This window comes from Hylobates moloch, unplaced genomic scaffold, assembly GCF_009828535.3.
Source record: "Hylobates moloch isolate HMO894 unplaced genomic scaffold, HMol_V3 SCAFFOLD_4, whole genome shotgun sequence".
In the NCBI taxonomy this organism is placed as follows: domain Eukaryota; kingdom Metazoa; phylum Chordata; class Mammalia; order Primates; family Hylobatidae; genus Hylobates; species Hylobates moloch.
The window spans coordinates 76,056,537-76,128,625 of record NW_026652279.1 but is presented as its reverse complement, the minus strand read 5'-3'; the positions used below and the strand labels follow the sequence as shown (position 1 = coordinate 76,128,625).

The 72,089-nt window shown below is 36.9% G+C and overlaps 1 long non-coding RNA gene across 1 annotated transcript; it reads right to left on the bottom strand.

Annotated features, from left to right (window-relative positions):
* Positions 1-23,704: 23,704 nt before the first annotated feature.
* On the bottom strand, positions 23,705-60,106 carry LOC131383206 (uncharacterized). Its single transcript, XR_009213031.1, has 3 exons — positions 60,028-60,106; positions 57,331-57,396; positions 23,705-23,758 (listed from the first exon to the last, which is right to left on the bottom strand). It is a non-coding gene; the product is annotated as an uncharacterized LOC131383206 (long non-coding RNA).
* Positions 60,107-72,089: the final 11,983 nt, after the last annotated feature.

The window sequence follows — 72,089 nt, the reverse complement described above, 5'->3', positions numbered from 1 at the left end:
ATGGCCAGGGTAGTAGAATGAAAGCTGGTTTTAACCCTACTCACCTCCTCTCCCTGGTGCCTTTGTGCAATGCACAAATGTACAACTGTACCCGAACACCAGAAAAAGTTCTTATAAAAAATAGAAAAACTCGAGCAGACTAGACAATCAGTTTCATCATCTATTCTGGGCAAAGTTTGAAGTTTATAACTATGATACAACCTTTTATTTATGTAACAATGGAAAATGCTTACAGCAAAATTAATAAATAACAGGCATAATGATACAAGCTTTGCCAAATCTCAATTAATCTTTAAACTGTCAACTAAAATAATCAAAAGAGTTAGAATTTAGATTAAAAAGAGTAGATTCAAGCTCAAAGTTTGAGGATGGTCGCCCTGGAAACACAAACGCCAAAGAATGAAGGTCAGTGTTCTGAAGTGCAGAAATTTGGGATCGTTGACATAGATACAATTTAGAGAAGCCAAACAGAATTTCAACATCTTTGTATATAAGGCTTAATGGATAGTTATAAAAATCTGATTAATTGAGGTGGTCTTTTTTTTTTTCAGGAAAAGTATATTTAACATTCTACACCAAAGATGTAACAGCCACGGGGTTTTGAGTAACATCTGGTCTGAGTTAGATACAGGACAGTAAAGTACACAGTTAATCTGTAACAAAGATCGGTGATTGAAAAGCAGGCAGGTCTGGTCTCTGGTTTCTCCTAGTCATTTACAGAAAAAGAACAATGGGGAGTAAAATTAATGTATAATCTAAGAAACAGAGGTTGGAAACATGCTATGTGATTCAGTCTCTAGGGCTTAACTTCCTCGTTGGCACAATAAATTTAGAGGGTCCTGAAATTTTATTTTCTTTCAAAAACTAACTTTATGGAAAAGGTAAATTTATTTTATCCATTTTACAAAGAGAACACTTAAAATGAGAGAGTAAGCAGTTTGGCTGATGTCACATACAGTTAGTAAGTGGCAGAGACAGGATTGGAATCCATAAAACATGATTATACAACGCTTAACCATAATATAAACTACTAATCTAAAGCAGATTATAGTGTTTATTTGTTTCATTATTAAATAATAATTTATTCTGTAAAAAATTAAGAATAAATAAACCCAAAAAAGAGGACTAAAATCATCCATAATCTCATTACAGAGAAAACTACCATAAATATTTTCGAGAGATTTTCAGGTTTTTTTCTATTGGATAATTTCTGTTGGATAATTTATATGTTGTTTGCAACCAATCTTTATTACTCAACATTTTCCACTTAAATTTAACACTTCTATAATTTAATTCAAGATACTCTGGTTTCTCTTCAGATCATGTAAATTTTTCGCCTTTTACTAATTTAATTCAAATACATGCATATACGCACTTTTTATGCATAACATCTTACCCAATAAATCTCATATTTTTAATAATGTTTCCAGCTTTTGTCTTTGCTGTCAATAAAACAATCCTACAAACATCCTTATCACTAAATATTTAGAATCATGCTTATTTCCTTACTATTTTGAATACTTCTTACAACTTGCTAAGTTGACCTCTTAAAAGTTACACCAATTTACAAACACGAACTATATGTAACAACACCTGTCTATCTCCACACTAACCAACTGAGGATATTGCCATTTTAAAACAACAAATACCTTTCCAACTGATGAGACAAAGGTGATATTTTAATACTATTTTAATTTTATTTCTTTAAATATATATATATATATATATTATTTTTTTTTTGAGACATATCTCATCTTTGCCAGATGAGATGCAACCTCCACTTCCTGGATTCAAGCGATTCTCCTGCCTCAGCCTCCCGAGTAGCTGGGACTACAGGTGTGCACCACCATGCCCAGCTAATTTTTGTATTTTTAGTAGAGACAGGGTTTCACCATGTTGGTCAGGATGGTCTTGATCTCTTGACCTCGTGATCCACCCACCTCAGCCTCCCAAAGTGCTGGGATTACAGGCGTGAGCCACTGCGCCCGGCCTAGAATATTTTTTAATGTTCATTGATCTTTTATATTTTGGAGAGTAGATTGTCAACATTTTGCCTATTATTAAGATATTGTCTTTTCCATTAACTTGAAATATCTCTTCATCTTCAAGAATATCCCGTTTACCACATGTGTTACAGCTGTCTTTCCCTTTCACGATTTGTACTTAATTTTGGTTGGGATGGTTTTGCCATGGTAAATTTTAGTATTTTACACTTAAATCTTACAATCCCTTTTTTTATGGTTTGTAAAGTTTTGCTTTTTGTGGTTGGAAGGCATTACTACAGAAAGATCAGATAAACTTATCCTTTTCCTAAGGTTTTTTTATGTTTAAAATATTAACACATGGAAATTATGTTACATGGTATGAAGTAGATATGTAATTCTCACCTTAAATCATGAATCACTTGATCCAAAATTTTTCACTGAATTACCTAACATTTGTTCACTAACTGGAGGTGCCACTTCCATCAATTACATAATTGTTATATATCTGGGGGTCTGATTCTGACTTTTCTGGCCTTTTCCTTTGATGAGCTGCATAGATTATTTTACCAACTACTAAAAAAGCCACCCCATATTGATGTTGTTTCTTAAAGCTTTCTTCGTCATCTGGCTTCTTATTTTGAATGAATTAGAAATTAGAAATTCTTGGTCAGAATGTGTAAAATGATGAAAAATATTTAAAGAATATGGAACTCATCAATGTCCAACCCAATTAATTCAAAAGGAATGACCTCAATATTGAGGTTTTTAAAGTGTTAGATGAAAATAAAAGAAATGAAAATAGATAAGATAGCCTGATCTGTTAGCTGGATGATCATATTATAAGTGTTTTTATTTTAAACATACAGAGTAATCACATATGTAAAATATATCCCAAGGAGACGTTTTGGAATTGTCTCTGAAATATTTAACTTAAGCCACTGTGCTACTGCCACTACTATTATTAATAATAACAAATAGACTATGGGCAGCATTAAATAAAAGAAACTGGATAAATGTAATTAGGCTCACCTTGTGAAAGTTAATGCACTATGCAACTCAAAGTTTTGAGCCTTTATTAAAGGTGTGAGATTTTTATTGAAATCAAGGGGACAATGTACAGATTCACTTAAAATATATCTTCTAGGCTGGACGTGGTGCCTCACGCCTGTAATCCCAGCACTTTGGGAGGTTGAGGCAGGTGGCTCACTTGAGGTCAGGAGTTCCAGACCAGACTGGCCAACATGTGGAAACCCTGTCTCTACTAAAAATACGGAAATTAACTGGGTGTGTTAGCTCATGCCTGTAATCCCAGATACTAGGGAGGCTGAGGCAGAAGAATTGCATGAATCCAGGGGGTGGAGGTTGTAGTGAGCCAAGATCATGCCACTGCACTCCAGCCTGGGTGACAGAGCAAGACTCCATCTCAAAATAAATAAATAAATAAATAAATAAATAAATAAATAAATAAATAAATAAATAATAAAATTTAAAAATTTATATCTATATTTTATTACATCCTGTCCTTTTTGTGGTTGTTTTGTTTTGTTTTAACATAAAACTTTATCAGAAGCAGCTAACTACCTATTCAAGTAACTGATTCACTTAAAATATATCTTCTATTACTTCTGTCTTTGTATTTTTGTTGCTGTTGTTGTTTTGTTTTTTGTTTTAACATAAAACTATATGAGAAGCAGCTCGCTACCTATGCAAGTACCTGAGTGGAGATTCACTTTGTTTACCAGAGAACACACATACACTTCGGGTCTCCCAGAAAAAGCAGCTCCCTAGTAAATGTCATTTGTTAGAAATGATCTATTTCTCTTATATCTATTTCAGTAGTCAGAAAAATGTTAGAACATTTTACCAAGGCTGCACACCACACTGTCAGAGTTGTTCCAGGAAAAAGACAAGCAAACGGAATGCTCATCTTTCAAGGGTACTCCTATTTTGTCACCACTTGAGAAATATAACACCTACTGTCCCCGAAGTTTTTCCCACCTGCTAAGGTTGTGAGACACACAGATTGGTCAGCCAGCTTAAATTTCACAGAACAAGTATGAAGTAAATAAGCCATTCTATTTAGTTTTGAAACTAAAAATAAAAATCCATTGGAAGTGACAGAATGGTTGATGAATAGAGAATATTTTGAAGTGTGCAGCAGAAATTGGCCTTGGTAAAGGCCTTTTTTAAAAGGACATTCTTCCTTTTTGTTGTTAGAATGGATAAAATTGGGCAATTTTCCTATAACCACTTGATTCTTTTCCTCTGTTATCAAGATGGAGTTTCCCAAGAAGGGAATCACACTTGTGATTCACAGCAAAAAATGAAAAGTCAGCTGATTCACAGGAAAAATGGTGCATTCTTCATCCTTTTTGTGATCAAAGGAAAATATGGTTCAATTTCTGATTTAGGAAGCTGCCATTCACAAATGTGGCAAATTTATGCCTATAGGAGCAGATTTAGCTATCAGTTTCCTGCCCCAGGGAGAGAGTTTCATTTCACTGATCACTTCAGAGTACCAACTGACCAAAACTCACATCCTGGCCCGGTGCGGGCTCCCAGCACTTTGGGAGGCCGAGGTGGGCTGATCACCTGAGGTCAGGAGTTTGAGACCAGCCTGGCCAACACAGTGAAACCCCATCTCTACTAAAAATACAAAAAAATTAGCCGGCCATGGTGGCAGGTGCCTGTAATCCGAGCTGCTCAGGAGGCTGAGGCAAGATGATTATTTGAACCCAGGAGTCGGAGGTTGCAGTGACTCGAGATTGCACCACTGCACTCCAGCCTGGGCGACAGAGTGAAACTCCACCTCAAAGCAAAAAAAAAAAAAAAAGACTCACAAACCTGCCCAATGCTATTATATTTCTTCAAGAGTAGAATGACAATCACCAAAATTAGCCATAATTAAAAAAAAATATGAAATGTTACTATTTTTCAGGTCTTTTTCTAAGAACTTTTTACATAGTATCATTTAATTTCCATAAAACTGTAAGATAAGTACTATTATTATCCCCATTTTTCAGACAACAAAACTAAAAAAATGTTAGGCAACTTGGCCAAAGGCCTAAAGAAAATTAAAAGTACAAATGATACAGAAATTCTCCCCCTTACTAGAATATAGAATACCATTCCTCTAGCATTGGGTACTATTCCACTATAAAGAAACAGTCTTCTATATATTATTTGCATGAGATCAAAGGTAACAAAGAGTTCTAAACTTTCTCAATTCCTCTAACAGTGCCTTACGAAGAGCACATATTATGGGTTCACTTACACAAAATATCAAAAAAAAAAAAAAAGCAAATATGGGGAGACAGAAAAATTTTGAGACAGAAAGTAGATGAGACATTGTCCGAGCTTGGGGATGGGCATGGGGAGTGACTAAGAAGACACAAGATTCATTTCTAAGGTGATTAAACGGTTCTAAATTAGATCGCAATGATGAATGCACAACTCCGTAAATAAAAATACACTAAAATTTATTTAAATGTACACTTAGGCATATTTTGTAGTATGCAAGCTATATTTCAATAGAATTCTTTTTTCAAACAAACAAACAAAAAAAACCAGCACATTTCATTTCAACCAGTCTACAAGAGAAAGTATCACAGTGGTTCTTTCCCAGTCAGAAGGGTGATATTCTTGAAAAATCTCATCATAGGTAAAACAATTTTAAACCTGACTGAGGAGAGTTTGGGGAAGGAACTATGACTGTCATACAAGGACACCCTATTATTATTTTATTTGTTCTAAATTAGTAAACAATTGGGAAGCTATCACAAAGAAAATGTGGGGGGTGTGTGTGTTTAAGAGAATATCAATGCCATATTATACAGCGTGTTTTAATACATAGTAATTATGGATACTTTACCAATATTTTGTATTTACCACTTCCTATTCCCTAGAAATATTCTTCTCTCACTTTCTACATGAAGTTTATAAATGTATTTTGTGTTGCTTTAGACAATATGCACAACAAAAGTCATCCTTTGTGTGTGTGGTCCTTTTTCTAAATATTCTAGCTCAAGTGGCCAGTTAGTGACTTGTGTTGTTAAAGTCTGGATGCTTGAACAAAATTGCTGTAACATTGAAGGGATTGCCCCGTGGCCAGTATAACGATGTAAAAGGTAATAAATATGTCAATCCCTTCTGAACATGTTTCTTTATATTATAACATTGAAATGTCCCTTTTTAGTATTTTTGCCCATGACAGAATTGCAGTTTCAAGTATGTCAAATGTCCTGATTCTTTTTTTTTTAGACGATTAATTACCTTGCTTCTATGATTTATTTCAGGTGTTCACTACTTCTCTCATTATAGGTAATTTACCTTTTAGAAAACCTAAATCAGAGTTAATTCTTCTAGAAAGATATATATTTTATTCTCTATGTATGGCTAATACTTTACTGGAGAGAGAAATTTGAGGCAACTTGCCTCCTCACAAAATTTAATATTATACAGCTTTTTCTGTATATTTTGCGAACTCTTGTTTCTCATTGGGATATTCCTTAATGATCCTCTTACCCTATTAGGTTCATACTTAAAACATCCAGGTAGATGAGAAAATATGTAATTTTGATGTTATTAGGATTTTTGCTACCTGCTTCAGTAAGTCATTCTACATTTGAAAATCTGTATGCTTATCTTACAACTAAATTAGTTCTGTCTGAAGGAATTCCAAAGACGAAGGGATTTTAAAAGACCAAAGGACTGGAGGTAGAGAAATAGCAAATATTCAACACAAATCATCAATATCTACATAGACATAGGAGCAAGAAACTAGAACTCCATCTTAAGGGTACAAGCATAGCATAGGGTTTAGGAGCATTGGCCTGGATCAAGAATATCCCCAATTTGCTTCGTGCTTCTGCTACAATGAGTTTTGTTGTATTGGACAAATTAATTATTCTTTCTGTGCTTCAGTTTCCTCACCTAAAAAATGGACCTAAAAAAGAGTACCTATGGCCAGGCGTGGTGGCTCACGCCTGTAATCCCAGCACTTTGGGAGGCCGAGGCAGGCAGATCACCTGAGGTCAGGAGTATGAGACCAGCCTGGCCAACATGGTGAAACCCTGTCCCTACTAAAAATACAAAAAATTAGTTTGGCATGGTGGTGTGCACCTGTAGTCCCAGCTACTCAGGAGGCAGAGACAGGAGAATCGCCTGAACCCAAGAGGCGGAGGTCATGCCATTGAGATCATGCCACTGCACTAAATTCTGTCTCAAAAAAAAGAGGGCCTATGCCATATTTGTGAGCATTAAATGTGAACATTAATTTGTGAACATGTATTTACATGTAAAGCAATTAAAATATTTTCTGATATAAATGTTAGCTGTTATTGTCTTGTAGGTCTGTGATTCTCAATCTGGCAAGAGGGAAATATGTCTGAATCACTTGGCAAGGTTTACACACATTCCACTTAGCCTTTCCCACTCACAAATACATATTATGTGATGGGAATCTCAAAGATTTCTGTCAGGGAAGAGACATATTTGCCTTTTACAAAAATATCACTCTGAGGGCACTATGGGGGGGAAAAAGGAATCAAATTAGGAGCTTATTGAAGAAATTCAGACAATGCTCTGAAAGCTATAGCCACAGGAATAGAAAAAGGTAAGATGGACACAAATATGTTCACGAAAGCAAAACGGAGAGTGTCTCGTCACCAGGTAAGTATAGGACAACACTCATGTTTCTGCTATAGGAACCAGAACGGATGGAGCCACCACTGGCCATGAGGGACTTACAGATGGAAAAGAATATGTAGCACCTGTCTTTTTCATAACTAGTGAACTGGTGAAAATGTACTCAGAAGCACACTTATTAGGAATAGCTGCAACACAGACTGAGCAAAAAGGGATATTCCTTCTGCTCCTTTTAAGGGAATATGCATCTCTTCTTTACAGCACCCAAAATCTACCAGTTACTCTTCTCCAAAATCAGACAGCACATAGAGCACAGAAACATCTGTCCCATGCCTCTCATTAATGTCAAAACTCTATCATCAGTCTATTGCTAATTCCACTAGCAATAGACTCCTAAGAACACTGACATAAAGAGTATTTTAGTAATTCAGCCACTCAGTAATGACGCTCTGAGTTAATATGCTCAGCTGATGTTTGAAACTGAAATTCAAGAGACAGCACAGAATGGAGAATGACACTGGAAATGTGAGCATGGCCTGCATGCCCAGACCCACTTTGCCTGTGACAGCAGGCTGAGTTGGAGAAGTTATCTCGTGCAAACAATCGAAATGATCAGTCCTCTCCTAGTGGAAGGATGGTCTTTGTGGGAAGAGCAAGGAATCACACAAGTAAGACCATCAAAGATGTGAGAGAAATAGGTCATTCCAGGATGTGAGATTGGGAAAAGGAATGAAGAAATAATATATTTCCACAGGTCATGTGTCATCCCACAGTGCACAGGATCAATTCATACAGCAGGGTAGCAAGAGCTGAAATTTCAAGGAAATCCAGGGGGCACTGGTACCTAGAAATTGTACATGATTCTTGGAGAAAATTGATGTAATGTGGCACATCAATGGAAGGGCCAACAAGGTTTTTATTTTAATGATAGAACTGAATTCTGAAATTAAGCACAGCAGGTAGAAAATGGGTCTAGCACAGATGTCAAAAGCTATCATTGGCTTTTGAGATAAAACACTTTTTTTTTCCTTTTCCTTAAGCCCAGGCCAGTGGTCTATGTAGGTCAATGACGTCCAGCGGGAAAAAACAAACATCCTAAGTGCTGGTGTCTTTCTGAGGAAGTTTTGAAATGCTATTGACATTCAAAGACCTTTTTTTTTTTTTTAGCAGATCTTTCATTATTAAATAGAAAAAATAGAGCAGCCATATTTTCCAGGGATCATATTTCACTGCATAACAGGCAAAAATGTAAAAAATAAGTAGTTGAAATCAGCACCAGTTAAAACAAAACAAATAAATAGAGTCCAGAATTCTAGCGGGTGTCTGACATCAAGCAAGACTTGGATGGCCAAGAACGTAGCCTTGGCTTTGTGCTCATTCTTGTCCCTCACACAATTTAAATAATCTTCCTTTTGATATGTAAATTGTATCTCCAGAAATAGCTTTTTTCTCTCCCATTTTCCAGCTCCCTACAAGAGAGAAGTGGCACAGCAATTTTGTAACTGATTTTTTAACTGATTTCTTATTGAATTCTTTCCTTATCTTAGTCACTGCAATCTTGTATTGAACGGAGAATGGCAAATTCTTCTGTCATTTATCATTGTTTCGAAGAGAAAACCAGAACAAAGTTGAACTTCTGTTTCTTAATCAAAATGATATTTAGTCACAGAAAATCCAGGCATGCTTTCCCTTTTTGTTTAGGGGGGAAAAAACTACTATAATTGATTTTTGACTGCTAGAAAAAGTATTTACCTATGTGGTATGATTCAAATACCACCAGCAAGGCTTTATCCTGAAAAAACATCCAAATCTCCAGTAAAACACTGAGTCATTTCACAATTAGATATTGTGTATTTTAAGGCTTTGAAGGGACTCTTAATCTGTTAAGTAAATTTGATAATATACATAACCTAGGGAAAGGCAATATATTAAGTCAAATTTTAAAATACTTTTCGTATAATTCACTGAAATTACTCCTTAAATTTTACATAGAAACTCAACACGTAAACACAGTTGAACAAATGGGATTAGAAGTTTGTCTGTATTTCTTTCTTTTGTGCTTCAACCCAAATCCATGTGGCCTCTGAGGCACTTCTATGAAGTGTCAATGATCACTAGGAGAAAGTTTGGAAACCATTAAGATAGAGAGTAAACAGGAACAAGGTCACCGTTAAGACAGAGTAAATAGGAACAAGGTCACACTATAAGGAGGTTGGTTTCTTTTTGTAATTATGTCTGCATGTGAGTCCATCACGAAACCATCATTCAACATTGATATATTCCAGATATTACGCCAAGAAATGGGCATACAATGATAAAAGACAGGTTTGCAGTTCTTAGAAGCTTAAAGTTTCTTGAAGTAATAAGACAAAAAAAAGCCGGGGGGCGGGGACAGTAACTACAAATATGTGTTAAGAATTAAGTCACATAGCCTACAGTGAGCCGAGATCGCGCCACTGCACTCCAGCCTGGGCGACAGCAAGACTCCGTCTCAAAAAAAAAAAAAAAAAAAAGAATTAAGTCACATAGATTTCCATTTCAATCAATATTGAGTTACAGGGATCAGATTTACCCTAACATGAAAAAAGTCCCCAACACAAAAAAATAGATAATGCTAAATAAATTCATGGGAGGCCATTATTTTGGACTAAGCTTCTGTCCTTGGCCCTAGCCAACCGGAACTAACCAGAATGGAGTCACTCATGCTGATTGCCACATAACCGAAATGAGCTCTGAAACTTGCCAATTTTCCAAAACAACAACAAAAAATAAAAACAAAAACAAAACCAGGAGATTCACAGCAGCCACCCAGAAAAGGCCCAGTTTTCCTGAGTTGGCATGATAGAAAATGTTTCTGTTTTAACCTTCATAAGGAAAGTAAGTCACTTTGAAATGACCAATCCTTTTATCATTCCTCATTTCTGTTGTCTTCAGGTTTTTTCTACCTATATAGCCAACCTCCTCTGTTCAGCTCGTCAAAATACTCATTTTAACATACAGAATGAGATATTTCCCAATTCTGGAAAGCAAATAAGAGCAAATTAGATCTTCAAACTAAATTTGTTGCATTTTTGCCCTTTGACAACAAAATATATTAAAAATCGTTTCTAGGACTTTGGATATTAGGCAATGAAGGAATAATCTCTGACAGAAACTCAACATACAAAGATGTCGAGATGAAGGAGGTGAGTCCCAGGATTGTCCTAGCCTACTGCGTGGACAAAACTTCCTGGCTGCAGGGCAGGGAGGAACAACCTCGGCAAGGTTTTGCAGGGGTGGTGGGAGGTGCACAGTGAATTGAAGAGAGAACTTCGAGGAAGGAGAGGTCAAGTTGGCTAGAGTTTGCAGAGCACTACACCAAGGAGCTGCACAGAAAAAGAGTTCAGAGGGTTGCCTTCTAGTTGTCAATGAGTATTGATGCATGTGAGGAAACTACCCAAGACCAGGGAAGAAATTATGTGGGGATATTAGAAGAAGGAAATTCCAGAACACAAACAAGGCCAGAAATGGTTCCTATTCCCACCATCTAGAGAAAAATATTCCATAATTCCTGAAGCATCAGGATGAAATCTCAGAGGGGTTTTGTTCCAGTGGCAGGGGAAATTAATTGAAAACTAAATACTCTGGTTCCAACTAACAAATATTAGGAGCAAGAACTTAAAAGATCAAACGATTCCACAAGTCACTTAACCACATTCCAGGATAAAGGTAAAAAATAGTTACAGAAAAAAAATACAGCATCCCAAAAGCATAAAATTTACAACAGCTGACATTTTTTCAAAAATTTTTAGGCATTCAAACAATCGGTTAAATATAACTGATGATAAGAAAAATCAATCAATATACACTGATCTAGAAATGCTCTACTATAGATAATAAAATTATTAAACAAGTACAATAAAACAGTTTCAGTTATATTTTGTATTTGGAAGTTGCTGAAGGAAAGATTGACTGCATAAATTAGAGACATGAAAGCTATAAAAAATCTCAGATCATACTTTTAGAAATGTCTGGGTAAACAAAATATGCTGGAAAGGATTAACACTAGATTATACATGGCGAAAGACAAGATTAGTAAAATGAAAAATATGTCAGTAGTAATTACCCCATATGAAATACAGAAAGAAAAATAACAAAAAATTTACCTGAGCATCAGTGAGCTACGTGGCAGCTTCAAGAAACCTACTGAATACAGAATTGAAGGCAATGAGGGAGAGAAAGTGAGGAGACCAACAATGTATTTGGAAAAATCGCAGCCAATTTTTACTGAAAACTACACAACTACAGAAACAGAAAATTCAATAAACTCCAAATTCAAAAAGCATAAAATAAAATAATTAAATTCTGAAAATCTACAGGAAAGCACATCATAACCAGTTTCTTAACTAGTGATAAAGAGAAAGCCTTAAAAGCAGCAAGAGGGCCAGGTGCGGTGGCTCACACCTGTAATCCCAGAACTTTGGGAGGCCGAGGCAAGCAGATCACGTGGTCAAGAGATCTAGACCATCCTGGCCAACATGGTGAAACCCCGTCTCTACTAAAAATACAAGAATTAGCTGGGCGCGGTGGCATGGGCCTCTAGTCCTAGCTACTCAGGAGTCTGAAGCAGGAGAATCGCTTGAACCCGGGAGACAGAGGTTGCAGTGAGCCAAGATCACGACACTGAACTCCAGTCTGACGACAGAATGAGACTCCAAAAAAAAAAAAGCAGCAAGGGAAAAGAGGAATATTGTGTACAGGGAAATAAAAGACGACAGCCAAAACAATTCAAGTCAAAAAAGAACAGAGAAATATCTGTAAAGTAATAAAATAACCAAAAAAGTAACAAACAAAACCGAGGCAGCCTAAAATTTAGTCTCAGCAAATATATCTATAGAAAATAAAGGTAAGTAGTCTTTTCCAGACACATAAAACATGAAAGACTTTATCACCAGCCCATATATCCTGCAAAAAAAATTACTAAGGAAGTCTTTTACATCCAGAAAAAAAGGATATTTTACAATATAAATAAAATAAAATAGAATTTTTAAAAATCTCACATCCAGAATAAAAAGGATTCTGGCTGGGCACAGTGGCTCACACCTGTAATCCTAGCACTTAAGGAGGCAAAGGCAGGTGGAATGCTGGAGGCCAGGAGTTTGAGAGCAGCCCGGCCAACATGGTGAAACCTTGTCTCTACTAAAAATACAAAAATTAGCCAGGCATATTGGCACGTGCTTGTAATTTCAGCTACTCAGGAGGCCCAGGCAGGAGAATCACTTGAACCTGGGAGAAAGAGGTTGCAGTGAGCCGAGATCACACCACTGCCCTCTAGCCTGGGTGAAAGAGTGAAACTCGGTCAAAAAATTTAAAAAAAAAAGGATTTATATATACATGGAAATATTAATGTACCCAAAGAATTTTTAGGTGTAACACTAAATCACTACCCACTAAAAGAAGGACTAATTGGACCTCAATAAAATTAAAAATTGCTCTTCAAAAGGTACTGTTAAAAGAATGAAGAGAATTAAAAATGGTAACTAATGGAAAAATAAGACTTTTTAATTACTTAATACTAAAAGATTACTGATTGTTTAAAAAGTAAAAATAGAAATGTATTATGAAGTTTACAATATATGAAGAAATATAAAACATATGAAAAAGACACAATGATCAAAATAACATGGTAGTGATCTGAAGATAGACAAATAGATTAATAAACCAAAGTAGACAGTTTAGAAATATCCATGCACATTTATGGTAAATTGATTTTCACAAAAATACAAAGAAAATTCAGTGGAAAAAGATGGTCTTTGAAATAAATGATGCTGGAATAATTGTCTACCCATCTCCAAAAAATGAATAGATCCTGTAAATTAACTTAAAATGGATCACAGATTTAAATATAAAATCTACACTTACAAAGCTTGTAGAATAAACAACAGGATAAAATTTTTTGTGACTTTCAGTTAGGCAATGAGTTTTTAAACATTAACACTAAAATCACTGTCAATTAAAAGATAATTAATTGGACTTCAACAATATTAAAATCTTCTATTTTTCCACAGATACTGTTAAGAGAAAGAGCATAAATCTAGATCAATATGAAGAACCCTCAAGAGTTAATAATAAAAAAATTGAGCAATTTATTTAAATAGGCCATTAAAGAAGAGATATGAATGGTAAATAAGCAGATTTTAAAATGAATCAATGTGTTTAGTCATTAGGCATTGAAGCAAATAAAAATTTAATATGATACTTCTACATACATATTCAAATGCCTAAAATTAAAAAGATTGACCATAATGAAGATTGATGAAGATGTGAAGCAACAGAAACCTCCATACAATGTTGATGGAAATAAAAAATAATGAAACCACTTTTAATAAGTTTTGCAACTTTTTCAAAGTTAAATATATACCTACTTATATCCAGTCATTCAAATCTCTGATAGTCATTGAAAAAAATAAATACATATGGCATAAAAATCTCAATTATGGAAGATAAGTTCTAGACGTGTGCTGAACCACATTGCTCCTATAGTTAACAATATTGTATTGTACTCTTAAAGATTTAAGAAGGTGACCTCATGTTAAATGTCCTTACTAAAATAAAAATTCATACATAAATGTTTATAGCTGCTTTATTTTTAACAACCAAAACGTGGACACGACCATCAGGTAAAAGCTAAATAAACCGTCCGGTCTACAGCTCCCAGCATGAGCGACACAGAAGACAGGTGATTTCTGCAATTCTGTTTGAGGTACCAGTTTCATCTCACTAGGGAGTGCCAAAGAGTGGGTGCAGGACAGTTGGTTAAGCGCACTGTGCACGAGCCGAAGCAGGGCAAGGCATTGCCTCACTCGGGAAGCACAAGGGGTCAGGGAGTTCCCTTTCCTAGTTGAAGAAAGGGGTAACAGATGGCACCTGGAAAATCGGGTCAGTGCCACACTAATACTGCACTTTTCCAACGGGCCTGGAAAATGGCACACTAGGAGATTGTGTCCCACACCTGGCTCAGAGGGTCCTATGCCCATGGAGTCTCGCTGATTCCTAGCACAGCAGTCTGAGATCAAACTGCAAGGTGGCAGTGAGGCTGGGGGAGGGGCGCCCACCATTGCCCAGGCTTGCTTAGGTAAACAAAGCAGCCAGGAAGCTCGAACTAGGTGGAGCCCACCACAGCTCAAGGAGACCTACCTGCCTCTGTAGGCTCCACCTCTGGGGGCAGGGCACAGACAAACAAAAATTCAGCAGGAACCTCTGCAGACTTAAAAGTCCCTGTCTGACTGACAGCTTTGAAGAGAGTAGTGGTTCTCCCAGCACACAGCTGGAGATCTGAGAACGGACAGACTGCCTCCTAAAGTGGGTCCCTGACCCCCAAGCAGCCTAACTGGGAGGCACCCCTCAGTAGGGACAGACTGACACCTCACTCAGCCAGGTACTCCTCTGAGACAAAACTTCCAGAGGAACTATCAGACAGCTGAATTTGTGGTCTCATGAAAATCCACTGTTCTGCAGCCACCGCTGCTGACACTCAGCCAAACAGGGTCTGGAGTGGACCTCTAGTAAACTCCAACAGACCTGCAGCTGAGGGTCCTGTCTGGTAGAAGGAAAACTAACAAACAGAAAGGACATCCACACCAAAAACCCATCTGTACATCACCATCATCAAAGACCAAAAGTAGATAAAACCACAAAGATGGGGAAAAAACAGAGCAGAAAAACTGGAAACTCTAAAAAGCAGAGCACCTCTCCTCCTCCAAAGGAACACAGTTCCTGACTAGCAATGGAACAAAGCTGGACGGAGAATGACTTTGACGAGTTGAGAGAAGAAGGCTTCAGACGATCAAACTACTCCGAGCTATGGGAGGAAATTCAAAACAATAGCAAAGAAGTTAAAAACTTTGAAAAAAAATTAGACAAATGGAAAACTAGAATAACCAATGGAGAGAAGGGCTTAAAGGAGCTGATGGAGCTAAAAGCCAAGTATCAAGAACTACGCGAAGATTGCAGAAGCCTCGGTAGCCGATGCGATCAACTGGAAGAAAGGGTATCGCTGATGGAAGATGAAATGAATGAAATGAAGCAAGAAGGGAAGTTTAGAGAAAAAAGAATAAAATGAAATGAACAAAGCCTCCAAGAAATTTGGGACTACATGAAAAGACCAAACCTACGTCTGATTGGTGTACCTGAAAATGACAGGGAGAATGGAACCAAGTTGGAAAACACTCTGCAAGATATTATCCAGGAGAACTTCCCCAATCTAGCAAGGCAGGACAACATTCAGATTCAGGAAATACAGAGAACGCCACAAAGATACTCCTCGAGAAGAGCAACTCCAAGACACATAATTGTCAGATTCACCAAAGTTGAAATGAAGGAAAAAATGTTAAGGGCAGCCAGAGAGAAAGGTCGGGTAACCCACAAAGGGAAGCCCATCAGACTAACAGCTGATCTCTTGGCAGAAACTCTACAAGCCAGAAGAGAGTGGGGGCTGATATTCAACATTCTTAAAGAAAAGAATTTTCAACCCAGAATTTCATATCCAGCCAAACTAAGCTTCATAAGTAAAGGAGAAATAAAATACTTTACAGACAAGCAAATGCTGAGTGATTTTGTCACCACCAGGCCTGCCCTAAAAGAGCTCCTGAAGGAAGCACTAAACATGGAAAGGAACAACCGGTACCAGCCACTGCAAAAACATGCCAAATTGTAAAGACCATCGAGGCTAGGAAGAAACTGCATCAACTAACGAGCAAAACAAGCAACTAAGATCATAATGACAGGATCAGATTCACACATAACAAGATTAACTTTAAATGTAAATGGGCTAAATGCTCCAATTAAAAGATACAGACTGGCGAAATGGATAAGGAGTCAAGACCCATCAGTGTGCTGTATTCAGGAAACCCATCTCATGTGCAGAGGCACACATAGACTCAACATAAAGGGATGGAGGAAGATCTATCAAGCATGGAAAACAAAAAAAGGCAGGGGTTGCAATCCTAGTCTCTCATAAAATAGACTTTAATCCAACAAAGATCAAAAGAGACAAAGAAGGCCATTACATAATGGTAAAGGGATCAAGTCAACAAGAAGAGCTAACTATCCTAAATATATATGCACCCAACACAGGAGCACCCAGATTCATAAAGCAAGTCCTGAGTGACCTACAAAGGGACTTAAACTCCCACACAATAATAATGGGAGATTTTAACACCCCACTGTCAACATTAGACAGATCAACGAGACAGAAAGTTAACAAGGATATCCAGGAATTGAACTCAGCTCTGCACCAAGTGGACCTAATAGACATCTACAGAACTCTCCACCCCAAATCAACAGAATGTACATTTTTTTCAGCACCACACCACACCTATTCCAAAATTGACCACATAGTTGGAAGTAAAGCTCTCCTCAGCAAATGTAAAAGAACAAAAATTATAACAAACTGTCTCTCAGACCACAGTGCAATCAAACTAGAACTCAGGATTAAGAAACTCACTCAAAACTGCTCAACTACATGGAAACTGAACAACCTGCTCCTGAATGACTACTAGGTACATAATGAAATGAAGGCAAAAATAAAGATGTTCTTTGAAACCAATGAGAACAAAGACACAACATACCAGAATCTCTGGGACACATTCAAAGCAGTGTGTAGAGGGAAATTTATAGCACTAAATGCCCACAAGAGAAAGCAGGAAAGATCCAAAATTGACACCCTAACATCACAATTAAAAGAACTAGAAAAGCAAGAGCAAACACATTCAAAAGCTAGCAGAAGGCAAGGAATAACTAAAATCCGAGCAGAAATGAAGGAAATAGAGACACAAAAAACCCTTCAAAAAATTAATGAATCCAGGAGCTGGTTTTTTGAAAAGATCAACAAAATTGATAGACTGCTAGTAAGACTAATAAAGAAGAAAAGAGAGAAGAACCAAATAGATGCAATAAAAAATGAAAAAGGGGATATCACCACCAATCCCACAGAAATACAATCTACCATCAGAGAATACTACAAACACCTTTATGCAAATAAACTAGAAAATCTAGAAGAAATGGATAAATTCCTCAACGAATACACCCTCCCAAGACTAAATCAGGAATAAGTTGAATCTCTGAATAGACCAATAACAGGTTCTGAAATTGTGGCAAAAATCAATAGCTTACCAACCAAAAAGAGTCCAGGACCTGATGGATTCACAGCTGAATTCTACCAGAGGTACAAGGAGGAACTGGTACCATTCCTTCTGAAACTATTCCAATCGATAGAAAAAGAGGGAATCCTCCCTAACACATTTTATGAGGCCAGCATCGTCCTGATACCAAAGCCTGACAGAGACATAACCAAAAAAGAGAATTTCTGACCAATATCCTTGATGAACATTGATGCAAAAATCCTCAATAAAATACTGGCAAACCGAATCCAGCAGCACATCAAAAAGCTTCTACACCATGATCAAGTTGGCTTCATCCCTGGGATGCAAGGCTGGTTCAACATACACAAATCAATAAATGTAATCCAGCATATAAACAGAACCAAAGACAAAAACCACATGATTATCTCAATAGATGCAGAAAAGGCCTTTGACAAAATTCAACAACCCTTCATGCTAAAAATTCTCAATAAATTAGGTATTGATGGGATGTATCTCAAAATAATAAGAGCTATCTATGACAAACCCACAGCCAATATCATACTGAATGGGCAAAAACTGGAAGCATTTCCTTTGAAAACTGGCACAAGACAGGGATGCCCTCTCTCACCACTCCTATTCAACATAGTACTGGAAGTTCTGGCCAGAGCAATCAGGCAGGAGAAGGAAATAAAGGGTATTCAATTAGGAAAAGAGGAAGTCAAATTGTCCCTGTTTGCAGATGACATGATTGTGTATCTAGAAAACCCCATCGTCTCAGCCCAAAATCTCCTTAAGCTGATTAGCAACTTCAGCAAAGTCTCAGGATACAAAATCAATGTACAAAAATCACAAGCATTCTTGTACACCAATCACAGACAAACAGAGAGCCAAATCATGAGTGAACTCCCTTTCACAATTGCTTCAAAGAGAATAAAATACTGAGGAATCCAACTTACAAGGGAGGTGAAGGACCTCTTCAAGGAGAACTACAAACCACTGCTCAATGAAATCAAAGAGGATACAAACAAATGGAAGAACATTCCATGCTCATGGGTTGGAAGAATCAATATCGTGAAAATGGCCATACTGCCCAAGGTCATTTATAGATTCAATGCCATCCCCATCAAGCTACCAATGACTTTCTTCACAGAATTGGAAAAGACTACTTTAAAGTTCATATGGAACCAAAAAAGAGCCCGCATCGCCAAGTCAATCTTAAGCCAAAAGAACAAAGCTGGAGGCATCACACTATCTGGCTTCAAACTATACTACAAGGCTACAGTAACCAAAACAGCATGGTACTGGTACCACAACAGAGACATAGATCAATGGAACAGAACAGAGCCCTCAGAAATGATGCCACATATCTACAACTATCTGATCTTTGACAAACCTGACAAAAACAAGAAATGGGGAAAGGATTCCCTATTCAATAAATGGTGCTGGGAAAACTGGCTAGCCATATGTAGAAAGCTGAAACTGGATCCCTTCCTTACACCTTATACAAAAATTAATTCAAGATGGATTAAAGACTTAAATATTAGACCTAAAACCATTAAAATCCTACAAGAAAACCTAGGCAATACCATTCAGGACATAGGCGTGGGCAAGGACTTCATGTCTAAAACACCAAAAGCAATGGCAACAAAAGCCAAAATTGACAAATGGGATCTAATTAAACTAAAGAGCTTCTGCACAGCAAAAGAAACTACCATCAGAGTGAACAGGCAACCTACAGAATGGGAGAAAATTTTTGCAACCTACTCATCTGACAAAGGGCTAATATCCAGAATCTACAATGAACTCAAACAAATTTACAAGAAAAAAACAAACAACCCCATCAAAAAGTGGGTGAATGACATGAACAGACACTTCTCAAAAGAATACACTTATGCAGCCAAAAAATACATGAAGAAATGCTCATCATCACTGGCCATCAGAGAAATGCAAATCAAAACCACAGTGAGATACCATCTCACACCAGTTAGAATGGCCATCATTAAAATATCAGGAAACAACAGGTGCTGGAGAGGATGTGGAGAAATAGGAACACTTTTACACTGTTGGTGGGACTGTAAACTAGTTCAACCATTGTGGAAGTCAATGTGGCGATTCCTCAGGGATCTCGAACTAGAAATACCATTTGACCCAGCCATCCCATTACTGGATATATACCCAAAGGACTATAAATCATGCTGCTATAAAGACACATGCACACGTATGTTTATTGCGGCACTATTCACAATAGCAAAGACTTGGAACCAACCCAAATGTCCAACAATGATAGACTGGATTAAGAAAATGTGGCACATATACACCATGGAACACTATGCAGCCATAAAAAATGATGAGTTCATGTCCTTTGTAGGGACATGGATGAAACTGGAAAACATCATTCTCAGTAAACTATCGCAAGGACAAAAAACCAAACACTGCATGTTCTCACTCATAGGTGGGAATTGAACAATGAGAACACATGGACACAGGAAGGGGAACATTACACTCCGGGGACTGTTGTGGGGTGGGGGGAGGGGGAGGGAAAGCATTAGGAGATATACCTAATGCTAAATGACGAGTTAATAGGTGCAGCAAAACAACATGGCACATGGATACATATGTAACAAACCTGCACATTGTGCACATGTACCCTAAAACCTGAAGTATAATAATAAAAAAAAAGCTAAATAAACCATAGTGTTTCCATTCAATAAAATACTACTTCAAAATATAAACACAGAAACTGTTGATTCATATAACAATATAGATGAATCTGAAAATAATTACGCAAAGTGAAAGAAGCCAGAAAAATAAATACATATTATCTGATCCCATTAATATAAAAATCTATACAATAAAACCTAATCTACCTAATCTATAATGACAGAAAGCAGATCAATGTTTGCGTGGGATGGGGGTTAAGATCTCCGAAAGAGGAGTTATAAAGGCACTGAGGGACATTTTGGGGGTAATGGCTGTGTCCATTATCTTGTTTGAAGTGATGGTTTCATGAGTATACGTATATATGTACGTCAAAACTTACCAAATTATGCATTTTCTTGCTTTTAATTTTTTTAAATTTATTTTTTAGCCTATTTATGGGTACATTATGGGGTACATAGATGTTTTGATACAGGCACACGATGTGAAATGAACACTTCATTGAGAATGGGGTATTCATCCCCTCAAGCGTCTATCGTTTAAATTTAGAGGTTTTATTGCATATTTATTCTACTTCAATAAGCCTATTAAACACAAATTCCAAATGTATCAAAAATCTACTAAATGTAAAGAAGAAAATTTAAAGCAAAAAAATTAAAAAAAGAATTACATATTATGGAAGTAAGTTTAGAGTATTACGTGACTGTTTAAAGGTGGCATGCATCCATGCTTGTAAGGTCATGGAAACCTTTTTTCGCCAGACTGAAGATCGGCATTCCTGGCTGAGAAAGCAAAATATTCTCATATAGCAGAGCCTACAGTTGAATTAATACAGCAAAGCTAGCCAAAATATAACAAACAAATGTCAGCAATCAAACTGTAAGTATTCTCCCCATTATGCTCCTCTGACCTTATCAACCCCGATTTCTAGGACACATGGTGGCTATTGAGGCAAAAGTATAAGCTTGGATGATTTGATGAAACACAGATATGCTCAGTAGAAAAGACTGTATGTACATGGGGTGTTTAGACAAAAATACTACTGGAAAAACCTATTTCACCCCACTATCACCTTTGCTTTCACACTATTTTTATATCAGACCTTTTTGAAGGGGAAGAATATAAAATACCTGAACCCAGCTTGAGCTGTCTGATGGAGGATTTCTGTACACCAAAAAGTACTCCAGAGACGCGTTATAAAGAAATTCAGGAGAGAAACTCTGGATCAGACCTTTTGATTTTTCTAATTTTGAATATCTGTCAGTTATAAAACATCACAACCACAAATACTCATTTAGTTTTTAAATAAATTGCATAAATGCAACAGTCTTAATATATTTTTATAAACAGATACAGATTTAAAGATGTCAATGTCAGTGGCATTTGAACATTCAAGAGCAACTCCATCTTGAATAGGGGCAGGGTAAAATGAGGCTGAGACATACTGGGCTGCATTCCCAGACAGTTAAGGCATTCTAAGCCACAGGATGAGTTAGGAGGATGGCACAAGATACATGGTCAAAAAGACCTTGCTGATAAAACAGGTTGCAGTAAAGAAGCCGGCACAAACCCACCAAAACCAAGATGGCCACGAGAGTGACCTCTGGTTGTCCTCACTGCTACACTCCCACCAATGCCATGAAGGTTTACGAATGCCATGGAAACGTCAGGAAGTTACCCTATATGGTCTAAAAGAGGAAGGCATGAATAATCTATCACTTGTTTATAGCATACTTGAAAAAATAACCATTAAAATGGGCAGCCAGCAGCCCTTGGGGCTGTTCTGTCTACGGAGTAGCCATTTTCTTATTCCTTTATTTTCCTAATAAACTTATTTTCAGTTTACTCTATGGACTCGCCCTGAATTCTTTCTTGCATGAGATCCAAGAAGCCTCTCTTGGGATCTGGATCTGGGTCCCTTTCCTGTAACATCAATAAATAATGATAAAATAAAATTGTATAGCAATATAAGTTCTAATTTTTCCTTCTGGTACAAGTCCCCTGTGTTAAATAGGCTAATTTGGAACAATCTTGTTATACAGATTGATTTGCGTGGAAGTGAGATCGTCTGAGCTAGTCAAAATCAACCAACGTGCTTAGTTTTAAAGTGCTGATTAGGGCCTCACCCCTAGACTTTAAAAAGAATTTTTTACCTCTGCCTTTAAAAGCGAAGCCATTTCCAATTGGCATTATTTATATTAATACATTAATAGGAATGACTGTGCAGAAAAAAATCCTTATTCAAAGTTTCATCTGCAACTGAAACTTTCTTCTTTACAAGGTAAGATGGCAAGAAAAAAAAAGGCGCTTCTTGGGACATATAAAATCTGGTGAGAACATATTTTCTTAAAGAAAATTAACTGGCTCTCAAAAATGTCAAATTTGGATTACTATGCGATGTGAAGAAGTAAGTAGGTCTTATCAAATGTGAAGCCCGTGTAAAATACATGATGACAGTTACGAAAGTCATAACAAGTTTCACCGTTACTGCCCACAAATCCTTGTACATATGCAAACACCCACTGCTAACTATTTAAAAAAGCAAATATTTGTGAAGAAAGGCTTATGCAAACTAGAAACTAATTACCAATGTTTGTTTCCAGCCAATTTTTGCAAATTAAAATTCTAGCTCAACCAAGAGAGTGCTTTTAAAAATAAGCTGGATTATCAATATTTATAAGTGACTAATCATTAGAAATGATATTACAAACTTAAACTGTAACTCAGCTAACTTTTCCCCCACTTTTATTTGTACAAAATGTATGTTATTCATGAAACATTCTAGCAAAAATAGACACAAATGTCCTTAACTCTACAAACATCCCTAATTCTGGTAAATCAACATATATTTAAGTATTTTACATGGCCAAAACCACAAAATATTTGTTCTCCTAGTCTATATCGTCATATCATTCCTATCAATTATAACTACAGTAATTACCACTTATTTCACGTATAATCACTAGCTTTTGTTTTCAATACAGATCCATGGCAGTATACAGGCACAAATTGCAGGTTTGGCTCCAGACCACTGCAATAAAGTGCATATTACAATAAAGCAAGTCACACAAATGTTTTAGTTCCCCAGAGCACATAAAAGTTATTTTTACACTGTAATGTAGTCTATTAAGTATCCAATAGCATTATGTCTAAAAAACAATATACATACCTGAATTTAAAAGTACTTTATTTCTAAAAGCTATTCATGATCATCTGAGCCTTCAGAGAGTCATAATAACTCCTCAAAGAATCATAATCTCTTTGCTAGTGGAGGGTCTTGACTAGATATTGATGGCTGCTGACTGATCAGAGTGGTGGTGCCAGAGGTTGGGGTGGCTGTGGCAGTTTCTAAAAATAAGACAACAATGAAGTTAGTGGCATTGATTGAGTCTTCATTTCATTAAATATTTGTCTGTGGCATGTAATACTGTTTGATAGCATTTTGCCCATTGTAGAACTTCTTTCAATAATTGGAATCCATCCTCTCAAATTCTGCGACTACTTTGTCAACTACATGTATGTAATATACTAAATTATTTGTTGTAAGTTCAACAATGTTCATAGTATCTTCACCAAGAAGAGATTACATCTCAAGAAACCATTTATTTGCTCGTCCATAAGAGGCAAGTCAGGTTTGGTTTGGTTTTGTTTGATTTTGTTTTGTTTTATTTTGTTTTGTTTTTACCTCCTTCCATGAATGACAAGTATTCTTAATGGCATCTAACATGGTGAATTCAAAGGTTTTCAATTTACTTTGCCCAGTTGCAAAGGAATCACTGTCTGTGGTAGCTGTAGCCTTACAAAATGTATTCCTTAAAAAATAAACTTTAGGCCGGGCGCAGTGGCTCACACCTGTAATCCCAGTACTTTGGGAGGCCAAGGCAGGTGGATCACGAGGTCAGGAGATCGAGACCACCCTGGCTAACTCGGTGAAACCCCGTCTCTACTAAAAAAAAAAAAAAAAAAAAAAAATTAGCCAGGCGTGGTGGCGGGTGCCTGTAGTCCTAGCTACTTGGGAGGCTGAGGCAGGACAATGGCATGAACCCGGGAGGCTGAGCTTGCAGTGAGTCGAGATCACGCCACTGCACTCCAGACTGGGGACAGAGCGAGACTCCATCTCAAAAAATAAATAAATAAATAAATATAAATAAACTTTAAAGTCAAAATTAGACCTAATTAATGGGCTGCAGGAATGCAAGAAGGCATAAAAACATTATTCTCCTTGTACAACTCCAGACTCCTGGGTGACCAGGTACATTGTCAATGAGTGACAATATTTTTAAAGAAAAAATTTTTTTTCAGTAGATCTCAACAGTGGACTACGATAGTTACTAAACCATGCTGTAAAACAGATGTTCTGCCATGCAGGTTTTGTTGTTCCATTTATAGAGCTTAGGCAGAATAGATTTACCATAATTCTTAAAAGCCCTTAAATTTTCAGAATGGTAAGTGAGCATCGGCTTCAACTTACAGTCACCAACTGTTTTAACCCCTAACAAGACAGTCAGCCTGTTCTTTGAACCTTTGAAGCCAGGCATTGACTTCTCCTCTTTAGCTATGAAAATTCTAGGTGGCATCTTCTTGCAATATATGGTTATTTCATCTACACTGAAAATCTGTTGTTCAGTGAAGCCACTTCATCGATTATCTTAGCTAGATCTTCTGGATAGCTTTCTACAGCTTCCAAATCAGCACATGCAGTTTCACTTCGCACTTTTACATTATGAAGTTGGCTTCTTCCCTTAGATCTCATGAACTAACCTCAGCTAACTTCAAACTTTTCTTCTGTAGCTTCTTTATTTCTCTCAGCCTTCATAGAATTAAAGAGAGTTAAGGCCTGGCTCTGGATTATGCTTTGGTGTAAGGAATGTTGTGGTCAGTTTGATCTATCCACAGCACTAAAACTTTTTCTCTATCAGCAACAAGACTGTTTCACATTCTTATCATTTGTCTCTTCACTGGAGTGGCACTTTTCATTTCCTTTAAGAACTTTTCCTTTGCATTCCCAACTTGGCTGACTGGCTTAAAACGCCTAGCTTTTTGCCTATCTCAGCTTTCAACATGCCTTTCTTACTAAGCTTAATCATTTCTAGCATTTGATTTAAAGTGAGAGACATGTGATTCTGTTTCACATAAATACTTAGAGGCTATTGTAGGGTTATACGAATTGGCCTAATTTCAATATTGTTGTGTTTCAGGGAATAGGGAAGTCTGAGGAGAAGGAGAGAGAGGGTAGAAGAGGCAGTCAGTGGAGCAGCGAGAACACACACATTTATTCATTAAGTTATCCGTCTTATAGGAGTGGTTTTCGGTGCAGTGCTGCAAAACAATTACAGTAGTAACATGGGACATCACTGACCACATCAAATTCATGTCAGTAAATTATTGAAAGTGATTGTGGAGACGAGGAAATGATTGAGAGGTAAATTACTGTATAATTACTTAATAAATAAATTCATTAGTTAGCAAGTGAAAAAAATCATGACCACAGATCACTATAACAGATGAAATAATAATAAAAAGTCTGAAATATTGAAAGAATTATCAAAAGGTGACCCAGAGACATGAAGTGAGCGCATGACCTGCTGTTGGAAAAATGGCGCCAATAGACTTGCTCCACGCAAGATCGCCACAAACTTTGAATTGAGAAGAAAAAAAAACCAATACCTGTGAAGTTCACTAAAGCTAAGGGCAATCAAATGAGGAATGCCTGTAGCTAGAGATAAATTCCATGATTTCTTAACAAATTGAGTATACGGAAGAAGTAGGAAAAGGTAAAAGAGAAAAGCACAGAGACACTAAATGTAAAATTAATTATTCATTTAGTTTTATAAGTGTCCTGGTTTGCATTTCAGGAAAAAGAACAAAATTTATCGATTGACATTTTTGTGCCTATAACAATTGTCCCTCAGTATACTTGGTGTATTGGTTCCAGGACTACCTGTTTATACCCAAATCCAGGCACATTCAAGTCCTGCAGCTGGCCCTGCAGAACCTTCATATGTGAAAAGTCGGCCCTCTGCATACACGAGTTTTAGATCCTACAAATTTTGTATTTTAGATCAGAGTTTGTTTGAAAACAATTTGTGTATAAGTGGACTCTCACAGTTCCAACCCATGCTGTTCAAGTGCTGACTGTACTCTCAAGCTAGTTCACATTTTCTTATTTAATCTTCAAAACAATGCCTTGAGGAAAAATAATAATGAAAGAAGATGGCAGAGAGAGGGCACTGAAGCTTGTCCAAGTTCACGAATAGGGTCTCCATGCAAAGTGTTCACAATTTTCATCTTTTAATTTCAAAACCAGTGATTTTCCCCTCTACTTTTACCCACATATAATAATAAATTTTAGGGTTTAATTCATTTTCTTGTATTATATTTTCATCCTATAGTTCTCCATTTTAACCCTAAAATTATAGAAATATTTCCTGTGGCTGAAAGAAATTAGTTAGAAACTCTTGGGTATTCTGAGGAAGAAGAATGCTACACGCAAAAAGTAAAGTCTGAAGAATGTATTTCAACCTTAAAAAAAAAAAAAACCCTCAGACTCAGTCTGCAGTAAAGTTCATTCAACATTAAGAAGCAGAAGCTATTTAAAGAGTTTAATGCAGAACACGGTAGAAAAGATGCCCATTGCCAAGTCCTTCACGGCTCACCATAAATGTGAACAGCAAAGTGCTATCCATTTTAAAAATCAATCAAGGTGATGCAATGCTTAAAATGCAATTGATTTTGGCTAATTTGCAAGTAGAAAGGTTTAGAACTTGAATAATTTCTTTCCCACTTTAGCTGGTTCAACAGCCTGCTCAATGAGTTGCCTAATTATTAGTCTTGTTTTTTTTTTCATTTATTTACTGTAAACAATTCCTGAGTGAGACAATTTTTGATTTATTTCAACTGCTTTTGGGTAGATGAAAGAGAACACAAACCAAAAAAAAAAAAAAAAAAAAGCCACCAGGCAGGCCAAGCATGAGGAAGAAAAACTTCAAATGCAAGAACTATAATTTTCAAACTGTGAGTTTGGAATTCTTAAAAAGCAAAAACCATTACGTGACTCCATTTCAGCTACCTATTAGTGATCAGATTGAAAAACAATGAGAAAAAATGGAAAGAAAATCACTGCAAATTCCATTGGGGCAGATTAGAATGATGTTAAATTACTCTTTTTATCTTCCTTCTCTGATTGGGAAGCCTAAAGAGCTTACCACCTTTCCAAGGAGTCAGCATGTCACTTTAGTGTTTTGTTGCTATTGTTTGGTTGATTGCTATACATGTACAAACATATATATATATATATATGTATTCTTGCTCTGTCACCCAGGCTGGAGTGCAGTGGTGCGATATTGGCTCACTGCAACCTCCACCTACTGGGCTCAAGAGATCTTCCTACTTCAGCCTCTCAAGTAGTGGGGACCACAGGCACACACCACCATGTTTGGCTTTTTTTTTTTTTTTTTTTTTGTATTTTTAGTAGACACAGGATCTTGCCATGTTGGCCAGGCTGGTCTCAAACTCCTGAGCTCAAGTAATCTGCCCATCTCAGCCTCCCAAAGTGCTGGAATTACAAGAGTGAGTCACTGTGCCCGGCCTTTAGTGTTCTTTTAAATAGCATTCATAATCTTTTAAAATATGTTTTATAAATGAAACATTGTATTTGAGTGACATGATGGGGAAGGAGCCTGCATTCCACAACGTCTTTGGCTTCCTTTCTTGCATTTTCCCCGAATTACTCTTACAAGAGGAGAGACAGGGACATTCTAAAACTGACAAAAATAATCGACTGTGATAAATATTCCTGTGCACCCAACCAAAATGTATTGCATACCTGTGTGCACCAAAGAGAGAAGTATACAAATACAGAGATGAGACCCTACGCAAACATGCACACTGGTAAGCATAAACAGTTGCAGATTTGAATATTTGTATCAGTTAGGAAAATGAGAACTCAGTAAAACTTTTCAGCAAAGTAAGTGGTTCAAAATACCTGCTGTTTTCAGAAATGCCTAATTAATCAGGAATCTTTTTTTCAAATTGTATATTATGCAAAGTAATTGCCCTAAACCAGTAATTTGATAAAATTATTGGTTTATCTGAATACAGTTACTTTAAAATATGCTTGTGGTAGGAAAGTGTGTATCTCACTTTTCAACTTAATGAGGTTTTACTGAATATTCACACAATTATTAAAATATTTTCATAGACTTGTACTTAGTTATCTTATAGCTAAAGTTTTAGCAGCATTTAAATATTTTTATAGAAATTTTAAAACCTGGTGAATTGTTCACAATTTTCATGCTGAAAGACTGTCTGTCAAACCGAAATAGCAACACAATGCACGCCATTTTGTGACTCAGTTCTTGATTGCAGACAGCTGAGATTCAATAGCTAAAGGGGGAATTGAGGACACCATCCAGACGTCTGTAATAGTTTCCCTTCTTTTTTTCCCCAAACTCGAATGCTGCATCAGTGTGTCTGCCTATTTCTTGTCTCTATAATTAAACAGGAGAGCAGAACTGATACACATCTTGATCATAAAAATTTACCAGCTCCCTAGAAGACTAATGAACATACCAGCATAGTTATCTGGTCAGAAAACTTTGCTTATTATCATTCTCAGGGCCCTGGTTCTGACACCTATAAATGAACTTCTAAAGCTACTGTGGCTCATCATTATAACCTCAAAGGAATCCTGGAGACATGAAGCACCTTCAGTTTGAGAGGAGATGCAGAGAATATTAGGACCAATGGAGCCTTCTTCAAAGCCTGGACTCCTCTGAGGTTCACGTTCCTTATGGACACATACACATGTAAATATATATACATATACATTCATACATGCATGCATATGTAACTTTTTTGTGATGAATCAAGTAATGTACCTTAACATAGATACAATTCTGCAGCACTAGGCTATGTTTTCTGAAAGATAAGTAATATACTAAACAGCATTCTGCAACATAGCTGAATTCATAGCCTACACTAAAGAGTTACAGGCTTTTCTTGAGTCTTAAAACAATTCACGCAAATACACACATACCCACCAAAACATCACACACTAGCCAGCACATGAACACATACAGCCGACACACTCCAGAGTTTTGTTCACATCTATCACCTTGATGCCTTTATTCATGCTCAAACACTTTTCATTCTGATCAATACTGCCCAACACTGATTTGTGACTCTTAACTCAGGGCATCCAAAGCTGGCATTTGATTAGGTCCTCTTAGCATTCTAGCCAAGGGATCTTTTTTCTTTTTCCATTTGGCTTTCAGTGCCCAGGGCAATCTCCTGTTTAGAGCAAGCAATCCCATTCCAAGTCCCTGACCCTGGAAAGGAACACATACACTACTGCTATTTCATGTTATTTTCAGGTTTAACTACCAACGAAAATTCTGAGGCTTCTTTGAGAATCCTCCCAATTTGTTCTGCAACATGTCATCTTTCATTGGATTCCATTTCCTTCTTCTGCCCAGTAAATGTTTCCAAACCTCCATTCAGTACATCAGTAGTACCTGAATTCCACATCCACAAGCCAAATCCTGTTGTCTAACTATGTAGAACACACAGCAGTATGCAGTTATGGCCTTCTATCTGAAAGCATGGAACTGATTGACAGGTGAAAACCTAGGTACAGAATGATCACAGAATAATTCTAACTTTTCACCTCGTGCCATTTTGTCATTTCCCAACTGCTCCAACCCTGCCCAACAGTATGTGTGGGAGATTCTCTACCAGCACCATCAGCTCCAGTTAAGCTAGTACCTGGCAAGGAGTTAGAAGTCTATCCCTGGTGGGTAGAGATTGAACATACTTTAGTGCTCCACCAATTTAGGACAATGACTAGGTGAATTTCTAGATCCTCTAAGCATTCAGTTGGAATTGAACTTGGCTGGTCTCTGTCATTCTCACAGTCAGGCATATAAATAAATACATGTGGTCATCCATTGTCCAGACAGAAACATTCACTATATATCACTATTTCTAAGAAGCTCAGCAAAGTTGACCTCTAATGTATGAATATCAAAAAGCAATCCCATTAGAAAGGGTACACTCCTACCTCCACTGTCAGGTCAATGCTTCCAACTACAGCATTTTCCAGTCTGACCTTATTTTAAAGGCTGTTACTCATGTTCCCACACCTTTCATAGCCAAGCCCATATGGACTATTTATTCTCTATTCAAGGAGCATGGATACATAATAAACAAAGTAATACACATATCAGCCCTCATGGAGTACATGCTTATGAAGAACACAGACACTAGAATAAATTTAAAAAAACAATATTTAAGGTATTATGGTAATGAATGTTATGAAAAAAATATAATATTGGATAAGAAAAGAGAACATACACCAATACACTGTTTTAACATACTCCCTGGTGATGTGATATTTGAGCCCAGACTTGGGTGAAATGAGACATTCAAATATCTGGAAAAATGTTCTAGGAAGAAAGATCTGCAAGAAAAAAGACCCAGAGATATATGGGCCACATGGGAACAGAGCTATCAGAACTTACTTTCATCCTTAGTTATTTGGGACTTTGTGACACTTAGACAGAATCCAACTGGTTTCACCAAAATTTTCTATAAAAATTTATTTTTTAAAAAATAGATTTTTTTCCTTCTTTCCTTCCAATGGCATGCTCATAGCTCAGTTCTTTATAACATCCTACAAAGAAGGGTCTCCAGGGTGTGCTGGAGTTCATTACTGGACTCCAAAACTCCCAGGCATTCTCCAATCCAGTCCATTCTATTGTTACAAAAATTATCTTACAAAAACAAAGACGGTAGAAAGGTACTGTCCAGCACACAATGCTACTTCTATTGTTACAAAAATTATCTTACAAAAACAAAGATGGTAGAAAGGTACTGTCCAGCACACAATGCTACTTCTATTGTTACAAAAATTATCTTACAAAAACAAAGATGGTAGAAAGGTACTGTCCAGAACACAATGCTACTTCTGAGTTCTGGCCTTAGAAGCACTCCATAATTTTGCACTTGCCTCCCTCTGCAGGCTAAACTACTGAGATATATTTGAAGTGTCAGCTTGTCTAAGTAGTGACTATATCCCCTTTTCAAGAATCTTCTTGCCTGTATGACTCCAAGTTACAATTTGCCACAAGAGAATTCTATTCATCATTTGGAAGGCAAAGGAAAGATACAGTCATTCTTCTCCAAAGATCATGTCAGTAGGATATGAGAATAAACAGACACAGAAGTGCTGGCAGGCTCCACCTTATCCTTGATCTCCCTGTTCCACAGTTAGCTTTTTCCCAGCTGCTGGCTCTGCTGATGGGATCTCCAATCCCTCATGATACATAAAGGCCGCCCGCTTCGCCAGCTCTCCTCCACGGTGCACAGCATTAGCTGGAGGGACCTGCTTTTCCAGATCCTTTTACAAGTTATAATTTGCCACCCACATCAGTGATTCAGAAGCCTTAGGAATTGACGTTTTTCTGATTCTACATCTTCCCTTTTCAGACCTTCCCTTCCTCCTGTGGTTGGGTCCGGTCTTTTTCCTATAATAAATCCCTTATTCCACAATACTCAGCTACTCAGTGATTCACCATCTTTATTAAATGCAGACTCATTCAGCCTCTCTTTCTCTCCCTCTCTTATCTCTCTCTCTCTCTCTCATTCTCTCTCTGTCTCTCTCTCTCTCTCACACACACACACACAAACTTAACTTCTAAAACACTTTTATGTATACTCGTACTGAAGCACATATTCCTGCCCTGTGAGTGAGAAAAGGTTAACACTTTATTAACTTTTGACTTCTTATTTTCCCTTCTAAATGTGACTGTGGAAATTGGTAGTCATGTAGGGAATGCAATTCCAGTACCACTTGCCAAGTGAGCAAATACGATCTGTTCTGCTCCCACATGTACACTTCTCTAACACTGATTACCTTATACATAATCAAGACTAGAAAATAATGGAAGTTCACATGCAGGTTTTTCTAGGGAAAGGAGCCAGAATAGCCAGAGTACAATTGTAAGTTTCATCAGAAGAGGAAAAACTCCTTAGTTCAGCTGCTATACTGATAGAAGCACTTTCAGCTGTACTTCACGAGAGTAAAAATGAGTACCTGTGTGCAGGGCTCTCCCCGTGGATGTTTGCTGCCAGTTTTGCACAGCCTCCAGCTTGTGGCACATTTCTCTTGATCCTGTGACCCCTAAATGGCAGCTCCGCTGGCTCAGAGCACAACTTGCTCTGCATCATCCCAGTACCCGCGAGCCAGAATATACAACCTATTGTTCTGGCAATTTTAAAAAAATTATCCTCTGTGGCCATCACCAATCACACTGAGCTGCCTGCTTTGTCATTTGTGTTATATTTCCACATACAAATTAATATTTTAGTTAAAACTCTAGTAACAAAGTTAAATAGATTTTGAATCTCTGCCCATTTCTATTTCCAATAATCCATGTTATTTTTAGTATGCAATTTTGAAGAAAAAAAGATTATCCAATAACACACACATTGTTATGCCAGAACTATCTAGGCATGATTTTATCTCTTTACATGAGTCTATAGGACAGTAATATTGATATTTGTTAACACAATAAAATTATGTGTTTTTATGAGTATACATATGTCTACGTATATGTTTATCTTATGTATTAATTTAAATACCTCTTATGTGTGAATCTTTGCCTCAAGTTATGGAAAAAATATTGAATAAAGTTGACAAAGTGAAAGTGAGAATTGACACTTGTCAAAGTAAAATTGACAAAGGAAAGTTCTGAAGCATAGCTAATTAAAGCTAAATTGTAAAGTAAACTTGACAAAGTGTAAGTTCTATTAAAGCACAGTCTATTAAAGTTTGCTTTAATAGAACTTACAGTTGGTAAGAGAGACATACCATTGAAATTAAATACAATCCTATTTGTATGATAGTAGAAGTTGGAGATTTTTCCAGAAAGCTGCTCTTGAGGGGACCTAACCTATTCTGGTGGTCAGGAAGACTCTCCTGAAGAAAACAGTATTTATGATAAGATCTGATAGGTGGGGAGGTCTTCAGAAGAATGAAGTAATGGTGAAAGACAAACAACATGTATGAAGGTGGTGAAGTAAGAGACGATGTAAAAATTCAAAGAACTAGAAGAAATCAGAATTCGAAACTTTGAGTTGAGGGGAAACATTCCCGGGGATGTGGTAAGAAGATACAAGTAGGACAAAGGTCCCAAACAGTTTTGCTAGTGACTGTAAGGAGTTGGAACTTGATCCTGATGGCAATAAAGAATTACTGAGAAATCTTAAGGAAGGGATGGTCTAAATCAGAATATGCTATTAAAAGATTACTGTCTTTATAGTAGATGAATTGCAGATACAAAATGCTATAGTATGTAAGACATTTAGAAGCTATTACAGAAATTAAAAAAAAACCCAGTCTGATCAAGGACAAGAGAAATGGGGTTAGAAGAAAGTGGCCTTGTAGATGGAAGATTCAATAGGTCTTGGCAATTCATTGATTGTCATTAGTGGATAGGGAGTTAAGGCCTTCGGTGGAATCATCAATTACCCTTAGGTATGTTTGTTTGAGGAACTGGAAGAATGAAGCAACTTAATGAAATGGGAAATCATGGAAAAGGAATAAATAGAAGGTAAAAAGGAAAAAAATGAATTCAAATTATAGATGTGCTCTATAAGCCTAAAGGGAAAATTTGCCCTGCAAGTATATATCTGGGTATTACAAGTGTATTGATGGTGTCTGGATCTCAAGAGTAGATGCCATTGTCCAATGAGAGTGTATGGAGTGAGAAAATAATTCCTAAATTGAAATACCCACAATTAGGAAGTCACTCTAGGGGAATGAGCCTGCAAAGAAGGTGAAAATGTAGGAAAATGAGAGGAGCATAGTACCACAAAAGCTAAATGAATTATGTATTTTAAAGGTGAAAAATTAATCATTGTGGTTTAAAAAATTATGAATTCTCAGAACCCATTATGTGTAGTTTCATTGTCTACATAGTGTACTGTGATTTCAATGAGATTGGCTTCAGTAGAGGGGTGTGGTAGAGGTCACAATACACAATAGAGGTGTCAATAAAGATTGACATCGAAGCCAAAAATTGCAAAAGGAATAGAAGGTGACTTGAAAATTGGACTGTGAACAGGAGACAATAGATAAGGCAATAGGGCAGGGTGGCATGAAAGATGAGGAAGGTTTATCAGACACGATGCTATGTTTGTGTCTTCATGGCCATACACTTGCCTTTGCTTCCTCATGACTTTTTTTTTTCAGACTGTTGTTCTGTTGCCCAGGCTAGAGTGCAGTTCTGCAATCTCAGCTCACTGCAACCTACGACTCCCAAGTGATTCTCTTGTGCCTCAGCCTCCCGAGTAGCTGGGATTACAGGTGCCTGCCACCACGCCCAGCTAATTTTTTTGTATTTTTAGTAGAGACAGAATTTTGCCATGTTGGCTAAGCTGGTCTCGAATTACTGACCTCAGGTAACCTGGCCGCCTAGGCCTCCCAAAGTGCTGGGATAGCAAGCGTGAGCCAGACATTTTTTCTTGGAGTAGCAATATCAAATTACTAGGACATGACTCTCCTCTCCCATGCTTCTTTTGCTTTCAAATTTTGTTCCAGATCTCAACAGCCTCTGAAACCAATGTTACTGCTCTAGTAGATTTTTGTAATGCCTGCCCTTTCCGTTGTTATTTCCTAGGTTGCCACATGTATCACAGTTTTGGCCACTTCTATACCACCCAGACTTCTTGATACTCACTGATATTTCTCTTCTGCCTTCTTTGCTACTGCCACCACTGTCATTAAGAGGTTTTTAGCAGTCTTTTAGTACCCTCCCCCAACACAAAAAAAATACAGATAGGCTCTTGAGTTTGTTATAGAAATTCTGTTTTGGAACTTGTAATGTTTGATTAATTAACAAGTTTTATACTTAAAATTACTGGTGCTACAAAATGCGAACCTGAAGTCCAGCAATAATTTCAACATCTCAACATTCTTCTACCTTGTGGTAACTTTTCTTGCTCTATGAAGAAATGTACCTGACCAAACCCATGCTAACTTACAGGAACCGTTGGCCTCATCTTCACCTACCAGTCTCTAAATTCTCTTAACCTTTCCTCCCATGATCACAAGTGGGTCTGTTGATACTTCATTGCGTCCAAGGAAGGCACAGAAATTCGGTATCATTATTCCTAACTAACCGCCACACAGTCATTTATCCTCTTGCAGATGAAAAACATATTGTTGACATCCTCCCCCAAGTTAACTGCCCCCTCAAGTGAACCTTGGAAACGTGCTTTAAAGGAAACCAAGAGTAAACATCACTTGAAGAAGAGCAGTGTGAAATGTGCAGCATGTTTCTCAACATCTCATCATAGCAAAGAGCAAGCATCAAAGGGAAACCAGTCAAGGTTAAAAGCAGCACTGAAAAGTGATTCATTTGGTAAACAAGAATAGGTGTAATTATCACAAAAGCAAACTTTGCTAAGGGGATAACTGTCAGAGCTCTTGCAGTAAAAGGTCTCTTTACCATTTTAATCCGACAGGCTGAGAGTTCCCTAGTGAAAACAATTCTCAATAAAATCACAAATGTAGCTCCAGCATTCTTTTAAACTGTCATGTCAGCCATGGCTACCAAAACAAGCTTAACATTTACAGTTCGAATGACACTGGTAGATTGGCTGATAATACAGATTATGAAAAATCCTTTAGCACTATGTTTTTATGTATTGGGCAATACTCTATCAGCAGCCACACTGAAAAGTTGTGTTTATTTGCTTACTGAAAGTCAAACGGGTCTGACCCTTGAAAGAAACCAAAATCCAATTTCAGTTTGGGATATAATTATGTGTCCAGAAACTTTTAAAACAGGAGTACACTTTCAGGAGACTCCAGGTGACTCTTGGCTCTATTCTGTAAAGGAACCCTTATGGCATTTTTGAATCACTACTGTAATATTTCTCATGGGTTTTCAAACAAAACCCTCATTTGGAAAAGAAGGTAATTGAATTCAAGAAAGGGGAAGTCACTTGTTCTAGGTCACATAAAATAATAATAAGCCTGACTCAAACCCTGGACTTTTGACACTCAGGCCATTGCACTTTCTGTTATCCTAGGATATCCTGCAATGCTGTCTGTTGGAAGTTGATGTGATGAAGGTCATATCCCAGCTCAACACTATTCAATATGATATCCACAGGCCACATGTGGTCCCTGGGCAGTTGAAATGTGGTTAATGTGATTGAATTAAAATGGAAAATTTAATTGTTTTTAATCTTAATTAATTTACATTTGAGTTGCCATACCTAAATCTAGATAGTAGCTACCACATTAGACAGTGCAGTAGGAGTATGCATTAGGCAGCCTACTCAGTGTCCCGGCTATCTGTCTCCCCCTGTTCCCAGTTAAGCTGACACAGGAATGGAGAGGATATGAGTTTTGACTATTGCCTCTTTGAAACAGTGGCAAAGACTTGTGTTTCCTTTTATTTCATATAGATTCCAACACCTGAATTTATACAAAGTAGGCACAAAACAGAAATCTGTTGATGCTATGTACATATTTGCTTTGACAAATGCCATGGGTAGAAAAGAACACAGCTTAGAAATGGCTTCCCGGCTGGGCGCAGTGGCTCACGCCTGTAATCCCAGCACTTTGGGAGGCAAAAGCGGGCGGATCACCTGAGGTCAGGAGTTTGAGATCAACCTGGCCAACATGGTGAAATCCTGTCTCTACTAAAAACACAAAAATTAGCCAGGGATGGTGGCAGGCACCTGTAATCCCAGCTACTCAGGAGGCTGAGGCAGGAGAATTGCTTGAACCGGGGAGGCAGAGGTTGCAATGAGCTGAGATCATGCCACTGCACTCCAGCCTGGGCTGCAGAGCAAGACTCCATCTCGAAAAAAAATAAAGAAAAGAGAAGAAAAGAGAACAGAGAAGAAAAGAAAAGAGAAAAGAAAAGAAAAGAGAAAAAGAAAATTACTTTCCTAAAATTGTCCTACTTGTGCCTTCCAGCAGAGGGCACCTATACACAGTTGTGTGATCTGGACACAATTCCCATGTAATACAACTGTCAGTGGTGTTCACCGCCTCCACTGCCCACATGATGAAAACATGTCCCCTCTTTATAATAAGCCATTTACTTCTGTCTAGAGAAGAAACTTGGCAAGGTCAGTTCACTTTTTTGAAATGAAAAAAAAATAATGGACAGCATTATTGATTTGACTTTCCAGATGGCTATTTAAATGGTAAGTGTAAGCTCTCCATTATTAAAAACAGAAAGAAAATTGACAGGAAAGTTAAAATCAGACTACAACCATAGACTGGCCTTTAATTATCACTTACTTTTATTGTAAATATTTTTTTTTCAAATTTCTTATGTAGCTGTCCCCTGAAGTCCCCTCAAAAACAAATTGAATCAGCTGTTACTGCAGTGTAATAGTGTTTTCCAGTTTATTTTATTTTTGTTTGTTACTTTGATTTGTTTCCAGAAAAGCAGAGCCATTGATACCATATGTTATCAAATAAATACCCTTTTTCCAGGGGAGGTCTTTCTATTTTCTTCTTTTTTTAAATAAGTAAATTCTTAAAGATTTAAGGAAATAGGTGGCTTAGAACAACTACCATCAGTCAAAAACTCTTGTTAAATAAATCTCAAAGGAGCTACTTTACAAATCCTTGCAATGCATGTCAGATTCCATCGACTTCTTAAGAGGCCAAAAGGTCCTTTGACAGGGCTCAGAATTGTCTCATCTCCTTAAGCTGTCCTCTTTGAAGCAAACAGTTTTGATGCTCTGAAAACCAGCATTTATATCTATTGCTCCAGTCCCCAAGGATCATAATTTCTTTGAACTGAAGAATCAATGATGTTACCTATGTGGTTTATTTAAAGACAATTTTGTTGTTTCTATGTAACCTTAGCGCTGTCTCAGGAATTCTCTTAACTCAAATGATGATTTTACTTCATATATTTAGCTTTCTGTCTGTTCTGATATTCTAAATTCATGAAAAGTGGCTAATTGTTCATTGGAATTTGTCCCTAACAACTGAATCTTATGTTGTATGCCATCGGGAATGGCCTTTGAGGAACGTTATTAACACCAAGGTAACGTATGCCCATACACGAGGGCTAAGGGAAATGCATGGCCATTGTAAATATTTATAATAGGCCTAATCTGGTGGTACTGAGCAATCATTCAATTAATAAATCATGAATGGAAAAATATAGCTCTGTAAATATTGTCTTCTGTATTTAAAGGCTACACTTTTGCTTGTTGCAATAGCAATGAGTTTCACAATGTTGCATTTGGAGATGATCTTAAATCACAGTGGCAATTACTGAGACTTTTAGAGTCTGTAGTCAGCAGTACCATAATTTTCACTTAATAGGCTTAAGAATTGGCCTGTCATCCATCCTTCAGAGCCTTCAACTGAATGATATAAGCCCAAGATACTACCCTTTAGATCTCAGGAATAGCCATGAAGAGAATATATATATATATATATATACCAAGATTTGGGGGATTCTAAGATTGTACTTAACACAATTTCTAAAAAAGGGCTAACCCTACTGAGCTTTCCAAATCCCCAAGGCCCAATTATATTTCTTTGCTTCAGCATCACTTTTCAGATGTTTTCCCCACTGCTGGTGAACACAGATAACATTGGGGTCACTGGTGATGGGAATTTTTGAAAAACAGGTAATTAAATATTAAGTTACACAATCATCATTTTCTGAAAATGTTAGTATTGTTCACAAAATCATGTAATCTTAGAGTTGAAAAGTCTTCAGGTGTAAAATAGTCTAAAGTATTTGCTGCAGTTTAATCTTTCTTCCATATTTAAGTTCTTCAACTATTTTTAAATAGCCACCATACCTGCCCTTAGAATTTTCTCTCCTCTAAGCTAAATATCCCTAGTTTCTTTCTACTGTTTTAAATATATGGTTCCCCTACCCTCAACCTCCATCCAACCTCAGTCACCTTTCAAATCTAATAAGGTCTTCAGATGTATTAGCTTTTAAAAACAGGCACATGACACCTGAATCATAATAAGCTTACAGTCACGTTGAAATCTTGAGTCTTTTTGCATGTGCTTCACACAAGAAGCTATAGCTTCTACGATCTCATTTTGATTAGATTTTTTGAACTAAGAGCAGTTTTTCATAGTTCTCTTTACAAAATACAGATAATCTGTTGTTTCAATTTGCTGTTATCTTTTTGTATCTTAATTTGAGTCAATGATGTCAGAAGAATATTTAAGGTATGTGTACTAGGAAACATCTCAACTAACCTTTCTAAAAGGTATGTGTACCTAAAGCAACAAAAACATGTTCATAGTAAGACATTAAGAGAGAAAAGAGAAAATATAGACCAAATACTTTTACTTACTCTTCTCTGTAGGTTAGTAGAGATTTATGGATTCCAGTAAATACAGTTATGTAGTCAGAAGCTCTTTTACATAAAGATATATTCAAGCTGAAGTTTTCACTGACTGTAAAAAAATTGAAGAATGATTTTAATACATGTAAAGTCTTACTTAGCGTAACTGAAGTTTTATTTTTAGGAAAATGAAAAACTAATTACTTTTAGTAAGAGTATTGGTTAAAAAAAAACCTGGAAAATTAATTTAGTTTACAGTGAGGTCCAACAAGTAGTTTTGAGACCTATGATTTTTCTACTGTATTAAAAATCACTAATAATCATTATAATTTATTATAATATTTTAGAGAATTTTTCACAACTTATCAAATTTTTAAAAAGCTTTTAAGAGTTTCCATATATGTATGTACCACAAAGATTGTGTCTAATCCAAATGATTACATATTTAAAGTCATTCATGTTCATTAAAGTAATCAATATTTTAAGAAATCTAAGCATACGAACACAGTATTTGTCGATTTAATATTAGGAAAAACGTAACTATTTTAACTAGTACACATTTTTAATAAAACTGAAGAAAATGTTCTAATGAGAAAGAACATTAAAATAATGCTTATGGTTGAATTTGTTTTGTAAATATCTCAAAATCAGAAGAGTTTGAACTTAATTTTGTTAAATATCATTTTACATATTAATATCTAAAGATATCTCTTAAGCTAGAAATCCAAGGTTACTTTATTCCTTGAATGTAATTTCACTCTACTATTTGTGACTAGAAACTTTCATCATAGTTCATTGATTTCCTTATCCCTAACTCAAAATTGTGCTAGATGCTGATATGTCACTAAAATTTCAATGGGTAACTGTCTTTAATTCCCCTATGGAAATGTGATCCATGAGGAATAGATTCAAAGTTTGCAAATTCACATATGTTTTTGGGGAATGTGTGGTGTTTTGTCAAACAGCAATACTTCCTTTGAAAACCCAATGATAGTTGCTCTTCCTTCTCATTTCAAATCTGCTCTATTCAAGTTTATATAATTTATGCAATGCTATTTGCAATATCCAGCTGCCTTGTAGTTCTATATATTTAAGCAATATAAGGAAATTTTCAGCAGCATCTTTACTTTTAGAAGTGCTACATTGCACATAAAGGCCTCATTTTTCAAAGTATTATAAATCACGAAACAGTCCTCCTGTTTGGGTTGCGTTTGGAGGCAAGTAATATTCTTAATGCATATGCTATTTTCAGATAAAATACTTTTTATTGATTACAGTGGAAAATAAACTTATATTAAAAATTATGTAAGTATAATAAGCAAAATAATTCCTTCTAATCATTTTCAGTGATGTGGTAAAACATTTCACATGAGCTGGAAGTTCATTCGGAAGCAAAAGAAAGGTTAGCAAACCATCTAGTCAGTTTTACACACACCGTATAGAAAAAGACAGTCATACAAAACCATGCAGGTAGAAAGAAACCTAATTTGATCTCTCTTTTCTGGGGCTTACCAGCTTACACCATATTTCTAACAAATTATATAAAATTACAATCATGTATGTTTTCCAGCTTCTCACCTATCCATAGGATCATAATAATTATTGCAATTTTTAAGCCTAGAATTGCAGACTACCTCGGGGAATCGTACAGTTGTACAGCATCAATCAATAATTTGTAAGCATGTACATAAACTATTTTTAAATCAATATTTAGAAATGCATGAATAATACAGTAAGCCAAAAGAACAATGTTACACAAGCCACAAATTTTTAACTACAGATATTGTATCAATTCTACTTGTGTAGGATTTTCCAAGGATTAGTGTAGTCTTTAAATATGATCAACATATAACATTGAGATTGAGCCTGAAAACCCTCAAAAGTTCAACCTACATGGTATCTTTCTAGACACAGATGTATGTCTGAACCTTAACACCTAGAACCCAGTGTCATAATGCTATATACCTAGTTCTTATCACCCAAATGTCTAATTCTCCTTTTTGGTTTACTGGCAGAAAATAAGTCTATCCCTAGATTAAGTAGTAAATTTGTCTAGATCATTCTTATTTCAGATTACAAAACAGTGTATTATTCTGTTTTGAAAAATATACTTGCACACGTGTATGTGTGTGTGTGTCTGTGTATCTGTGTGTGTGTCTGTGTGTCTCTGTGTGTGTGTCTGTGTGTCTGTGTGTGTGTGTCTGTGTGTGTCTGTGTGTGTGTATGTGTGTGTCTGTGTGTGTCTGTCTGTCTCTGTGTGTGTGTGTGTGTGTGTGTGTGTGTGTCTGTGTGTGTGTAATTAGAACCTGTTTTGGTTTTGGTTCTTGAGACTCCTGATGATTTTACTTGCTGTATTTTCTGTCTTCCCCACCTGAGCCACGCATTATAATATAAATGAACAATAAAAATTATTATCAACCCAATAATATAATAATAACCCTACTAAGTATCAGCAATGTACATATTCAATCTAAAAAAGTGCTATCTTTCCCCTGCCTACATTCCTATACTAGCTGATACATTTTTTGAAATGTTAAATTGCATCATAAAATATTTCCCTTCTATGTGTTCATATGCATAGAAATGCAGAGAGAAAGAGAGAACTCATGTGATGTGTTATAAAAAATAAAATTATCTGTCATGCAATACAGCATTATGGTTGCACAGCAACCATAAATCTGTCTTTAAACCACCTAGGTAACATCATTGATTCTTTAGGTCCTTAGGGACCAAGAGCATTAGATATAAGTATTAGTGTTCAAAGCTTCAAAAGCGTTTGCTTCAGAAATGACAGCTTCTACAGATGAAACAATTGTGAGTCCCTGTCTAAAGACCCTTGGCCTTTTAGGAAGTAGGTGGATATTTGATATGCATGGCAGGGTTTTGTAAGGTGGTTCTCTTAAGTGATATAAATGAACCTTTTGCTAGATTTCTCCTGAGAGGGTGTGGACTTGGCAGCTGGGATTCAAGATCAGAGCCCTGTACTTAAAAGGACAACTCTATCATAAAGAGCATGAGACAGAGTGAAACCAGACTCTTTCAGCAGTGCACAGAGTTGGACATAGAAACGTTAAAGCCAGTAACAATTGCCAAAGGACAGGGTACTGAGAGAGTTATCCTAAAGACAGGACATTAGTCCTTGATTATTTCTTAAAAAGTAGGCAAAACTTAGATTTAGAAAATATCCCTCTATTTATTTATTTATTTATTGAGACAGTCTCACTTTATTGCCCAGGCTGGAGTGCAGTGGCATGATCTTGGCTCACTGCAACCTCTGCCTCCCAGGTTCAAGTGATTCTCCTGCCTCAGCCTCCTGAGTAGCTGGGATTACAGTCAACTGCCAACACACCCAGCTAATTTTTGCACCTCATTTTAAATCAAACATGGTGTATTCCAGAGTGGTTGGGCTACTGGTGTTTGTATTCAGTTGATTAGGTCATAGTATTATCTTTTTCCATCAACATTTGATGTTTGTGAAATACAATTTCATGGAACATAAAATTTCCTTTTTATAGGTTTTAGGTCTTAACCAAAGAACCCGTTGATGGAATGGAGATGTTTTTCACAAGATCTTGATCTACCAGTATTAGGGCAAGACTTGGGAACAGACTAGAACCAGAATATTATGACATGTATATTAAACTAATATCAAGAATAGATAAAAAAAAAACCTTGTTACAAACTGAATGTTGTATCTCCTCAAGATTCATATTTTGAAATCCTAACCCCCAATGTGATGGTGTTAGGAAGTGGGGCTTTGGAAAGGAAATTAAGTCATGAGTGGGGAATCTTCATGAGTAGGGTTAGTACACTTATAAGAAAATACCAGAGAGTTAACTCACTCTTTTCCTACAGAAGTCAGCAGTTTATAACTTAGGAGAAATTCTTCAGCAGATTCCTACCACACTGCCACACTGATATCAGACTCCTAGCCCTCAGAACTGTGAGAAATAAATTTATATTCGTTATAAGCCACCCAATTATGGTACTTTGTTATACAAACCCAAACTGACTAAGACAAACACCTTGTCTGCTTTCCCCGCTCAGTGAGGTACTCAGAGCCCACTGAATGCCCCAGCCACCTTTGACTCTCCTATCCCTCAATCTAGCATACTAAATGAGATAATCCTTTCAATTCCATTTTTAAATGCTGTTCAAATGCATTGTGCCTCTCTTCCAAAGCCTAGTTAGTAACCTCAAAAAATAATCCCCAAATTTTAGTAAGCTATACTGTCTCTACCATTCCTAATTTATCTTCAATAATTTTGGCATATAGTTAACTTTCCAAAATGCATATTTTACCTGCCCCTTCACTCAAAATTATTCTCCAATTCTTACAGGATAACGTCTAAATTTTCATTGGACTTTTAGTTTTATCTCTTATTCTTACCCACAAAAAGTCTCTGATTAGGAGTGAGCTTGTCATATTTTAATAACAGAAAGGAGGCCACAAACTGAGTGAATGAAGATAAACGACATAATAATGTCAAATAGGTGAAAGAGGAGCACGTGTATGTCACCGAAGGCCACGGGAAGGTATGGCTTTAGTGTGAGTGTAATGGGAAGTCATTTTAGGCATTTGACTAAGGAGTGATTTGACTTGACAAGACGAGACAGGATCACCTTAGCTGTTTTGTGGCAAGTAGAAAGCAGGTGGGGAGAAGACGGCAGAGGGATAGTGGAACAAGAGTGGAAAAAGGTGAACTTAGTAGGAATTATTATAAATCTACAAGGGAGATGGTGGTGGTGGTGATGGATTGGTCAAAGTAGTAGTAGATGAGATAATTAGAAATGGTCAGATTTTGGAGATAATTTTGAGTTAGAAATGCAGAATTTGCTAATGGATTGGATGTGGTGTTTGAGAGAGAAAGATGAATTAAGGATGACTCTGAGTTGTTTGGCCTGAATAATAAGCATTTAGTTGCCATTTACTGATTGATATAGTGCAGATGATGTCAAGAATAAGTTTGGGAGGAAGATCAGATATTGGACATATTGTATCTGAGATATCTACTGGATATTATGCCTATTAGATATTTAATTGGAGTTATTGATAGACAATGTCTTATTTCAAAGGGTAGGAAGAAACTAGAATTATAAATATGAAACTATATTTAATGCCATGAAATTGAATGATACTACCAAGGAAGCAAATATAGATACAGATGAGAAGAAGTCCAAAAATCTGATCTATGGGGCAATTCAATTCTACAGATTGGAATGATAAGAAAAGAATGAACAAAGGAAACTAAGAAAGAGTAGCATGTGAGGTAGAGATAAGGCAACTTAAAGATGTTACAAGGAAGAGTGGCCAACTGTGTTTAAAGTAGGACGAAAATTGGACATGTATTTAGACATGAAAGTCATTGCCAGTCTTGCAGCAATGATTTTGGTGAAGTAGTAGGGACAAAAGACAGACTAGAAGGATTTAAGAGAACATGGGAACAGAGGACTTATAGAAAGACCATATTTTAAAAAAAGAAGCTTTAGTTGAATTTTGCTGCAAAGAAGAACAGATAAATATGGAGCAGTAAAAAGGGGAAGATTTTTAAGATAACAGAAATTATAGTATATCTGTATACTAATGGGAAAGATCCAACAAAAAGAAGAAAAATCATGACATAGGAGGATTTCTGGAGTAATGAACTTAGATACATGAGAGGAAATAATATCTAGTGTTCAGCTAAAGGGATAGGAATTAAAGTGTAAAGACTTCATCCATCATAACAGTGGCAAAGCGGAATATGTGTGAATTAATGTGTATTCGATAGGAAGATGAATGGTAAAGGTTTATTACAATACTCTTGCAATTGTTTTTATGTCCCCAGTGAACTAGGAAATAAGATCATGTGCTTAAAGTAAGAGAGGAGAGTAGGGGTTGAGGTTTATAAAAAGAGAAAAGGGTATAAAAGAGTCACATGGGAGAATAAATATTTATTCAAGAGTACTAGGGACCCACTTCAGGTTTGTGGTCAGAGAACTAAAAGGAGAGCAGGTAGATCACTGGGAGTTTTCATACAGATCTGTTCAGCCTCAAGATTTAGGAATTAAGAAGTTAGATAATTAAACAGAATGAAACTTTTGTCTGATATTATGACAAAGTGAGATAGAGGCAGGGAGTCGAAAGTGTGTGCAAGGGAGTGATTATGACAAGGGATAATGAAATTTAAATTACATCAGAAAAGATATGAGGAAAAGACTATTGCAGATAAATAGCAGACAAAAAAAGAAAAATAAGATGTGGTAGACCACTTGAAAACTGGAATTACATGGGAGTTGGAAGTTTTCATAATGACAAGTTCTAGCATATGGCCATGATAATTAGTGCATGAGGAAAAGTAGAGGAAAATAAATCACTGGAAAACAATTCAAATGCAGGTCTACATCATTGAAATAGTAGCTACCTGTATAGTGGAATCACAAGGACTGTATGATTTATGTATATTGGAAAGAATGACATGTAACCCGAAGGAAGAAAAAGAAAAGAAGGGGGAGGAGGAAGAAAAAGAGGAAGGCAAGGCAAGGCAAGGCAAGGGAAGGGAAGAGAAGGGAAGGGAAGGGAGGAAGGAAGGGAAGGGAGGAAGGAAAGGAAGGAAGGAAGGGAGGAAGGAAAGGAAGGAAGGAAAAGAAGGAAGGAAGGAGAGAGAGAGAGAAAGAAAGAGAAAGGAAGAAAGAAAGAGAAAGAAAGAAAGAGAGAGAAAGAAAGAGAAAGAGAGAAAGAAAGAAGAAAGAAAGAAAGAAAGAAAGAAAGAAAGAAAGAAAGAAAGGAAGAAAGAATGAAAGGAAGGAAGGAAGGAAGGAAGGAAGGAAGGAAAGAAGGAGGGAAGGAGGGAAGGAAGAAGGGAAAGGGAAAGGGAAAGGGAGAAGGAAAGGAAGGGAAGGGAAAGGAAATGAAAGGAAAGGAAAGGAAAAGAAAAAAGAAAAAGGGAGGGAGGGAGGAAGATAGGAAAGAAGGCAGAGATGGGAAGAGTGTTGGAGTGTTTGGGGGATTAAAGTTGGTGCAGACAGTGGGAGGAGTGTGATAGAAGGTGTTTTATGTCACGAGATTAAATGCTAGGAAATTTGTAACAGAAAGAATAAGAGCAAATGTCCCAACAGAAAAATAGTGTGGAAATGTACAACATAATTCTAAATTTTGCAGTAGTCACACTAATAAAGGAAAAAATAAACAAGTAAAATTAAGTTTAAAATATATATCTTATTTAATCCAATTTATCCAATTCAACATGCGGCCAATATGAAAACATATTAATGAAACATATTACATTTGGTTTTGTGCAGTCTTTGAAATCCAGTGTATATTTTTCCCACATAGCACACCTTCATTCACATTAGCCACATTTCAAGTGCTTAATAGACACATGTAGCTAGTGGCCACCATATGTGACAGTAAAGATCTACGGCTATCAATTACATAAGGGTTGAGGTGGAGAAATCAGTTTCCAGGAAACCACCGATTCAGAATTTCTGAAGAAATAATGTCATCAGGGAGAAAAGTCGGACTTCTTTTAGATAAAAAAGATGAAAGAAACATTCAAAAAAGTGGAGGAGGAAACAGGGCATTTTGCTGACGAACGTCTGTGAGTGCCAGAGGACACATAGGAGGATTTTCAGGTCTTAAGAAAGGTGGCAGATGGTTAAGAAAAGCAGGTGAGCAGAGCTATATGAGGATGTGACTCTGCATGATGAGGATGGCCCAGGAGTTTTGCATGTGCAGGGGTGGCCGATAAAACCAAGAGTAAAATGAAATTTTGTCCTGGTTACCATGCAGAGAATGATGGTAAAGGTAGGAGCCCTGGGGTAGGAGTAGGGGAAGAAGGGAGAATATGGCCAGTTAAGGTAAGAATTTCAATGTCCTTCTTTACCTGAGCTGCTCAATGCTGAGGAGAAAGCTAGAAAAGAAGACGACTTATCCAAACTTATCTGGGACTCCTAGCTAACTCCTGAAGTAGAAAAACTTCTTTTGTTTTTTTCTGATTTCTGAAGGTAGAAAACAGCGGTGAAGCGCAGGATTCTGCTCATTTTAATAGTTTCCTGCAGTGTATTACTTGCAATATGTTATGTCGTACCTTGGAAGAACATGACCCAAGGCAGGACTTATAGAAATGCTAGATTGAGCTAGGTGAGATTGATCACGCCTGTAATCCCAGCACTTTAGGAGGCCGAGGCAGGTGGATCACAAGGTCAGGAGTTCGAGATCAGCCTGACCAACATGGTGAAGCCCTGCCTCTACTAAGAATACAAAAATTAGCCGGGCATGGTGGCATGTGCCTGTAATCTCAGCTACTCAGGAGGCTGAGGCAGGAGAATCACTTGAACCTGGGAGGCAGAGGTTGCGGTGAGCCAAGATTGCTCCACTGCGCTCCAGCCTGGGCAGCTGAAAAAGACTCCATCTCAAAAAAAGAAAAAAAAAAAAAAAGAGAGAAAAGAAATGCTAGATTGACATTTTCCCAAGATTTCTGCCAATGCTATTTATAGAAATAACACACGTTATTTCAAGCCCACCAGATTTTCTGAAGAAACAAAAGTAATAATAGGTGCTTGCACTGACAGGGGTGGTTGACTCCAAGGAGAAGCTCTTAATCACTATAACTGAAGGAATACCTTGATAATACCTTCCCTTTGTATGGGTACAGGAATAGATATAAATAGGCTTAAACCTGAGATTGCTAACAGAATGGCACATCTGGGAAATTGATCCTAAAGATACAGTTTCACTCAAAAATGAACACATCAGAGCTGTTACCAGTCACTCTTGCCTGTTGAGCCAGCAGATAAAAAGCCAGAGCTGTTAGAAAAAAATAAAAGTGAGGGAGGAGTATTAGAAAAATGTAATGGTTTAGAAAGCAAATGGAACTTCTCAAAAGAAACTCTAGAATCCTCACCTGAATCAGGTGATCTCGCTGGCAGCAGGGTACAGTCAGGATGAAGGTCAGAAGGCTCCAGAGGGAATTGCTGCTATAGATTATGCTCTGTGTCACTGACTGCTAGTCTGAGTCATTTACTTACACTAAGGAGTTTGGGCTTTTTTTCTATATTTGCTGGAATTTTGTGACAACCCTCCTAAGCTGCTCTATAGTTTTTAAAAATTGTATCCGTGAACATTCTCACTTCATCTATTATTAGTCAAGGCTTCTTGGGTTGTACGTTTGTCCAGTCTCATGCTGCTAATAAAGATATACTTGAAACTGGGTAATTTATAAAGGAAAGAGTGTTAACTGACTCATAGTTCCACATGACTGAGGAGGCCTCAGGAAACTTACAATCATGGCAGAAGTGGAAGCAAACATGTCCTTCTTCACATGGCAGCAGCAAGGAGAAGTACTGAGCAAAACAGGAAAAGGCCTTTATAAAGCCATCAGATCTCGTGAAAACTCACTCCTATCATGAGAACAGCATGGAGGTAATTGACCCCATGATTCAGTTACCTCCCACCAGGTCCCTCCCATAGCACGTGGAAATTATGGGAACTATAATTCAAGATGAGATTTGCAGGGGGACACAGCCAAACCATATCAGGTTGCAAACAAAGAATCTGATTCAAGCTGATTTTGGCTGGAAAGAGATTACTATACAAAAGTTTCACGTGAAACCCAAGGACAGTGGGATTTCTAAGCATCAGAAAGACACGGAAAACGATCTCAACTCTCACTCATGCCTCATCTCTCTAAGTTTGATTAATTATTCTGTTTCTCTTTAAATCTTATTATCCTCTTTTTCTCTGCACCCTATGGTGGGTTTGGGGTTGTGTTTGGGGTTCTGTAAGTCCAGGTGTAAGTATTTGGAGACAGCAAAACTATCCGTCACTCTTTCACCCTCAATTCCAGCTATCCAATAATAGAAGCCCAATTGGCTTAGCTAGGGTCATCGGCTCACCTTAGTCCAGTGAATCATGGCTGAGGTATGGTGCACCAAGGGGCAGACATACAAAACGGCTTAGGCCATACCGTTAAGTGGATGGTCCAAATAAGATGTCCACCACAACCTCTGAACAAACCAGAGGGGTCAGGCTTATCATTCTCATCCGGTATTTTAGAAAACTGAGACTGATTTCTCCAAGGACACAAAGCTATTAAATGGAATCAGAACAATTGCCTCTGATTCCACATTCAAAGTCTGACATCTTCACCGCCTGACTAAACTGATATATTGCCTCACCTTCACATATTTTAAACCGAACTAAAGAATTAGCCTTCAAAATTCAAATATAGATGAAACTGATGATTATTTTAGGAAGATACATTTCATTCATTGAAGTTATAAAACTGATATCCTTTCACCAGAATCTAAGTTGTATAAAAATGCAGATTTTTTTCTCTTAAGTTTTATGTTGTAAATTGTCACATTATATGTGAGGACAGCTCATTTTTTAAGTATACCAATGCTCTATCTTCAGGGTGGCGTGAGAATCAGTACATTTCATAAAAATTTGAGTGATGAACTAGATATTCTTTCTTCTTCATTCCTGGACACACTAGCAAAGAAAAACAGTAGGGAGTCCCCATTACTGTCTCCTTTCTATTTATCACTGGGAGTCAGTGGCATTGCTTTCATTTAATTTATGTTCAGTCTGTGGGAAAAGGTTGTGATTAGTAACTGCAGACAAAAATAACAGTAATAGTGGAAGTCACCTTGATAATTCCACTTAAACTGTCATTTACCTTCAAAACAACTGGGATTTCATAAAATCCCATGAGATGTTTTGTTCAGGATTGTAATATTTTACAATGAAATTTTTGTAGAAATAATACATTTTAAAAATATAAAGAGTAACAATTTTTTTTACAGAATATCAGATGGACAATATCTAATACTTTTAATATGCTAGTTATAACACTGTTCTTAGCATTTGCATAATTTTTATTTTTAGAAATATCTAAAACATGTCTTTTTTAGTTATTTTTGCTTTTTCTTAATATAATTTCCATGTAAGCTCAAGTAGAGAATATAGGCACCGTTCAGTCTAACAAAAACTTTCTCTGAGCAAGTCTACAATGTGCTAAACAAAAGTATGTACTAAGCCATTCTTTACATAGCACTGCATATGAGTCAATATTCTGACCAATAAATAACCAAAGACAAAGAAATACATCACAAGATCCTCTATTCTTTTTTTTTTTTTGAGACAGAGTCTCGCTCTGTCGCCCAGGCTGGAGTGTGGCACGATCTCAGCTCACTGCAAGCTCTGCCTCCTGGGTTCACGCCATTCTCCTGCTTCAGCCTCCCAAGTAGCTGGGACTACAGGTGCCCGCCACCAAGCTCGGCTAATTTTTTGTATTTTTTTTAGTAGAGACGGGGTTTCACCGTGTTAGCCAGGATGGTCTCGATCTCCTGACCTCGTTCTGCCTGCCTCGGCCTCCCAAAGTGCTGGGATTACAGGCATGAGCCACCTCACCCAGCCCAGAAGATCCTCTATTCTTATTCACTTTTCTTCAAAATCATAGAAAAGGCATTCTAGATTCTGGAGGTATGCATATGTCCACCCAACCCGTGGTCACTGGAGAAAACTGTCTCCCTTGTCACTTCTTTTCTCTCCCTTCTCAAATATTCTTTAGTAATCAGCCTCCACATGTTGCACCTTTGTCATTTATAATCACCTTTTAATCCTGTTTATATAAATCTGGTGCTAGATGGAAACTGGGAAAGAGTTTGGGAGTAAGGTGAAGACCAGAGAAGGGATTTCAAACTCTAACAGATGTGTTGATATATGTTGGGGGGGGGGATATATACAGGACAATATACAGGATAATTAGTGCTTTCACATGGTTAAACCTCACTTTAGACTTTCCTTTAGTGTTATACATAGTCTCTGATCTATTTGCCCTAAAAATGTTTCTCTTTCTCTTCCCTGTGTATGAAATTAGATGAGAGGTTGACAGCAGCTCAAACCAGATACAGTACTGAATTAAACGACTGTTCCTGAGAGTAAAGAGAGAGACAGAAAGAGAGAGAAATAGGCAGTTTTTGCATAGAAATCCACACCTGATTTCCCTCACTCACATGCCCACTGGTATTTTCTATTTAAACTTACTTTCTCTCTCCTGGACCATCACAAGCCAGCACAGTCAATTGAATATACCTACACACACACACACACACACACACACACACACACACACGCACACACAAGCCACACAGTATTCAGGCGTCTGTGAATATAGGCTTTGTAGAACTGAAATAAATTATCTATACATTTTATGTTGTTGAATCAGCTTAATGTTTCTAGGCAGATCTACACTCCTACATTGCTGTAGATAAGAGATTCTACATGAAAATACCAAGTAAATTCTCCTAGGATTAAAAAAAAAGTTAGGAAAGAAAGAAATTCAGAACATCTGTCTTCAATCTTCTCATTTTACATATAAGAAATAAAACCCTGAGAGGTGATTTGGCCAAGGTCTCATCACACGTAGAGTGCGTTTTGAGGGGTGGTGCAGGGAGGAATAGGAAGCTTGATTACAGACTCAGAATGAGTCAACAGGCGACATAGCTACCTCAGAAGCTCATTTAAAAGATAGAATACATTAATCAACAAAGGCTCCCTTACTTTATTTTAGGTAGGTATATATCAGGCTAGGCAGGGTAGCAGCAGGGACAGAGTAGGGGGATGAGACTGGGATTACTACCACAAGAATGAATGTCATTTTAGCCAAATGCTTTGAAGCATCAAAAATGATTGCAGCTCTTCGTCTTTTCTCAGTTGGCAGAGAAGGAGTTGGGTATACGACTATTCCATCACTCCAGCTTGAAATTAGTGACCCAAGGGCATCACCTTGGCCATCTTGAAGTTATTAAAAGTATGAGGTATGTTCCTTCGATACCTATTTTACTGAGCTATTTTTAACATGAATGGATGTCAAATTTTATTGAAAGCCTTTTCTGCATCTGTTGAGATAATCATGTGGTTTTTGTCTTAGCTCTGTTTATGTGATGAATTACGTTTGATTTGTGTATGTTGAACGAACCTTGCATCCTGGGTATGAAACCAACTTGATCATGGTGGATAAGCTTTTTGATGTACTGCTAGATTCAGTTTGCTAGTATTTTGTTGAGGATTTTTGCATCGATGTTCATCAAGGATATTGGCCTGAAGTTTTTAATGTTGTTGTTGAATCTCTGCCAGGTTTTGGCATCAGGATGATGCTTGCCTCATAGAATGTGCTAGGAAAGAGTTTCTCCTCCTCAATTCTTTGGAATAATTTCAGTAGGAGTTGTACCAGCACTTCTTTGTAAATCTGGTAGAATTTAGCTGTGAATTCATCTGGTCCTGGGCTATTTTTGCTTGGTCGGCTACTTATTACTGCCTCAGTTTCAGAACTTGTTATTGGTAACAAACCTGCACTTGTACCTTCTGAAATTAAAAGTTAAAATAATTAAAAATACTTTTAAAATAATAAAAATGTGATGATGAGCCTTAAAAACCTTTAAATTATAGAACTAAGGCTAAACAACTATGGTAATGGTGAAAGAATATATATGCTAAAAACAAAGACAACATACAAATGGTAATATAACCAGTGATAGGAGAAGGATAGGTTAAAAAGGACATTCTTGAAGTTGATAAATAAATTACTGGAGCTATCAATGTGCTAATTTCAAGGCACAAAGATCCACTCTAAGAACCTAGAAATATATAAAATAAGTACCCAAAGGGTCCCTGGGGCAAGTAGGGGTGATGGAGTTTGAAGTAAGATTAAGGATAACTCTTCATCTTTTATAATGATTATATGTCTTTTAAGTATTCAAATGTTAACATTCATTGACATATTTCTAGTGAGAAAATTAAACTCATAAAAAGAGACAAATACATATACGTACTTATGAGAAAACTGCTATAAAATGTATTTCTGTGAAGAAAAGAATTGGTAGACGGTGTAGGAAAGATACTTTTATAACATGCTCCTTGCAATTTTACATTATGTAGTGAATTATTATGAATTAAGAAATAACTGGTAAATCAAAGCTTTCTAGTTGAGGTTCCTCTGGAAGGTAAAGGGGAATTGTACCAGATGTTTTCGTCTTCATAAAGTAATATGATTACCAAGTAATCAATTCTCCATATTTATATTTTGATAAAAAGAAATCTAACAAAAGAACCTATTTAAAGAAGAAGATGTGGAAGAAGAAGAGGATGAGGAGGAGAAGAGAGAGGAGGTGAGGGGAAAGATATTTCTACTTTTCAAATCAAATCATGTCTTGAGAGATTTTCGCCACTGGTAACTACCCAGGTGTGACATTTTCAGAGGTTCACCCCCACTTGAATACTGCTAAGATTGGAATATCTAGTTCCAAGTCAAGCAATGTGATTCTAGGCAAGGACTGGGGGGTTGTTTTATTTTGTGTTTTGGTGTAAATCGTCTTCAGACAGGCAGCCTGTGTGGGAAATATTTTCAATTGAATGTTACTTTTTGTCTAAATACCCTCCACAATAGTGGGCCAGAGGAACTATCTACTTGATACCCTAAGAACTACATACCCAGCTTATCCATATTTAGTCCCAAGTTATCCTGCATCCCTCTCAACACAACGGGCATGATTTCTCAGGCAGAACTAACTGACGCTGCACACATGGTAGGATCCTGTGCTCACTTTCCCCTCTCTCTGTCCCTCTCCATATGTGCACCTACATCTACACCTATAGGTACACACACGCTCAGCTCTTCATTAATTAGTCATTGTTTTGCTCCCCCAAGAACAGATGACTCATTCTTTAGAAAAGCCTTCATTCAGTCCACCTCTTTGAAAGGACTCACTTCTCAACACTGTGGTTTATCGTTCTGAATTTTCCCACTGTGGATCTTTGTCTTCCATCTGTGACAGAAGGGATGGTTTTAGGGTTAAATAATACACAGCTGCCCACACCACCCACCCAGGACCTCAGTCCCTCTTCTCTCCTAAATAGTCTGCGCAAACTGTCCAGAGATGGTATCACAGACCTGGGATTAACACCAAAGCAACATAATTTTGGTACCTCTGTATTAAGCCAAGACTGATAATAAATACTGTAATTAGAGGCTACAAGAGCTTCTCAGCCAGCCTCGCAAAAACCAATCTAACACTGTGAGGACACTGAGAAACGATTATCACTCCACACCTAAAAGTGTGTTTTCTCTCCATTCTTTTTGCACTTATTCAGCATGGCTAATGTTAGAACTAAAGCATCTTCTTTTTGTTTGTTCGTTTTTTTGTTTGAGATGGAGTCTCTCTCTGTTGCCGAGGTTGGAGTGCACTGGCGTGATCTCGGCTCACTGCAACCTCCACCTCCCAGGTTCAAGTGATTCTCCTGCCTCAGCCTCCCAAGCAGCCAGGACTACAGTTGCGCACCACCACGCCCAGCTAATTTTTGTAGTTTTAGTAGAGATGGGGTTTCCTCATGTTGGCCAGATTGGTCTCGAACTCTGGACCTCAGGTAATCTGCCCGCCTTGGCCTCCCACAGTGTTAGGATTACAGGCGTGAGCCACTGCGCTTGGCCAAAGCATCCTCTTTAAGTGTGTTGTATGTTATGTGGCCATAAGATAGGCTTATTTTAGTGAAGAGCATAAAATTAATTTCTCAAGATTCGCCTTGTGTATATCCAATCCCCAACACACAAACACATATTCGTGTGCATGTACACACACACACACACACAGAGTTACAAGCTAGCATCAGTGGATAATATCAAAAGCTCGTGGAGTCAGGAAAAGTCAACAGAGTAAATCCACTTGTTTTGCAGTTACAGAAGCATGGATTTTCCCCACCTCCTTCTAAATGGTTCTAAGGGACAACAGTTCTACTTTTCCTCGGGGCTTGTGGGGGAAGGATAATTCTCAATAGGTGCTTTGAAACCTCAGGCTCCCTTTAATTACATGGCTTCTGCTGTTCCCGATATTTCTTAATAAAAGAGAAACCCTAATAAGAATATATATGGGCTGATTCACAAAAAAATGTAACTAAACTGTACTTCATCTATAGGTCAAATCCTATTATGACAAAAACTAACATTTTCCATATAACAAAAATACCCCACCTGATTATCCTTTATTTCAGAAAATATTTCCTCAAAACTGTAGGATAAAGACCACAGCCACACTCTCGTAGAGTTCACCGCAATTGAACCTGATTTGTTATGAGTCTGTGAATATCCTTATTCACAAAAGCTATTATTCACAAGCAATCCTCTGTTTTCTGTATTGACAGTTTCTCTATCACGGATAGATGACACCAAAATTATCATTCTCTTTGTGTGGTTCCAAAACACATGAATCTCATTGTTTTTAATCAATTTCACTTTCCAATTCACAGACTGTTATTTGCTATGAGTCCCGTTAGTCATTAGTATAAATTAGAATGGGTCTACAATTGTAATGACCCACGCCTTATTAACCTCCTCCCTTTATCAAGCACTGCGATTTAAGAGATATCAGTTCAGCCTACACAGGCTGCAAAATTAACATCAGTCACTCTGGAAATAATCATGGAAGAAAGCATTTGACAACATAAAAAGAAATCCTTAGCTATATAGGACCATTATTAATTTATAAGCTTAAAACTTATGGCAAATAAAAGAGTAGAGATCTATATGCAAATATGTGTGCATCTATCCAAGAATATGCCACTTCAGTTGTGTTGCATTTAGTTACTTCAAACACTGAATGCTAAGCATGGAAAAGGTCTGGTAATAGGTGTTAAATGAAGGTAGCATGGCTTAATGGACTAAGCTCTAGGACTTAATGGAATCAAGGAGTGAATTTTAAAACCTGGTCTGCCACTAACAGTTATATAAACTTTAGGAGTCACCTAAAGTTTTACTAGTTTCAGCCTCATTACTTCTAATCAGTAACATCTGAAGTACTGTCTGCCAAAACCCACTCTGTTATCAGTTAAAAACTTATTCAGATATGTGTGTGTTTCTATATGTGTCCACATACTTGTATTTTTACACAGGTATCTTCTCTTTACATATAGGCTTAATTTAAGTTATTGATAAAGGACAATTTACTTTTTACTCTTTTTACCTTTCACACATCACTCTTCTAAATCCCTGGCTGCTGATGAAAGATAAAATCCTCCTTCTTCACCATTGTAAACATTATATTGCTTGTATATTTATACTAGAAACGGCACAAAAAGTTTAATTGTATTTTGACATTCTACTAGTTGCATTTCCTGGTATACTAATGATTAGTATAGAAAGACCACTGGGGACTGAACATAATCATTAGGCAAGTTGTAATCATCCCATTCTTGCATGGTTACTTTTTAATCGTATGTGGGGAAGGTGAGGGATTGCCTCACTTCTCTGACCCTGCAATTTATGCTAACATTAGTCATGTCAGCCATTGCTCCTGTCAATAGATGTCCTAGAGCAAACTAACAAAAGATGGAAATTGTAGAAAGAGGGAATGCAGATATCATGGATGAGATACCTTCTTGCTTATTTATCATTGATTCTCAAAAAAAAACAAACCATCTAATATGTCAGTAGCACCCCTTCTTGTATTGTTACTTGTTTTCTGAAGTATGAAATCTCAAGGGAGGGCCCATGAACTGGCCTAAATACCCCTCTGCTACTCACTACTTCACATATGAAGCAAGACTGCTGATGTAGAGGGGGCCAACACAGGAGGATATCCATCTGCATCTATTGGAAAAACAGACACATGGCCAAGTTGATATTACCATAATACAAAATATAGCAAATCACCTTTTTACCATTTTCAAAGAGCTAGGCACATTTTATCCTCATACTAACTCTACTGAGAAAGGTACTGTCATTAAATGATATTTTACAGCGAGAAAACTGAGGCAGAGAAAGGATAAGTTAGCTTTTTGAGATCGTATGCTAGAAAGTGATGCAATGTGGATTTAAACCCTTGTAGTCTATCCAGAAGTATGCCATAGGAACTCAGATGAGAGCCTGCTGGCTGGAGCAATCCTGCTGCAATTGGTAATAAAACATATTTATTCACAGAAAATAAAATCTTGGCTTTCCAAATGTCTCTTTAGTTCTGATACAGGTCTAAGTCAATCTACAAAACCTACCTTGCCTAGGCAGTATTATCTCATGGATTCATGTTTTAGTAGTGTGAGTGAATGCATGTCTTATGTAAAAGAAGAAATTTTGAGGAAAAGGAAAGAGATGGAAGCTAGTATTCATTATCTATCTCTAAAGGCACTATGCAACATACATTAGTAAATCTTTAAAATAACTCTAATATATAGGGGTTGTCAAGTCCATTTTTTCTGATAAGGAATTTAAAGCTCTAAAAGGTGTATCAACTCTCAAAGATTATCCTGATTGAAATTCAAACTTACATTTTTAAAATTTAAAAATATGCATGCTCTTTTTACCACATAAACACCATAGGCACAACCTCATTCCTTCCCTATTTCCAGTCCCACCATACATAGTTGGAGTTATTTATTAATTTTAAACTCAAGTTTTGTTTCATTTTGTAACTTCAATAGAATTATAGTGAAGGACTAATTTCACTGCTTAAGATGTAGTATCTCAAATCTCTAGTTATAAAGAAGGCTAAGCTAAGGGTTAAGGATCAAAAAGAGTTCATTTGACCATATAATCCCTGTCATCTATTAAAACAGGTTACATAAATTGCACTCAAGACAAAGGCTTATCATTATTTGATTTGTAACAACAAAACACGTTCACTCTTGAAAATACTCAATGTCGGCTCAGGCTCTGGCAGAATTATGTGCAGATACCACAGCTAACCCTTTGAAAGAAATACAAACTGACGGCAAAACCCCTTAAAGGAAGGAAGGAAGGAAGGAAGGAAGGAAGGAAGGAAAAGGGGAAGGAAGGAAAAAGGGAAGGAAGGAGGAAAGAAGGAAGGGAGGGAGGGAAAGTTTGTTTAGGGAGAAGGAAATATACATACTGAAATCTAGTATTTAATTTATAAAATAGTTCGTGTTCCAGAAAAACCACAGGAGATGAATGTCAATGGTTAATACAAATATAACCCCCATTAATAAAGAACAGCACCAACCCTCAGGAAAGTCATTCTTTCAACTGTGTTTGAGTAAGGTGGACCCTGGAAGTTTTTATCGTTAATAACATTAAATTTTCTCAGTGCTAGCAGTGCTTAATAGGAGTATGCTTGGAAGTGACTGGAAAGATCCATCAACACCTGGATATGCACAATGTCATCAACCTCAATTCAGACAGCTTGAAAGAAAACCTCTTGGAATTTTACACTGGTGACCATGAATCAGAGACAATGTCTTTAGTTCCGTGACAAGCATTAAGTTATGACCCTAAATCCTAAATGTGAAGGTTCGAATAGAAGATACTCTTGCTTCAGTAAAACCTGGCTCACCAAAAGGCTCACCCAAAAGGCTCACCCATATGGAGATCTGAAACCTCAATTTTGTCTGGATCATACGCAGAAATTCCTCAAATCTCATATACTCTTCATTCACAGTAAGGGAAACCATGAAGGTTCCTAGAAACTGTCAAGCCAGAATCTGAGCCCAGAGTCAAATTTGGCAAAATAAGCTCCACTTGAGATTCATAATTCAGAATTAGAATACATGCAGCCTGTAGGCTAATTGTACCTTTGTGCAATCCAAGTTGATGCAGGGATGTCAGTGGAGCAGGTACATTGACCCAGAGTTGATACATGTGCCAAAGGTTTCTAGATAAAAATATGGGACAATGTCCTTGAGGTACATTATGGGAATGTGGATTATGGTAACTGGTGAATTAGCATATCCGTTGCCTTTTTGTTTCTGATAAAGCTTCTTTCTGGCAAATACCACTCAACATATTGTCAAGGAACAGACGCCAGGCTGCTCATTGCAGAGAAGCTGCCAGGATAATTGACATCACATAAATGTAAGTTGGACCTTCTTGCAAAGGATACAGCTATCAGAGACAACTGTATATGTATAGTGTGGCGGAAGACACGTTGGTCTAGGAGAACAGAGACATGGATCTATGCTCCAGTATGCCACAAACTGACCTATTTATTCATAGGTAAAATGAGCCAGAATGGTGATGTTAATTTAACACATTCTAGAAACAAAACATGACAATATACATATGCATGTGCACACACAGGTGCACACATAAACAGAGGTATTAAAATTGTTACTTTAATTCTATAGAGACCCTTAGGTAACTAGAAGCCATTTGCAGTTGCTAAAATTCCTTTCAACTTTGTTACCACAAAATGTGGTTTTTTTTAACAATAAGAAACTATTTCTTTCCATTTGACTTATGAGAGAAAATACAGTAAGTAGGAAAACCTACCTGTTGAAACACAATCCTGATGAGATCTATTGTTTTTACCAAGCGATGAATATGGGGAATGTGATTCAGGAGTCAAGCCTTATGACAAGGAAGAAAGAAAGAAGAGAAAATAGTAAATGAGGCTTAAAAGCAAAAGAACACAATCACTTGCAGATAATGTCAACATCTCTTTCTAGGAGAAGCCAAGTCAAATATATCCCTCATATAAAGTCACCTCCTTCGGTTTGTCGGGAGGGAGAGGAGAAGGTGTTCTCTCTTGTGAGTGGGTCACTGAGTTACTAACCAGCTGAAATCCCTTCACTGAAATTAGAGTTCCATATTTTCCCTGTGCAAAAACAAAGACTTAGGTGTTATGGTTAATAGCTATATAAGCAATGAGACTACCTGCAAGATTCACTACTATTTTTATAGATTTAGGAGGTGCAGTGCAGTTTTGTTACAATGACATCCAGTATTTGACTTTCTGAGTTATTTCACTTATGATAATGGCCTCCAGTTCCATCCATGTTACTGCAAAAGACATAATTTCAAAAAAGATCAACACATTACAACACATTACCTTTCCTAGAAAGGTAAAAATAAAACACTCCTTTGGCATTATTAGAAACCTCAAAATGAGAGGTAAATAAAAACCCACTTCTGTTATATACAAATAATAGAAATTACGAGGCTGCCCTAGAGATGTGAGACTCAAGAAATAGGGTGTAAAAAATAGCAGAAAGATAAACATAACAACAGGATAAATCCTGAGAACACAAAATAATTGCAATTGTGATGGGAGATACACGAAATTAGAAAGAGAAATATGCAAATTTAGAATAATTTTAATAGCAAAAGGTAACTAATTACCAAAGAAATACATAAATTTTACCCTTGATTCTGCCAGATTCTGAGAAAACTTGGATGAAGTACATAATATTATCTCATGAAACATTATTTAAGCTCAACTTTCACCCTTGGCTTATGTGTTGATCTTTTCACTAAACAAGCAAAGTTTTTAACATTGAATTCCCATATAAAATTTACTACTATTTGTAGCACGTGAAAAGCTCATTAAAAGTAGGTAAAGTTATTTACTCAAGGTACATACCTTATAATTATCAATTTATTAATATATTCTTATTAGTACACTGTCACTCCCATTTTATGTACAAGGAAACTAAGCCAAAAATTTCAGTTCGGCCGGGCGCGGTGGCTCAAGCCTGTAATCCCAGCACTTTGGGAGGCCGAGGCGGGCGGATCACGAGGTCAGGCGATCGAGACCATCCTGGCGAACATGGTGAAACCCCGTCTCTACTAAAAATACAAAAAATTAGCCGGGCGTGTTGGCGGGCGCCTGTAGTCCCAGCTACTCAGGAGGCTGAGGCAGGAGAATGGCGTGAACCTGGGAGGTGGAGCTTGCAGTGAGCCGAGATCGCGCCACTGCACTCCAGCCTGGGCGACAGAGCAAGACTCCGTCTCAAAAAAAAAAAAAAAAAAAAAAAAAAAAAAATTTCAGTTCACTTAATACAGCACATGGTATATGTGATGTCAAAAGAAAGGCATTCCAGGCCAGGCACAGTGGCTCACTCCTGTAATCTCAGCACTTTGGGAGGCCGAGGCAGGTGGGTCACATGAGGTCGGGAGTTCGAGACCAGCCTGACCAACATGGAGAAACCCCGTCTCTACCAAAAACACAAAATTACTTGGGCGTGGTGGCACATGCCTGTAATCCCAGTTACTCAGGAGGCTGAGGCAGGAGAATTGCTTGAACCTAGGAGGCGGAAGTTGCAGTGACCTGAGATGGGGCCACTGCACTCCAGCCTGGTGACAGAGTGAGACTGTCAAAAAAAAAAAAAAAAGAGAGCAAGAGAAAGAAAAAAAGAAAGGAAGGAAGGAAGAGAGAGAGAGAGAGAGAGAAAGGAAGAAAAAGAGAGAGAAAGAAAGAAAGAAAGAGAGAAAGGAAGGAAGAGAGAGAGAGAGAAAGGAAGGAAGAAAGAAAGAGAGAGAGAAAAAGAAAGAAGAAAGAAAGAAGAAAGAAAGAAAGAAAGAAAGAAAGAAAGAAAGAAAGAAAGAAAGAGCATTCCTGTCATTTGCAACATGGATGGAAGTAGAAATCATTATGTTAAGTGAAATAAGCCAGGCACAGAAAGACAAGCATTGCATGTTCTCACTTGTTTGTTAGATCTAAAACTCAAAACAAGTGAACGCATGAACATAGAGAGTAGGGTGGTTAACAGAGGCTGAGAAGGGTAGTGGGAGCCTGAGGGGAGGTGGGGATGGTTAATTGGTACAAAAAATAGAAAGAATGAATAAGATCTACTATTTGATAGCGGAATAGGGTGAATTCTATTCAATAATAATTGTACATTTTAAAATAACTGAAAGGATGTAATTGGATTGTTTTTAACACAAAATATAAATACTTGAGGGGACACCCCATTCTTCATGATGTGATTATTTCACATTGCATGCCTGTATCAAAGCATCTTATGTACCCCATAAATATGTACACCTACTATGTAACCAAGACAATCTTTAAAAATAGAAAAACGAATAAATAAATAAATAAATAAATTTTAACATAAGGAAAAAGAGAAAGGCATTTCAGAGAAGGTAAAACATGAACTGAATGTTGAAAAACAGGTAAGAGGCAACCTAGCCAAAGGGACAGGGCAGGAGGAAGCCTTTCTAGGCAGATGGAGCTGTTTATAGTCTTTGCACAGAACATGAGGGAGTGTGTGTGTGTGTGATGACATAAATCAGAGGCTGAAATGTTGTTGGAGAACAAATATTAAGGCATAGCAACAGAAGCAGCATGGAGAGACAGGATGGATCTGTGCAATGAAGTATCAGGGTCATGCTTGGAAATGTATACAGTTTTCTGCAGACCACTGAGGAAACATTCAAGGATTTTAAACAAGAATATTTTTATTTCTAAAATAATCTTTCCAGCTAAACCACTGAAAATGGTTTAGAAGGGAATAATTCTGAAATTAGGGAATTCCATTATAAGGTTATTTTCCATAAACAAGATATTAATGAGAACCTGATTCAGGCAGGTGCAGAAGAAGTGACAGACTTGAAATATATGGAGGAATTGAAATCAATAGGACTTAGGAATCATTTCACATGGCAGAGAGGAAGAAAACAAATATTATTGACAATAATTTTATTTTTGTCACTAAGTAGAAGAGCAAATTGTAGGGCAAAAGAACACCAAGAAAGTTACAGGTTTAATATAGCAGAAAAAAATGGTGCATCCAAGTTTTAGACACATGAGATAGGTAGGTATGTGTCTGGAGACTATGAGATAGGCTGGGCATGGGTGTACAGGTGTGAGATTTACACGCATATAGAGAGTTATTAATCCATCAGAGTAAATGTGATCACTTAAAAGAGAAGGAAGAGAAGAGATATATCTCTTGGACTTTAATGAATACCATTATTCCAAAATACAAACAAAGAGAAGTATATAAGAAAAGAAATTGAGACTAAAAGGCATACTGAGAATATAGGGGAATAACTGAGAGAGAGAAGGAGAGATTGAGAGAAAGAGAGACTTAGATCATAGAAGCCAAAGGATTGCATGCCTGTATCAAAACACCTTATGTACTCAATAAATATATGCACCTACCATGTGCCCACAAAAATATACATTAAAAGAAAATTAAAAACCAAAGAAACAATGAACTTTGAAAAAGAGAAAATGGACCAATTTCCGAGAAAGGGCAAACAAAATAAGGAAAATTGAAAGTGCTTTGGATTTATAAACAAGGGGGCTATTTCCAGTCTTTAACCTAAGAAGTTTTGATACACCAGCCAGAATAGAGAGAGTTTAAAAATACATAAGACATTTAAAAGTGGAGACAATGAGTTTCTATTTCTCTCTCAAGAAGTCTGAGAGAATTGGCAGTTGGTAGAAGGCTGAGCCAAGGCCAGCAAAGGGTTCTGGAGGCTCATTACCCACCCCCCTTTTAGAAACACTGTAGTTTTGAATGAGCTCAGTGATCTCAAAGAAACCTCACACGAGGTTTCTTACACAACCTGCTTACCTCTAGAGGTTTTTCCTTTCTTACAGTGCCAGAAAACTCTTATTCTAACATATCTAATAAACTGTTTCTTGTGTACAATTTCATACAATTATGCAAAGCTGAATGGGAGCATCATCTCTCTCTGCAACTCCTTGACATGTGCTTACCTGTGCTGTAAGGCTGCTTTCCTTGTAAATTCATGTCATAAACTTTTCTTTACAAGTATACGGTATGGTGAGGCACCAGTGGTGTGTGTCTGCTTCCCTTTGCAAATTATGGATGACCACAATTAGAATATTCCACTTACTCTACTGCTATGATATTTTGAAAAGAACACAATTGACTTAGGCCATCATGACGGGAGGAAATTTTTCCTCCTGGGAGCAGCAGCACGTCATTTGCAGGACCAACAACTAGGTGGTCATGGCCTATCAGGACCTCGAATAGATCAGGGCACAACATAATTATGAGTCAAAATCCAAAGAGCACTGGATGTGTTGTTAAGGCTTCCAATAGTCAATGAGAAGGAAGCCTGGCTCAACAATTCCTTAGAAGAACCCACCAGTGCAAATGTGAACAGCTATGTTTGCTGTGCTTATGGTTGCCGATGGGCCAGCTAAAGTTTCAGAAGCAAGACATGCTGTGTACAGTGGCTGCTCTAGTAAGGCAGGAGCCTGAAAGGTACCTAAGAATATTATAGAGCTAAACGCATGCTAGAGTCCCCAGGGACCATGCCTATGGGGCAAAAATGGAAGTGGGGAGCCTTTCTAGAAGTGTTTTCCTGTGGAATGCAAAGACTAGCAAGTTAGTCAATAGGGCCGAAGGAAAATCTAGACTGGATTTAGAAGTGTCAAAGAAGGGATGCACGGAAATAAAAACTGAGGATGGGGCCAGGAATCCTGCTCTTCAAAGGGGGAGAACCAAATGCTCCTGGGTTTGCTATTTACATCAGAGCTTCCATAGCTATTATTCCTGTTTGTTTGTTGGTGAGTTGGTTGGTTGGTAGGTAGTTTGCTGTTATTTTGTCAGCCTATATAATTGACATGTACATTTGGAGCATGAAGGTGATTGGCTCTGCTGGTAGGACATTTCTTTTGTGACCCCAGCTAGGGACCTTAAAAGGGTCAGCCAACAGCATGGCCAAGAACAATCCTAAACTGTAGCTGTTGGAGAAACCAGCCCCACACCACCCAGCGGGTACTCTGAGTCCAGCGGAGACAAAGGAGTTAGAAAGAGACAGAAGAAGCGTTTAAAAGGCGGGTCCAGGGGACCAGAGCATCGGAGCCTTGCTCAGGGCCCTCAGCTCTCGGGCTCCGCCCAATTTATTGGTTTACAAGCTCTTTGCTCTTAGGGCAGTTGGGAAGGGGAGGAAGCGATGAGGAAAAGGATTAATCAGTGAAGGAGAACTCGTGAGTCATTCGATAAGATGTATAGCAGTGGCGGTTTCTGTAAATTTCCTTGAGCAAAGGTGTGTGTCTAAACTACCTAAGATCTTCAACTTCTCAGGACTGAAATGGGTGGGAGCGGGTTTCAGGAGGAGCCAAGATGTTTGATTATACTCCCCTGCTTCAAGGGAGTGTTCTCTCTCCCAGCAACCTGTGGAATGCCGCTGAGCAGTTACGCTCTCGGGGCATAAAGACATGAAGTCAACAAGGAGACTTTTCTCCTCAGAGGCCGCCATGGCTTCCCATGGGTGTCTCACATAGGGGAGATCAATTCAACTGGCACCCCAGAAACTCTCTTTCCCACAGTAGTCTTTCTGGAGTCTCAACTGAATAATTAGTATATTCATTGAGACCTCTCTACTTGCCCATTTAAATCTCCAGCATCTCCCATCATCATTCAACTTCCAGAATCTTGGCTCCTCTCACAGCCACCAGTAGTTGTTCTCTTCCAAGACTTTTAGATTCTTAAAACATGTATGACAGTTCAGTGGTGGAGGGTACCTCCGTGCTAGTTCCTGGACTATTCTCTATGGTAACATGTGCTGATATATACAGCTGCCTGGGAAGCCTCAAGCTGATCTGTGCATTTCTCCATCCAAAGAGACTACTGACTTCTACTTAGATTCCACTTTTTAAACCACAGTTTGAAAAGTGGCTCCAGGCAGAATGCAGTGAATGTGAAGCTAACTTTCTGAGTTATCTTTAAGAATCACAGCACTGTCTTGGAATGTTGTCTAATGTCTAAAATAAAAGCTTTATATAATTTGTCTAGTTTCACAATCTTTGTGGAATAGAGTAAACCTTCTATTTGGTCATTTCTAGAATCAAACATTACAAAAATTTTAACAGCTACCACTCAATCACCTTCCCTAAACACTCACTAGGGATTTAGATAATATGTGAAAACAGTTTTTAAAATGCAAGAAAGAAATAGAAAGAATTTTTATTAAAGAAAAGTGTAACCCAATAATCAGTTTCAATCTTATCAGTATTTAAAATATAATTAATATTTAATACTATTGCACTTTTGACTTTAACATTTATTTTACTCTTGTGAAATGCCACAGAACAGAGAAGGAAGTGTATTCCAGGATCTTCTCAAAGATGCCTATAGCCTATTTTTAAAGAACAGGTACACACAACTGATATAAGGAAACAATAAGAGAGGAAAAGATATAAAGTAAGATGTGGTAGCTGACGAAGAAAGGCATGAAACCTAAGCTCCCAAATAGAATGTAATGTTTATATGTAATGACATTGCCGTTTCATCTTGTCTCATTGCTAGAATGTCCTCTTTTTTCATCCGATAGAAGAACAAGCTGGGGAGAACAGACTGTATTTAAGTCTGCTCTGTATTAATCCTGAGTGAAAGCAAGGAGTAAAACAACTACCGAAGCACTTCTTAAAGTCTGTTCCACAAAGTGCAGTGTGATCTTCCTGAAAAGTTCATATATAGTCACAAAAAACTTAATAAATCTTGAAGACAATGAGAAATTCTACGTTAAAATGACCTGATTAATTTGGTTTAATGTAGCCTTTCACAAAATTGCTTAACTTCACAGAAAAATGTATGCAGTCATATCTACTAATATGATCTATGTTATTATATGGTTATGATGACTTGAAATGAGTAATCTTTGGAACACAATATGAGAACTCTTGAGTTATTTGATTTCAAAGTGTTTAAATGAGAGAAAAGGGAAGCCTGCAGACAACATGACGCAGTTTTTTTCCTGAGTCAAATTGATTAGTGGAGCTATTGAAAGATCCCGTAACATGGTCTTCAAGACTAGAAAAATAATACACGTTTGACCCAGTAACCATACAACTCAGGAGGAGACACGTGGAAACTATGTTTAGGCAGATGGAAACATGGGTCGCAGAGTAACTTAGAAGTCAGTGTATATCAGAGAAAACAAAGTCAGGAGATAGTATTCCAGTGTTCCAAATACAAAGGTCAACAGACAAAAAGACAAATTGCAGTATTCCGGGTGAGACAGAGGAGCATACCTATTGCTCAGCAATGTCACAGAAGGTGTATCTGTGCTAACGGAAAAGTCAGAAACAGGATGGTGAAAAGAGCAATGTAATAGCAGCATCATCAGCCCAGCTAGGCCTTTTATGAGAAAAAGAAAAATAGAATAGACACTTAAGGAAAAGACTGATAGAAGCCAACATTCCACTCAAAAAGGATTTTATAGCACACACCACAACGATCAGACACATTTCTACCAGCAGCAGAAGATAGCCAGCCATAAGAATATTAAAAGGTACTTGTAATAAAAATAGAAAAAAGGTTTCTTTTTAAGAACCTGTATATCAAACAGTAAATCTATCTGGTAAACATGAGAAACACTGATGATTAAATAGGAGTCAAATCAGTATTAAGTATACATGTAAATTATTTGCAAACCTGTATTGTTTAGCTAATTAACTCATAGATCATTCTCATTCATTCGTTTATTATTTATTGACCAATAATATATAATTCTGATGTAACTCTCATTTAGATTGATGTTTAAATGGACATGTTTAAACTTGAGTGAAGTCAATGTTATGATTTTGGTGCCTAAATATAAATTAACTTTGTGTCTAAGAGACGACAGCTTACCAGATAACTGGCCTTTACTTAGATATTTGTGTTTCATACTGTACCATCAAACATATGATGCTGTTGATCCATCGTCAATAAAGGATGGGTTTCAAAGTATTTGTGAGCTGGGTTCTTTTTGCTGATTTGTGGTTTTGTAGATTTGGAATATGGTAGATATAATCAAGTTATATTATTCAAAAACAGATTCCTGTCCTAATTATTAGTATGGTGTTCTAAAACAATGACGAGCCAACAAGAGAGTTATCTTCATAGAGAAAATCTATACTTTCTAAGTAACATGTGTTGGGTTTTTTTGTGTTTACTTTTTAGTTACACCTGTTATGAAATAGAGAAGAAAATGTTATGCTTGCATTTTTAAAAATTTCAATCTGGATAAATGTATCTAAAATATTCATAAAATTAAGCGTTTTCAGTATAAAAAAACATGGTTTCCTAAATTGTTTATAAGAGTGACTATAAGCTGACGGAGATATTTTGAGCACAAGGTGCAGCCGAATTTTAAATAACTTCCTCTTACTCCTCATCGGTATCTATATGATTTCTAATCATTCCTGTACACATCAGCTGTGATGAGGATGAATCCAGGTGTGATGAACATGATGTTCTTGTTATTCCGAAGGACGTTTATTTTTATTTATACCATTGTGTTTAGGCTGCTCAAGCACTGTTTAGAACAAGTAGGCATGCAAAGCTTCCAAGTCAATCCTTACGCTAGCTGCATTTTTGGAGTGGCTGTAGGCTCTCCTCTCTTTTGGATATAGATTTCCAATTGGTATAGTATGAGTGATGCTAGGATACTAATTCTGAAATTGCCCTTAGTTCTACTGTGGTATAAAAAAGGGTTGTCTATACAGTGTATCTATCTGAAATTGTAAAACTCTTTAGAAAATCTGAGAATAAAGAAAATAGAAATTTCCCAATGTCAACTTCTGTTAAAGAAAAACTTTCCAAGCCAGATGTCTGTCCGCAGAGTTGCATGTTAAGATCTTTGCATAATTATAGGTAATCATGGAAACCTTCTTGGAACACATATTCCATTTATTTTGTTGTTGCTGTTGTTCCTGAGATTACAGAGACTTGCCAAAAAGGGCATTTTTACTTATCAATCTAACAGTAGATCCAAAAACCTTAGCATAATATCGGCTTTTTTTCTTAAGCATTTATTTGCTGACAAACAAGCGATTCCTGTTCATTTCTACATGATAATAATTTTGAAGCTCAATCCACCTGCAAGTCTAATGCTTCATATTTGCTTCTGTGCAAACAGGAAAACTAAACAAGAGCCAACTAGAGAAACAAAGCTTAATGTTAGGAGCCCACCTGATCACATCCAGCAAATGGTTATATTTGGCTGATACTTATTAAAGCTGCATATCTGAGTCTATTAAGATGCATTTCATTACCTCTGACAAATGCAAATAGGCTTTCAACCTTTTCAGAGCAGCAGGATTTATTGTACAGTTGAAAGAATGATTGTATCTGCCTGTGGGCTTGGTGTAGTCTAATTTCATAATATATACACAAACAAGATTTGTTCTCGGAGTAACACTGCGACAATTTCAGAGCTGTAAGTCAGGTGCTTGATGAGCTCCTGAAAATATTTGTTTAGTATTCTGAATAATACATATAATTTACAGTGTTATCCTGAGATAACGAGGAAATGTTATTTCAAATAACAGTTTACTTGGTAAACATGGTTTTCAGTGGAGATACTTCCCAGCTATCATGAGAAACCATACATTTATTTTAGGTAAGCTCATATCTATAACTCATGTGCCAAGAAAATTATGAATATTGGAGTGAATTGGCTGACATTCTGCCAAATAAGATTTAACTAGCAGCATCAAAAATACAAATGGATTAATGCAAATTAATTGCTTTGAAAATGCTTTATTGCACTGATAAAAACTACATTTTACTTGAAGTGCAATGGGCAAATTATAACTCTTAAAGGCCACCAGAAAAGTATAATAAAAAAACATTTGAAATAGTTGTAATATAAAGTATTAAAAATATGTCCACTTTCATCAAAGTTTAGCTTACAAAAAATGTTATTTCCACATATCAATTTTTTACTTGAATTTTAAATTTTTATTTTTTCAAATTTAATTATACTTTCCCACAAAGAATGAAATACACCTTAAATGTCCTGGTACACTTTATTTTAACAGTTAAATTTAGGTAGTTGGAGTACTGGTTCTTCTATTACTTAAAAAAAAATTATTTATTAAATCTGCATTTGCTTTTTCCTCTGCTCATCTGAGTTTTGTGTGAAGTTAGAAGATTTCAAAATTGATTTCTAATTATTTGTTTTTCTGTTTGCTTCCGGGGAAACTGTAATGAATCCTTAAAGGTGTAAACATATTAGTCCACAAAATATAGACAGATGATAGATATAGACAGATAGATATACATACATATGCATGTATGTATATATGTATATTCTTATATAAATATGTTATATATAGTAATAATCACAATAAATAGATATTCTTTTCCACACACATCTATCTTAGGCAATGTTTGATGGAGTCTCGTAGATGTGAAAAATGCAACATAACTGCTTGTATTAGTAGTTTCTATTTCCTCATCATCGTTTTAATAAATCAATTTTTTTCTGATCAATCTTCTAATGTGAGAATGGTAGACAGGTTTTAAAATAATAAATTAATCTAGTTAACTGAAAGAAAAACAGGTTGAAAAGTTCCAGGAAACATACGCTGAATTAAGGCACAATTCCATATCAATGTTTTTTAGTTGTAAGTCATTGTTTATAGTATTAAATATATTAAAAATATGTGACTACCTTAAATTCCCCTAAAGATAAAAGCTTTAGTTCTTCATTGTAAACTTTGGAACTACATCAATTTTATTTTATGTAAAAACAAAATTTATACCAGGTTTTGTTCTTTATCATTTAGATATGTGTTATTATTAAATAAATATATTTCAAAGGAATATAGGAAATCAACAAGGGAACTGAATTATAATGAATTAAGAAACAAAAAAAAAGCATCAATAAGAGACACTTGTGCAGTACAATGAGCAAATATACACACACACTACCAAATGACATCAATGCTTTTTCTCTGACTTCTAGATAAATACTTTACCGACAATAAGAAAGAAAATCCAGTTCCTTTCATGGTACTACCAACAAGAGTGGAAAAGTGAATTAGATAACCTGAATCTGCCTCCCAGTGACAAAGTTCGTATCTTTAAATATCCCCCATCTCTTTTTTCCTCATCCACTTGACCACCCCTGTATCTGCCACCACAAGCATGCATAAATTTCTCATTACCAACCACGGTATTCAGTGCAAAGAAAAAGTACTTTCCATAAAAGAACAGCTCCTGGATACTGATACTTGTCTGCTCAGTATGTATCTCTTCTTCATAGAATAAAATGCAGGCAAGATTTAGAAAGCTTCAGGTCTTTTAAGTCCTCAATCTTACTGATTAGCAACAGGATAGGAGAGGTAAACTCCGTCTTCAACATGCTCCAATCTCTAATTGAATCACAGGCAATTAAATATGTTCTCTTAAAATTGGCATTAGTTAATAAAAATTATTTCAAAAATATGAAAATGACTATTGTGATCCTTGGGTCTCATAACTAACGAAGCCGAATGTGTCATTCATGCAGCTGCCGCACACTAGGTGTTCCCCATTTTCTAGGTATGTATCAGAGAACATAAAGGAAGATCCCTGCTCTTATTCAGCAATAATATTGTGGGGTGGGGGGAACAAAAATTATAAGAAAATAAACAAGATAATTTTAGCCTCCTTAGTCTAGATTAGTCAGTGTAAAATTTCTACATTATCCCAGTCATCAAATATTTACTAAACGTCTATAAAACACTGGACACCATTCCAGTAGTTGTGAATAAACAGACTGCAGTCCTCATGCACTTACATTCTAATGGTAGAGGATAGACAATACATTAAATAAGCAGGTAAAACACAAAGTATGTTAGATGCTAATAAGTA